The 72089-nt window shown below is 34.2% G+C and overlaps 3 protein-coding genes across 10 annotated transcripts; 1 reads left to right on the forward strand and 2 right to left on the reverse strand.

The window, feature by feature from the left end:
• Window positions 1–8916: 8916 nt before the first annotated feature.
• LOC142623301 (uncharacterized) lies at window positions 8917–15384 on the forward strand. 3 transcript variants are annotated; one of them, XM_075796697.1, is made up of 5 exons: window positions 8922–9096; window positions 9352–11532; window positions 13500–13662; window positions 14810–14935; window positions 15070–15383. In XM_075796697.1, exon 2 carries the CDS (start codon window positions 9527–9529, stop codon window positions 11309–11311), a length of 1785 nt encoding a protein of 594 aa, XP_075652812.1. In that variant the 5' UTR covers window positions 8922–9096; window positions 9352–9526; the 3' UTR covers window positions 11312–11532; window positions 13500–13662; window positions 14810–14935; window positions 15070–15383. The 3 variants fall into 3 exon arrangements, 2 of the variants coding, with proteins under 2 accessions (XP_075652812.1, XP_075652811.1); XR_012842099.1 differs by lacking the exon at window positions 9352–11532 and having other exon boundaries at window positions 8917–9096; window positions 13517–14935; window positions 15070–15384; XM_075796696.1 differs by lacking the exons at window positions 14810–14935; window positions 15070–15383 and having other exon boundaries at window positions 13500–14540.
• Window positions 15385–16298: 914 nt separating this feature from the next.
• Window positions 16299–17735, reverse strand: LOC142625685 (S-adenosylmethionine decarboxylase proenzyme-like). Its single transcript, XM_075799367.1, has one exon. The coding sequence runs from the start codon at window positions 17584–17586 to the stop codon at window positions 16495–16497; it is 1092 nt and encodes a 363-aa protein (XP_075655482.1). The 5' UTR covers window positions 17587–17735; the 3' UTR covers window positions 16299–16494.
• A 9264-nt stretch (window positions 17736–26999) lies between these two features.
• LOC142626298 (uncharacterized) lies at window positions 27000–35638 on the reverse strand. Of its 6 annotated transcripts, XR_012842489.1 has the most exons (10): window positions 35347–35637; window positions 34213–34464; window positions 33885–34080; window positions 31850–32020; window positions 31649–31765; window positions 30157–30354; window positions 30000–30059; window positions 29815–29913; window positions 29592–29727; window positions 27205–27338 (listed from the first exon to the last, which is right to left on the reverse strand). XR_012842489.1 is itself a non-coding variant. In XM_075800113.1 (9 exons), the coding sequence occupies exons 2-9, from the start codon at window positions 34353–34355 to the stop codon at window positions 27210–27212; spliced, it is 1113 nt and encodes a 370-aa protein (XP_075656228.1). In that variant the 5' UTR covers window positions 34356–34376; window positions 35347–35637; the 3' UTR covers window positions 27000–27209. The 6 variants fall into 6 exon arrangements, 5 of the variants coding, with proteins under 5 accessions (XP_075656228.1, XP_075656226.1, XP_075656227.1 ...); XM_075800113.1 differs by lacking the exon at window positions 29592–29727 and having other exon boundaries at window positions 27000–27338; window positions 34213–34376; XM_075800111.1 differs by lacking the exon at window positions 29592–29727 and having other exon boundaries at window positions 27000–27338.
• Window positions 35639–72089: the final 36451 nt, after the last annotated feature.

Genomic DNA, 72089 nt, shown 5'->3' on the forward strand with positions numbered 1-72089 from the left:
CGGGGCATTAAGGGGCGGGGATGGGGCAAGAAATCTTCCCCGTCATGCGGGGCGGGGCGGGGCGGGGATAGGGCAAGAAAAATCTATACGGGCCGGGGGCGAAGATCCCATCATTCGGCCCCGCCCCGCCCCATTGCCATCCCTACTTCCAACATCCCAAACCTAGATTTCAAATCCATACTCTGCAGATCTTATTGCATAAGGCTTATTGGGCCTGAGCCCAACACATGTTTTTTGGTCCGGGTACAATTGTGCACTTACAATAAGCTCCTTATTCCTTAATTTAAGAGATATAAAATTTTGGACAAATCTATAAGGTTCAATGTTTTCAATTTATTTATAACTATATCATTAAAAATATTTTTTGTATCTTGAAAACATTTTAGTATGGAACCTACAAAAAATTGTGTTTAACGCTTTGTTTGTTTCGATGTAACATATTTTTAAGAAAATATTTTCTCATTTTACGATATTTGTTTTACAGTAAAATATTTAATCAAAAGTAAAATATTTTCAGTCAACAAAATCAACCTAGACAAATTTGTATAAAATATTTTACACTTAAAATTTTAGTAAAACATTTTACATTTTCTCTCCTCCCTCCTTACCCGATACTTGCACTTCCTCACACATCAGTCCTTCTCAGTTTTCGCTCTTCCTCTCTCATGACTACTATACCTTCTCACTCTCAAGTTCTCCCTCCTCTCTCTTCTTTTCTCTATGGCAGTTCGGACTCCTATTGGTGAGCAGTGAGGCAGTCGGTGGTGCAGATCGTCAATCTGGGTCAGCAGTGAGGCAGTACAAATCGTTAGTCTAGGTTGGTAGTGAGGCGGTGTAGATCGTCCTCCCTTTTACACTTTTCCTCATATTCCTAATTTCTTTCGGGCCACATCTCTCAGATCTGGATAAATGGGTTGTCGATAGTGGGTTTGGTTTTGAGTTTGGTAGGTGGGTTTAGTTTTGGGTTTTGGTGGCTGGGTTTTGTTTTGAGATTGGCGGCTAAGTATAGTGTTGGGTGACCGATGGTCGTCGATTCAATGTTGTACCTATGTATAAAGCACCTACATGAATTATAATTATATACGATGTACCATTTTGTGATTATAATTATATATAATAACATAAATCATTCATAATTAATACCATCTTATTAACCAACATGAATTCATATAAAAGGTTATCTAGAAAAATCATATCAAATGTGTAACATTCAAAGAAAAATACTATAGATCATACATAAAGCCAAATGTTCATAAAACCTTTTACATAATTAAATATACTAAATTTCATAAAATCTCATGCATGATTGCTTTCAACAAATCTCACACATAATTAAACTAACCCAAAAAAAAAGTTCATAAAATCTTCTAAAATTGAGATTTGTGTGTATGTGTGTGTGTATAAGAAAGCCACAAAATCAATTTTGGTCTGAAAATATTGGAATCGAAATTTTATTCTAGCCTAATCTAAGTATATATGTATGAAACTCCCTTCTATAGACTTGAACCCCAGTCATGCCCCCCACGCCCCACAAGCACTTATATTTGTGGATTGACTATTTCGCCAATGGTATATGATGATAAATATAATAGAATTTAACATTGGGTATGTGTCAATTATGCTACAAGCTATTTATCTTAGTTTGGGTGTTAATTGAACTAGAGAACAATCAATACTGAAGAAAAAATATATCGTGATTGTTAGTGTGGGAGGGAGGAACTCGAGGAGCAAAGGCATGTAGCATTAGTACATTCCAAGGAGTCAATTGGGCCTCTCTCGTCATCAAATTGGGTCCAGAACAAAACGAGATAACCAAATACCGAAACCCGAGAAGAGTACGAAGTTCGAGAAGTCTGAGGAGAAAGCTTCCCTCGGGTAATTGGGGTCCCAACCTAGAGCTACGAGGGGCCGAGGAAGAAAGTAGAGACGTGCAGGCAGGGAAAGGAGAAATTTTCCTAATAAGGAAGTTTCCTGATAAAGCATCCATCACTTTTTCATTAAATGCACTATACCAACTCAGTATGCCACAATTCATGACAAAATAACCCCTAAACAGCATCTTTACAGCTTGCAACCTACTCTACTACCACTAGCAAGACACTGATGGGATAAGTATCCAAGTAAGAATCTGTAGCAACCCCAAGTGGAGGGTTGGGATGAAGCCCCAGCTACTATAATAAAGAAGGAAGCTCCATTAAGAGAGGGGGATAGAAAAATTAGAGGGAAAAATATAAAGTGTAATCAAGAGCTTTGTAAATCATATGAATTAAGGCTCATCGGACCATCTCGAGGATGTATTTATACCAATATCTTTGTCTATTTTCACTAGATTTTCTCATGAAGCTTTTCCTTAATTGCATGCTCATCTCTTAATCATTCGACGTAATTAGTTAGGCTTGAAATGTTGACCTTGATAATCTACTTCTACAAATTAATTGTATTGGACCATGATACAGTACATGTTCATCTAACTTGGGCTAGCCGCTGTTTTGGCCTCACACAGTTAGAATTTAGGCCAAGCAGCTTAAAACCATTGTAATTTGCTTTGAGTTAAACTCCTATTTACTCATACATCATTCATATGTGTGTTTAGAGAAAGGTAGTCCTTTGCTAGTTTTAGTGTTTTACACTAAGTTCAATGCATGACTTCTAGTATTCACATGGTATTAAAGTCTAACATGAAAAACTTCCCTTGGCATATTGACCTAACTATCAATGTTGTTGTACAGTGATAGTTATTTTCCTACTATACCAAGGATCCTATCTTTTGAGCCAGTGATTCAATATATGTATGTATTACATGTCATAAAATTAATGTATTTTTATTATGTGACATATTTATTATTTACACAATTAATTTACTCTAAATACCGGTATGTATATATACAAAAAATTAAAGTGTTTTTGTTATGTCATGTGGCTCATATATTATTAAAATTTTAATTTATTCCCCTGTTTATATATAATTAGTATTTTATTTGTCATACATATAATTCTTCTAAAAAAATACATATAATTTTTATGGGCATTTAACATTTCGACTAGTTATAATAATTTGTGTCCTCTTTACTTATACACAAGGGAAACTATAAATGAGATATTAGTATTACTCGTGATCGTAGTAGAAAGATGCATTACTTGTAGAACAATAGTGACACATATAATATAGAAGTACCCTTGTGGGTTGTCTACCCAACTATATATATTTTTTCTTAGGTTCATCACTCGTGTATTGGCAAATTGTGTCAAATTGTAATTTTTACTTGGGTCTATTATAAGTCTTTGTAGTGTTTAAGTGATACATTTGATTTATCAAAAATGTGATACACTTGAAGACCAAGACAAAGAAGAAAAGCTTAAGGAAATTTCAAGTTTTGCTAGCTCAACAGCAATCAATCCATGGAACCTCAAGGATACTGAATTCTTAATTCAGGCCCACGATTCATGTGAAGAGATCTATAATATAAGAGTTCAATTGGATTGTTTCGTTAAGGGTTAGCACTAAATCCTTTAAGGGTTTTTTCCGTTATAATTTTCCCTCTGTAACCGTATTATTGTGTGGGTTACTTTGCATTTTAGCAATATTGTGCATGTGACTAATTAAACAAATTGGTTTAGTTCAATTTAGTTAAATTCTACTAAACGGAGTCCAATTGGTTTGGTTTAATTTGCATGCGTATATTGTTACTAATATACACATGTCCAGAAAGGAAAGGACTGATAAAAGATAGTAAGGGTTGATAAAAATCTTTAAGTAATATAGTCAAAGAGGAGATTAATAATTAAGACAATTCAAATCAACAAAAATCCCTGCACCGTTAGTAGAAGAAATATTTGGTTTTGCATGGCCACAAAAAGGCATAGTCTTTGTAAATGTGGGAAAAACGTGGTGGTCTTCAAATTACCTTCTATGATGTATAAACTGAAACTTAAGGAATAGAGTTTTACGGTAGATTAAACTTAGTTGAAGTAGAATTTGAAATTCTCCTAAAACTTTGGTAATAGAGTTACTAGATTAAACTATTGTTAACAAAATTCAATATAAGATATACTATCTACATAATCATATATTATATATTATGTATAATTAAAAGGATACACTTTTGAAAGGAAAAAAAGAAGAAGATAATCACTGCTTTTGTTATAATTCTTATGGAAGAAGGAGACTAGCTAGTTGCCATAGATGCATAAAAGCATATTAACACCACAAAGTAAGTACACCAGCTTGGAATTTCTCATCTTTGTTCATGAAAACAAATTCCTTAATTTTTATCAAGCAGTGAAAGCAAAAATTAAAAGGGAAAAAGAAAAACCAATGTGTCAATAAGAATATTGTAAAGCAAAACAATAGAAACAAACCCAAAGCTATGCTATTCAATCTAAATTAACCCAACAAGGTGATCCACGAAGAAGATAAGGGAAAACGACGATGTGAAGTTTCATGCATCATATCTCGACAAACAAAAGCAAACCATAAGTGCTATAATCTATCGAAAGAGTCAACTTTGAAACCTTGTCATTTGGAAGAAAATGAGGCTTGAAAATCCGACAAGAAGCAACTAGTGTCCATGAGTTTGACATCATTGTTGCTTAACCTTTTTCCCATGCATTGGAATCATCGTTGTACCTATTGATGCCAACAAATTTGGGATGACTACTGTCTTTGGGATAACAAAAACTGAAGATTTCTCCTTGATGCTCCAACATGTAGCATCTGAAGCCTTTTTTGACTAGTTGATCCAATGTTTTCAACATATTTCTAACCATGTCATACGTAATCAACCATCCTCTTTCATCAAAGCAAAACACTTTGTATTCAATAGCTAGTAAACTTTTAGCCCTATAAAATTGAATCATATGATCCTAAAAGGTATACTCTGTCCATGTTTCATCATTGGGATGGGCTATTCTAAGACAATTTATACCACTCATTTGTCAAGATAAATACTCGATTAGGTTGTTGTTTTTGTTCATTGTGAAAAGAAAACGAACTGACAAAATTTCCAAAAGAATGCTCTACGTCAGGTAGGTTAAATCTGACCACTGTGAAAACGTTGATAAAAAATAAAGAGGTTTTTTGTTTCATGAGAAGCCAACACACGATTGGAAAAAACATCTTCAGCTCCAAGTACAAACTCGGGTAGGTCGATGGTGAACAATCCGCATCAACATAATCTCTTGTTGGAGTTAGTGAAACACTTAAGAACTCGCAGCGACAACTGTTCTTTTAGTGTAATGCATCATACATAAGACTCATTATCAACAAAACTTAACCTACCTTTGATGCACAAAGTGTTCTGGGAGCTGGAAAGTGTGTTATGGACCTTATGGTTATAGGTTTATGTAGGAAAAGAATCCTATTCCTAGTGCAATCAATACAAAAAACTCATCCTACACCAGCATTTTTTTCTTAGGGCTTTTCAAAACGGCTGCTGTAGGAGACCTATAGCAGAGCTTTTAGAAACTGCAGGTATAGGTTGATTTATTACGATAGTTTAAAGTGGGTGCTTTTTAAACCGCTTCTATAGGTCTCCTGTAGCGACGATTTTTGAAACTGTTGCTATAGGTTGACCTATTACGGCATTTTAAAACCGCTGCTATAGACTTCTTCAATTGGAATACCTTTCCTAACAGTTTTAAAATCGCCGCTTTAGGGTTCTTCATATGTAAAATATATTCCAGTGCTTTTAAAAGCGCTAGAATATGGTTTGCTCATTTTCTTTTGTAAATGATCTATTATAGCACTTTTAAAAGCTTTGTAATAGAGTTGGCTCTTTTTCTTTTATAAAAGATCTATTACAGTGCTTTTAAAAGCACTATTATAGGGTTTTCTCTTCTTCTTCTGTAAATGATCTATTTCATCGCTTTTAAAAGTGCTGGATAGAGTTTGCTCTTTTTCTTCTGTAAATAATCTATTACAATGTTTTTTTAAAACCACCGCTATAGGGTTTACTATTTTTCTTCTTTAAAAAGCCCAAGCAATCCACGACTAGAATCCTTCCTTAGTTTGCGTGGGTATTATTGGTAGCAAAAACAAAAACCCACAAAATTCCCTTCTTTTGCAAAAAATACATTATGAATTGCGGCACCAATTGAAAACAAAATTCCTCCAATTTCGTCTTTCCCTTTCACCACAACAATCTTTTTCTATTGCATGTGCGTGGTCTACTTTATATATTAAATTGATTTCCAAAAGATAGAAAGAGAGATAAACTATACTATGATATATTCTGATGTGGGATGAAAACACTCAACCCGTCCCTGGACGGTCATCACCTCGGCAGCCGTCCAGAAGTTATCCTCAGGACGAGGGTAACGGACAAGGACGTCCAGAGGGTGATAGTGAAGCTACATCCCTCGTCCGTGGGATGCGCACAGCCTACCCTGAGAGGACTCGTCCATGTAAAGATTCGTGGATTAGGATGTTACACTTGGAATTAGCAGGCGCACTTGACGAAGGAATTCCAAGACGAGGGTATCATACTTAGGAGAATCTCCGAATATAATGTGACAATCCCTTATCCCACGCATAACGGTCATGTATCCGTTGTGAAATAGAAGTGTAACATCTAAATGGTTATGGCAGTTACGTTAAGCCTCCTTGAATCCAGGAGAGGTTCCTATTTCGATAATCGTCTATGAAGGCGCTATATAAAGATTGATTCAGACAAGGCAAAGGTATGCGTAATTTCGACTCCAAAAAAAGTTGGAACTCCAAAAACATAGTGAAAAGAACTAACTTTACCATCGGAGGATTTTTGGCCGGCAGCCCCGGTCGCCTTTGATTGGCTTCTCTTTCTTTTTCAGGCCGCAGAGAGAGCAACCGGTCCTATCAAGTCCGAAGCATCCAGCCTACTGATCTTCTTGGCATCATCATATTCCTTTTGGTTTTATATTGAAAACTTTCTCTTTAGGCATCAACAGACGAGTTCGAGACTCTGTTTATGAGTGTACATTAACAAAGTCGTTGTATCTTGGAGAGCAACTGCTTGAGATTTGCTTAATCCTAAATTTTAAATGAATTCAAATTAAAAACTTGTAATAGCATGTCACCTAAGATTTGTTGTGAAAGTATTGTGTAAATGTTGTGGACATTTTTTTTGATAAGTAAATATTGTGGACATAACACTTCTCAATTTTAATAGTTAACAACTTAACATAGAACATTGGATTATTTAATATGGATTAGGTTCAAGTTATAAATAACGTTTTTCTCAACAAAAAAGAAGAAGTTATACATGATATAACATTAAACAATATTACATCACTGTATATTGTTTCGCTTAATGCAAATTTTGACAAATTCATATTACATTTTTTTAATATCCATTATACTTGCAAATTTTAAAGTTGATCAAAGATTAATAGTTATGTCATTAATCAAATGTTTAAATTTCAAATTTTTATAGTTTACAATTATGCATAGTATATAGATTAAATGATAAATAATATCCAATTAACATGAAATTTGGCATACATGTAAGGAACATGTGGAACATCTAATCCAATGACGAGATTCAATAAAAATTATTTTAGAAGAATATTAAAGTTTAATCACTAATAATATATACATGTGTTTACTATCTACATTTCTTTTATTGAGGAATTGTCTACTATCTACCTTGATGATAAAAAAAATTAAAAACTATGTTATGTATTTATTCTTGGTGAAAATACACGTTTTGTTTCTACATTTTGGGCTGATTCTCATTTTAGTCCTTATTTTGATTTTGTTATTATTCCAATCCTTAAAAGCAGAAAATCATTTCTAATTTGGTCCCTCCCGTTAACTCACTAGCAGAAAACTTCTATATGATAGATGGAGTGTCCTATTTGCACAGCAAATGCTGAGGTGATTAATAAATATTTTATTTGGCATTATAATTTTTTTTTAAAAAGCCATGTAAAAATAAAAGAAATAAAATAAAAAACCTTATATGTGTGTGTGTTTCTCAAATAAAAAAGAACTTGTATTGTCAAGTTATCCCATATCGGTAAGGTGTGATATTGAAAAAGGTTTATCACTTGTTCCGCGACACTAACTGCCGCATGCAGTTTTGGTGTTGGCGTGTGAGTGTATTCTCTTATCTCATCTCCCTTCCTCTATATATGTGTGTGTGTTTCTAAAAAAAAAATTAACCACCTCAGTATTTATTGTGCAAACAGAACACTTCTATTTTTAGAAATAGAAATGATTTTCTATTTTTAGGGATTGAAATAATAGCAATATTATTATTATTAATTTTTTTTGAATAGTTTTAACCTATGGCGTCTGCTCCTGATAATAGCCATTTATCATCAGACAAAAACACCAATCGATTTAATATAGGCAGAGATTGAATCCCATATTTTTTATTCAACCATCAAAGACTTTACCAGATGAGTTAACTGGAACCTACAAGATAATAGCAATATTAAAATAAAGATCAAAATGTAAATCCGCCCAAAACGTAGAGACTATTTTCGGGCAAAATTTGCCAAACAGTATAATATAGGAAAAATTTTAAGCTGATGGTATGCGTTCAAAGTTTATTAGTTAGTTGTGCTCTTTTTTGAAAATCAAGTACAGAAAAATCGACTTCCAACCAAAATTCCAGTCAAAATCGAGTTTACTATATTCAACTTTCTTTCTTATCCACCTTAGAGCTGATTTTTGGTTGGAAGTTGAGTAAATTAAACTTGATTTTGGCTGAAAGTCGATTTTGTTATATTTCATTTTCAAAAAAGAGTTTAACTAACTAATAAACTAATTAGTTTTGAATGCATGCCATCTGCCCAAATTTTTTTCAGTTTGACAAATTTTGCCCAATTTTCGCCTTAAAAAATTTGATTCACTAGCTTCCATGCGTGGGTTTATATCTCCCAAAGTACCCAATTCCCAAGTTGGGGCAAAAGGGGAAAACTGTAAAATATGTAAGGGCATATTTGGCCGAAGGAGAAGAAGGAGAAGAAGAAAAAGAAGAAGCGGGAAGAAGAAGAGCCAGAGGAGATCGGCGTGAGAGGGTGAGACTGAGAGAAGGAGAGAGATCGAGAGAGAGAGAGAGAGAGGAAACTGATTTTGAGTTCAAGTGATGCTCTCAAAACGCAGCGTTTCAGGTTAGGATTTTTTTTTTTTTTTTTCCCTTTCTCGCCGTGTCCGATTATTAAAAACAAGGAAGCACGAGTGCAGCCGTGTCCCGTGTCCGTGCTTTCTTGATAATCGCACTAGGAGTTATTCCACAGATCTGAAAAAAAGTTGTTAAAAAGTTTGTGTAATTAGACTTATTGAGTTATTGTTGTTTTACCATACTAAAGCCTATCATGTGCAAATTTGGCCTCTCAGCTAATATATGTTTCTGTGGTTTATGTCAGGCAACAAGAAATCTAGTAGTAGTTATCAAATATGGTCTTACTTGCTCAACATAACCAGAACCGAGAATTCCTCAAAAATGTGACACCCCACAAGGCCACAACTTTATTTTTTTTCCCCTGCATAGGAATTAATCAACTTCATTATAAGTCATAGCCTTAAAAGATAATATCACACATGGCTGCTCTAGTTTCTTTAGCTAGTGAGACCCAGTTTGTTCAAAGTGTGTGTGCAATTATAGTAAAGGGTCAATGTCACAACCTCTTGAAACCCAAGATTGGTTCCACTCTTACCTCAACAACCATTCACCAGGTACTCCTGCAACCCTCACTTTATAATAACAATCATGGTCCCTCACTTTCTTGGGCATTTTTCAAGTGGGTTGAATCGGTTCCTAACTATAATCACTCTCTGCAATGTTCATGGACAATGGTTCACATCCTCACTAAGCACAAGCACTTCAAAACTGCACAAGACTTGCTCGAGAAAATTGCACGTAAGGATTTTCTATCGTCACCGTCAGTTTTGAATGCTTTGGCGAGGAGTTATGATGACCCGGATTTGAATTCTCATGTTTTAAGCTGGCTTGTGATATATTATGGTAATTCAAGGATGACCCAGGATGCAATTCAAGTGTTTGAGCACATGAGGGTGCATAGTTTCAAGCCTCATTTGCATGCTTGTACTGTGCTTTTGAATTGTTTAATAAAGGATAGGTTGACTGATATGGTATGGAAAGTTTATAAGAAGATGGTGCGGATAGGGGTTGTTCCGAATTTACACATTTATAATGTTTTGATTCATGCCTGTTGCAAGTCTGGGGATGTGGAGAAGGCAGAAGAGCTGTTGAGTGAGATGGAATTGAAGTGTGTTTTTCCTGATCTTGTTACATATAATACATTGATCTCATTATACTGCAAGAGGAGTATGCACTATGAGGCTTTGGGTGTACAAGATAGAATGGAAAGAGGAGGAATAAGTCCTGATATTGTGACTTATAATTCCCTTATTTATGGATTTTGTAGAGAAGGTAGAATGAGAGAGGCTGTAAAGCTCTTCCAGGAAATTAAAGGTGCTACTCCCAATCATGTGACATACACTACTTTGATTGATGGATATTGCAGGGTAAATGACCTTGAAGAAGCTTTAAGATTGCGCAAGGTGATGGAGGCTAAGGGCTTGTACCCCGAAGTTGTTACTTATAATTCAATTCTACGCAAGTTGTGTGAAGAAGGCAGGATAAGGGATGCAAATATGCTCTTGAATGAGATGAGTGAGAGGAAAGTTGTACCTGACAATGTGACATGTAACACATTGATTAATGCTTACTGCAAGATAGGAGATATGAGGTCTGCATTAAAAGTGAAGAACAAACTGTTGGAGGCTGGATTGAAGCTGGACCAGTTTACATACAAAGCTCTGATTCATGGATTCTGCAAAGTCCAAGAGATGGACAGTGCTAAAGAGCATTTGTTTAGCATGCTAGATTCAGAATTTTCTCCAAGTTACTGCACTTACTCATGGATTGTAGATGCTTTTTGCAACCAAGACAATGAAGATGCAGTTCTAAGACTCCCGGATGAGCTAGTGCAGAGAGGCCTTTGTGTTGATGTCTCAGTGTACAGGGCACTGATAAGAAGGCTATGTAAGAGAGAAAGATTGGACTCTGCTGAAAAAATATTCAGTATTATGCAAGAGAAGGGCATATCAGGAGACAGCATTGTATACACTACTCTGGCATATGCTTACTTGAAAGCAGGGAAGGCAACTGTTGCTTCAAAGATGTTAGATGAAATGGCTATAAGGAGGTTGAAGATAACACTTAAACTCTATAAATCGTTCAGTGCTTCTTATGTTGGTGACAGCAACATCTTACCTCTTTTTTGGGATTATGTGGTTGAGAGAGGCTTAATGTCCAAAAATATTATTAAGAAAATGGAGCAGATGAATGTTCCCTTGTAAAGGAAGCTTGGAGATGCATCTGAAGTTTGATACTAAAATTCTGGTCATGCTAGTAGGTCATGGCAACATGAATCCTTCATGATTCTAGCCTGTTATAACTTTTGTTGATTTTACACCGTAATAACTGGTCCCACCTAGCTTTTTCAGCCAAATATCTAATTGTGGAGAACCTGATATGCTGGAAGTGTATCATTTTAAGGAGTGCAATGCACTCACTCCAAGTATGTCTATGCATCCTCATCACTTGAAGTTGGAGTCATGGAACTTATTTCCAAATTTGAATAATTATATCCTTTGTGATCATATAACCATCTTTCAGCCATTCTTGTTGCTGGAATTGCATCATTGTTTTGCATCCTGGTAATGTTTATACACTGATTTAAACAGTAGATAGACATTACAAATTGATATTGTATAAGGCATCCATCGCAAAATTTTACAACTTAGAGTATACGGACTGTAAATAATATGTATTTTGAGTGATCTGTCTCTCTCTTCTTCTGTAGAGTTTTTAGATGTGTGCACTTTCTGTTGACCCTTTTCACTTCTAATAGTACACTTACCGTGTACTTGGGATGTGGCTTGTATTTGTTTGTTTTTTTTTTTTCCTTTCTTTTTAATAAAGTCACTCATTATCAATAAAAAAAAGAAAATAAATAGCTGTAATTAATCTAAACATTATGTAAAATATGACATAAAAATAAAGGAAAAAATAAAATCGGGTGGGAGTGTTGACTGTGAGGACTGGGGACTGGTGAGAGAGGGAGAGGAAACTAGGGGTAAAGGGGATATTTCAGGAATATCTGGGTCTACCGTTATTTTTCCTAATATGAAATGCTATTGGACTTGGACTTAGACTTATTAGCCATTGATGGAACCTAAAAACAAAACCCAAACAATAGGTGCAGTGGTGCCCTAAACCTGCCCCGTATTTCTCTTCTCTGTTTTTCAATAGACCTCCATAGCCACTGCATACACACAGAGAGAAAAGTAGGAATTGCAGAAAGACCAGAAGAAAAAAGCAAAATATTAAGAAGCTTCAAAAGGGAAATCCTGGCATTCCTGAAAGGGTTTGTGACTTTTGTGCTGTTTTTTCTTATTAATTTACACTTTGAGCTTGATAATTTAACACTTCCTTTTTTGTTTCCATTTGTTGAAATGGCTTTTGGGTATGTGTGATAAGGCCTCTTGATTGCAAAAGATGAGTTTTGTCCCTTGTTTTCTATAGTTTTATCGGCTGCAGTATCAGAATGTTTTTTAATTTGTGTTTTTTTCCACCTTGATTTTATTCATTTTGCTATTCTAATGTGAAGATTCCATCAGCTGCTTTGAAAATTTTGAGCAATTGTCCAAAAATGTGAAAATAGGAAGGATTTGATTATGTAAACTTCACAAGATGTTTGTGGTTTGCAATTAACATTTTGGTATGGGATTGTGATTTCAAATGTAACTATGATGTGCTATGACTTTTTCACTATAAGTTTGGTAATGCATCTATTTTGCATATTGGGTACTGATGCATATGGGCATAATTTGATTTTAGAAAAAAAAATTATTGTCTAACTGGCCAATTCTATCAATACTTGCAATTTTGTAGACAGAAGTAACAAATCAACAAGGCATAGTGTACACCACAGAATCTATCAGAGTCTTAAGCACGTTTTCCTGGTTGATTGAAAAGTTGCAAATGTTTTAAAGATGCATTACCTTGTATTTTCCCTTACCTTTGCTACCTCACGAGTAATTGAGTAAAAGAAAGAGCACTTCAAATAGGTTCTTGAAGAAAGCAAAAGGTTTCCGGTTTTTGGGAAAGTAGATATTTCAATGCAATATCTTTGAAATAATTATAACTCGGATAGTCTGGATAATTTACAGATCTTTTGAGTCATAGACTTAATAGGATCATAAGCAATGTAATTGGACTCATTATTGTAATTCATCCAATGGATCCATTGACAGATGGATACAATTAATGTAAAAATATTAATGCAATTCTGGTGCCTTTTTTTAAGGGTTGTCCTTATTGTGTAAGGCCAGTGTAAAATTGCCAGGGATTTGGGGGGTACATCATACTTGCATCTGACCATCTTATTTTTAATGTAAATTTCCTAGATTTTGGCCTCCATTTCCTACTTGCAATACACATTTGCATGATATATATTGCTGGTGAATTACTGAGAGGTAGTAGTTTTTTGTTGTTTCGAGATGGAATTTTACATACGGAAGTGGAAAGGGACAACAACGAACATGCATGAAAGAAGAAGCTAAAAAGAGAAAAGTGAAATGATATTGACACTAGCAAAGCTGTTCGGAGCTACATTGAAGCTGAACGTGGTTTTTACATGCTAATGGTATGTTGAAGAGCTTTACATTTGAAAGAATCTTTTCTAAATTATTATTATTATTTTGGGTCAGAGGAAAATGAAAGAGTCATCAAGGAAGAAAAGTAGAACAAAATCAGGAAAGAAACACTGTGACTGGAAAATGTGAGCAGCCCAGGATGATAAATGCCATGCCATGTTCTTTTCAAAATGAATCATGTTAAGGCAAAATTTTGCTTAATGGATTCTTGCTGCCTAGAACTATCTGATTTTGCAATTTTCCTGTTCTTCTTGGATACCTCAAAAGATTTAGTGGCCGTGGAGATGTTTTTGAATTATCAATGCCATTGCCTGTAGTGTATTACTTGATTATATGATTTTGTAGTCATGTTCTCTCATTAACTTGAGATATTTTTTTCTCCTTTTCTTACTCAAGTTGTAGTTCGTCATCTCTCTTCAGTGAATGAGGGCTGCTCAAAAGGGTGAAATGTATGGATTTCAGAGCATATGCTTTTATGTGTTCAATTGCTCACTATCTAGTGGCAACATATGGTTCTCAATTCTCAGTAATCACAGTTCATAAACGAGCAAAGTAAAAGTTTTTTCTTGTAGTTAGTTCCAAGAAAGCTAGGATAGAGAGAAAGAAGGATATCAATTCATCCAAGGAGCACAAGAAGCACAGGAAAAGGGACAAAAAGCTGATTCCGATTATTTTTATTCAAATCTATTCTGGGGACGAGGACTACTGAAAAGGAATGAAAAGTATAAACTAGCGAATCTGGGGCATTCTTCTTATCCATGTGCATGCAACTTTTCATATCTAGTAGCATGAAACGGATTTTTTTGGGTGGACAAGTTATTATGAAAAAGATCACAACTATAGAAAGAGAAAGGGTTACTTATCAAAACGGAAAAAAGAAGAAGAAGAAGAAGAAGAGAGAAAGGGTTAATGTACTAGGGTTGCGTTTGTTTCAGTGGTAAACTGAAATCAGAAAACATTTTACACCCGGGGCCATATTTGGCACCACTTGAAAATACAGTCAAACTGAAAATAGAATTCAGTTTGACTGTAAAATACACTAGCCAAGCCGTAAATGAATTTTAGGACTCATTTTACCTTCAAGTCATTTCTGTGATTTTTCACTCCTCACACGGTCTGACTCCAAGCTCACCTCAGCTCCAGCCCACGCACCAACAAGAGAGAGACAAAGCTCCACCCCGCACTCCACCCCGCACTCCAACGCCAATCCGAGGTCCACCCCACACTCCAACGAGCAACACCGTTGTTTTCCCCTCTGCGCCGGTGAGTTTTCTCCCTTGTCTTCTCTTATCTCACTCCAACCTCACCTTGGATAAGTCATATATATATTTATAAAATTTATTTATTGATGGGGTGGTGCAACTGATACACGGCATATATTCTTAATTTTCTTGCAGAGATTATGATATAACAAAGCAAGTTTGAGCAGGATAAAAGCGAATACAACAATTGAGAGCTACTGCTAGGAAGTTTCGAGTTTCAACCTTACCGAACTAGGCACAATACAAACAAAAGCCAGCAGCTGAAGCATTAGAACAAGTATCCTGAAATTTTACGAATTTGTAGTCCTTTTATGTTGGATAATTAATAGAAAAACGAGCAATTAATAATGCTGATATTTTTGGACCGGATTTGCAATGTGAGTTAACCTAGTTGTATGGAATTAACGGGTTCAAATGGTTCTTAGGTACTTCAAGAGCACGAAAAATAATGTTTTATTTTCTCACATTTATGGTGGAGTTTACTAATTAAAATACCATAAATTTGAGAAAAAAGAGTACAATTTCTCTGTATTTTAGAAGTATTTAAGAATTTTTTGTTCAAGTGATAGTCTAGCAATAATAACATCTTTTTTTAGTTTTTATTTCTTTTTATGCAATATCGCAATTATGTCAAGTTGCAAATTACAATCATGCCATGTTCTTAAAAAAAACAATTAACTGCATTGCTAGAAAATGATTGAAAGGGAATATATATATATATATATATATAAACACACACACACACCCCCTTTACACAAAATCAAAAGTCTAGTCAGACTGGTCCAGGATAATTCATTGGAATTTATGCTTGAAGAACGAGTGCTATAACCTTGTTAAGGCATACCCATCTGATGGTTGTTCTTACGTTCAAAGACACGGCACTGGCTCAATTAATTGTACCAAACCACATCGTTAGGCAAATTTGAACAAATGCACTTCAACTTTTGGAGCAATCTCCCAAGCATCTACATATACCAAGCTTTCTTCTCCAAAAAAAAAAAAAAATTTAAAGTACTCTTCAATCTACATACACAGCTAAACACTGGAAAATGAAATGTTTTTCCTACAAATATTTTACATTGAAACAGGGCGTGAAATGCCATATTTCTTTTTCTTAGGTATTTAAAGACATCCTTCTTTTTTGACCATTTTCTGATGATGGGGACTATAATTATTAATTAAAAAAAAAACCTATTAATAATTATTATGTTAATCAAAAAAGGGAAAAAATAAACACTTTCTATCAGACAACCTTAATGAATTCCAATTAAATCAACAGATAAATCTCTTATCAACTAAATGACCTTGATGCAAATCCCGCCTACACACCAAACAAATACCCATTGATAAAAGCAATAAGAAAATCACAGAACAAATAGTTATTATAATATTAAAAATACTTGGTTCAACACTTTCAGACCAGGGAATCAACATCCATAATCCATTACACAATTTAAAGACAATGGAGGACCATGCAGCAACACATAAACACACAAACCACATAGAGACTACTAACATAAACGCACCAACAACTTTTATTCGGCAACAAATAAAACATAACTAGTTCTTTTCAACTTCCTCATCCTTCTCGTCCTCGGTCCAGCAGCATTTGAGGATTGATCTAGGAGATGCACAGCTTTCAGCCCTGACATAGCTGAAATAGATGAGAGATCCACCACCCAATCCAAGCACATCACTGCTCTTTTCTCCACAATGGTATTCCTTCAAGTCCAGAGGGAACTTGGTTCCGAGTTCCATTTCAGCAATATCAGCATGCAGAGCAATGGAGAACTCAGTAGGTTCAAAGCAAGCCAAAACCCTCTCGATCATCTGGGTCAAATTCACATCTTCAAAATCATAGCCAACTGCTTCAAAACTTGCATAACTAAAACCATCTTCTGGTGTAACATGGATTGTAGAAATTGCAGCACCTTCAATAGCATTCATGGAATACCCACAAGGGTCAAACTCAAAGTCACATATCTCAGATTGAGGAAGAATCTTCCTAATACCAGAATCCTCAGTCATCAGAGCTGCTGAAGTTGCATTTGTTTTGTAGAAAGCTGATGCCCTCTTTCTGTCCAAACCGATCATGCACATCTCTAGAGTGTAAACAGGGCTTGGCTGTCGCGACAATTCTGCAGAAGCAGAGTAAACATGCCATTTCTGTGATTTTTCAGGGCAACCCATCACATGTGCCTTGCTGCCCAAACCGAGCTTGCCAAAATAGCTATCAAGAACAGCTACTTCTTCTGAGAAACTCCGATGTGGAGATGGCTGAGCTCCGGGAAATATAAAGCTTCCACGAGTGTATCTCACAGATCTCACCGTAAGACATAGAGCTTCAGCCAATTTAAGGATGGCTGGAATGGAGAGAAGCAATTTTGTGGTCCCGCAAGTTTTGATTATAACTTTGTAAGGATACACAAAAAGGCTAGATTCAGAGAGGACATATGAATCAACGTAATCATTTGACAGAGAAGCGACAATGGTGCATTCAGCTGGTCCTAGAATCTCATCCAATTGAGATTTTGACAAAGTACGGAGGCCCATGCCCCCAGGATCAGCAAAGATGCCTGGCTCAAAGAAAGATACCTCAAGCCTCTTTTCATAACCTTCAAATCCAATTGCAGAGACTGGCAAGGAGGCCATTTTTTCTCAAGGGAAGCAAATAAAGTTGCACAAACCGAGGAGGATGAGGGAACAAGTGAAGTAGAAAAGAAAGAAAAGACTACAGCAATTTTAGCAGTATGAAAATCCTAAAGTTTATGTCAAAACTCCGGTAATATCAGGATGGTTTCCGCGCACACTGCACATAAACACCACAAGATAATATGACATTAGCAAATCAATAATTTTTATTAAAAAACTCAAGAATTGTGAACATCAAGTAACATGCAACTTACGTTGGAGTAAGCAGCAGATCTGAACTTCTTGATTCCACCAGCAGGACGGATGTCTTCAATGCTGTAACCGAGGGGAGCTTCATAAAATAAGGACTTACTACTACTAGACTTCTTCTTGCCACCTTTGGACTCCATTAGTTCATACAGTCTTCACCTGACAAACCCAAAAAAACAGATAAGAAACCAAATTTGCACAGAGTAGGCTGCACTAGCCAGGACTAATAATTGTGACCAAAACAACACAAATCCCAATGGATACAGGAAGAAAATGAGATGCATCAAAAATTGGAGATGCAAGGACAGAAGAAATAGCACTATATAAAGTACATACACGCCTCCCAACAAGTACTATAAATCTGTTAAACAATATATCAAACTAAAAACAAGATTAAAATAAATCCCATTACTTTCAAACAAAATTAATAACTTATTGAATCCACAGAGACAACACAAATAGAAAGGCCCGCTATTTAAGAGATGCAAACAATACTCTTCCCAACACAACTCATCAGCCCATAAAAGAAAATTGAATTATAACACACATTCAGAAAATTAAGACTGTACAAAATATTGTCAATACACCAAAAGGGTGCTACAAAACACAACAAAAATCAGGTCAGTAAAATGGCTTCTTTCCAAATAAACTGGGTCTTTTTTTCTTAAAAATAGAAACCATTTCCTCCAGAGATAACAGAGGAAAGCAATCAATTTTTTCTTCCAAAAAATCACATCAAGACAAATGAAAAACCGAAACCAAATTATAATTAATGAATACACAAACCCAGATATAAAATACCAGGAAATATATTTTTACCCACAAAATTAATACAAGAATTGATAACAAAATTGCAAAATGCATTGAACACAACCCAATAAGTAAAAAGTTGTAGTCTTTCACTGAAAAACAAAAATCATATTCTCAAATCTCATCCAAACAACAAAATAAAAAGAAACCCTAAGGATAAAAAACTTTTCAATCACATATATTACCTAAATATATTTATACATAAAATTACCAAAAACTAAGATAAATAATCAAGAAGAGAATACTTACAACGAATACAAAATGCGTAATCAAAAGCTGGATGATCCTCCGGAAACCCCCTTTTTCTGAAAACCCTAGAGAAAACCCAAATCAAAACCAAACGAAAACGTAAAATCTGAATCAGATTATTAAAGCACAAACAAAACGATAAATGAATTAAGGAAAAACACGGGCTTACCGATTAAGAATAAATACAGAAAAGTATAAACGAAACCCTAATTGCGGAAAATAGGAACGAAACCGAGCCCTAGAAATTGGGAAGATAAAGGGAGAGAGAGAGAGTTTTGATCGCAAAGCGTTGAAAGAGTTTTATTTGGTGTTTAAAAAGGTGAGCGAGAGGCTTTAGATAAGGTCAGACGAGTTCGGTCAGATTGGAATATTTTGCACGCTTGGAAAGATAGCAGTATAGATAAGGTCAAGGAATATAAATTAGCCTTTCTTGAGGAACAAGTAATTTTTTTTTTAATTAATAACAAACAATTTTTTTTAACAAATAATTAGATGAGATGAGATTGTTTGGTTGTAGTTTCTCAAAAAAAAAAAAAAGATTGTTTTTTTTTTAAGGGGAAAACATAGACCAATAGATTAAGAAAAGTTGGCTAAATCAACCTTAAGTAAAGAAACAAATTTTGGTTTAAAAAAAAGAATTGTTTGGTTGTAAAAGGAAAGAAAAATATGTCTCTCTTAATTTGTTTGGTTGAATTATTTTATTTTTTTGAAAGATACCTTATAATTTTTTAAAATATGATTTCAATGAAAGAAAAGAAAAATATTCGTTTTGTTGTTGTTGTTGTTGTTGTTGTTGTTGAGAAGAGATATTTTGTTGATTCCAATGATTATTTAAGTTTAGTTAGTTAGCACTTTACATTATTTTAAAAATAAACAATTTAGATCATTTTCTAATTGTCAGTTGTTACTATTGTATTATTATAAATTATAAATAGACAATCTAGTCTCTTATGTTGATTTCAATGATTATTTAAGTTTAGTTAGTTTACACCTTATAGTATTTTCAAAATAGACAATTTATGTCATTTCCTAATTTATAAATTATAAATAAATAAACCGATCATTGTTAGGCATCTCTAACCCATGTAAGATTTAAATCATCCCTCCCCAAACTATTGATTTTTAAAAAATAAATAAATAAATAAAGTTCATCACTTGGGGCTGTTTGGTTTTAAAAAAGTCTTCACTCATCACTTATCACTTAAAATACCCTAACTCCCTAAAGGTGGCACGTTTGGCACACTATTTCTAACTTCTCATAACTCAATTTTTTGTACTTTTTGTGGGACTGAGCACCAAGTCATAAGTTCTGTTAGCCTATCTGCCTCACCCTAATTTCATTTCATTTTCTTCACTGCTCATTTCCCCTTCAGTCACCATTGCCCTGTTACTCTCCCAAAACACAAACCCAAACCCAACTAAGATAGAAGACGCTTAGACCTGCGGCGCCAATCTCTATCGTCACTAGGGCCGCTTGATCTCCTTCGACGTGTAGCGACGGTGCCAATCTCCCACTTTCTCAACCCAGCGGCACCGATGAAGTGTGAAGAAATGTGACCCATTTCCACGTTTTAATGGTGTTGATTTTTCAAAACCCCAAGGCTTGATTTTTCATAGATCCATTAAGTTTTTTCGGTGAAATTTGTAAAGATTTTTCGTGGGTATTGTTTTGTTTGAAAATTTTGTTTCTTGATTTTTTTTTATGGGTCTGAGACTGAGATGATGGTGCTGATGGCGGAGTTAGGAAACTGTTTGGACAAAGCCCATTGACCGAAAGCACCTTTTGGGCCTTTTACTCCCACAATTATCATTCTAACTTTCCAAGCATAACTATCAGTCTATTACATAAAATTCAAAATACACAGAAATTTTTTGGGACATTAAAATTTAGTAGAAGTATATTAGATATTGCACAATGGAATATTTTAGGAATTATAAGATTTTGTTAGAATTTAACTAAGAGAGAAACAATAGGAGTATATGCTCATTTACAAAATATAAATGATGAAATTATAGCTTTACTTTAGGGGGGAATGCAACTACTCCGAACATAAAGGAGGAAAGTGTTACTTCGTCAATTTGTGTGTGTGTTATGTGTGTGTAAAACAATATGTGTGTGTGTAAAACAATATGTGTGTGTGTGTGTGTTTTTTTATTTTTATTTTAAAAAAAAACTTGAAACAATGTGTAAAAAAAATCAACCTAAAAAAATTATGCATTAAACAATGAATTTTAGTTCAAAAAATCGAATAAACCAAAAAAGAAGTCTAGAAACACAACAACAAGTCATGATATTTTTACAATACCTTTATTTTTAACTATTGTGGGTCCTAGTCTAATATTTTATTATTTTATTTTAAAGTAATGTTATATCTACAATATTTTCATAATAAATCTTAGGTGGTAAATTGCTATTAGTTTTAAATTAGGCTAACCACTTTTAACCGTGTATTTAAAAATAAAATAAAATTCCAATTGAAGAAAATTATGCCTAAAACAATGAGTTTTGGCTTACTAAATTTGACTAAAAAAAAAAAAAAAGTCTAGGAACACAACAAAATGTCACACAAAAAAGAAGTTTAGGAATATAACAAAATGTCACAACATTTCCGTAATATTTTTTATTTCCAATTGTGGTAGGTCCCTGTTTGATATTATATTATTTAATTTTTACATCCACAACATTTTCACAACGAATCTTAGGTAAAAAATTATTACTGGCTTTAAAATTATGCATTAAAAAAAAAGCAAAAAGACAATACAAGAAAATTGTGCGTGAAATGTACAGTTAATTTTGGCTCACCCAATTAGAAGTCTAAGAATATAACAAAATATTAAAACATTTTTACAATACTTTTATTTTTAGGATCCGAATAGATATATTTTTATTTTATTTGAGAGAAATGCTACATCTATAACATTTTTAGAACAAATTATAAATAACAAGTTGTTATTGGTTTTAAATTGAACCCATTACTGATATCACTTTTTTATCCTTCAAAAATACCTTGTTATATAAAATTTGTTACAAAATTATTGTGAAAATGTTGTAGACATAACATTTTTATAGGGACACGATTTTCAGACCAAGCCCAAAATATAAGGGATCTTGGCTTAGTGAACCCAGTACAATAAATTTGTAGAGAGTGAGTCAAAGAACTAGGTTTTAGTGCATGAATAACAATTAATATGGTTTTGAATGATGAGCCAACAAGAATTAAACCCAGTTTGTGCAAGAAATTTTGTCCTCGGCACAGTCCGAGGAGTTTTGTTCTAATATATATTAGATGACAATGGTTACAGGAGTTGTTGAGATTGCTACAGTGCTTTCTCTTCTCCTTTTTTCATCCCCTTTTCATGAAGGGCCTCTTCCATTATATAGTTCATTTTGGATGATCATAATCCTACACTTGTTGATCCTTTGAGCCACCACTTGAGTGCTTGTCCCATCAGACACCCTTTCTGGCCTTCTGTGAGTTGTAGTTGCCGAGGTAGCACTGTTCAGGGGTCTTTTCCACATAAATGCGGTCAGAAAGTTAGCTTCAGGGCATTCAATGCGGTGTAGCAGCTTTCCCTTAGATATTTTTGAGTTCTTATCTCTCTTGTATGTTCATGATGCTCGTCCCTATCATTAAAATTTCTTGGAAGGTCACTTTGATCATTAGGATCTATATCTGATCTGCGTTTAGCTTATCCGAGGAGATATTCCTCCTCGGACTTGGACTACTCATAATCTCGGCCAAAGCCCCATGCTCTCGACCGAAACCCAAGACCCCACAATAGCCCCTCAAAACTCCGGTTTTTTCTTCTCATCCGAGGAAGAAAGTTGGGTTTTGAGGTCTTAAGAGTTAATTATGCTTTGATCATTTGATTTACACCCAGGGGAGTGCCGTTTCACACGCCCCATATTTGTACTCCTTTCAGAGCTACCAATCTAAGGATTTGGTTATAATCTTGGGTCTGTCTTGACACTTAGTGAGAAACAAATAGATATCATGGAATGTTAATTCCCTAAAGTATGTGGTCCAAGGAGCCATGCATAGCTAAGGTTCTGTTTGAATACTTTGAAAGTTGTCATGGAGTGTTAACTTTCCCACATCATTTGGTCCGAGGACCGAGGCATAATTGAGTTATAGTTTAAACACTTGAAGAGAGATGTCATGGAGTGTTAACTTTCCCACATCATCTGGTTCGAGGACTGAGGCATGATTGAGTTATAGTTTAAACACTTGAGGAGAGATGTCATGGAGTGTTAACTTTCCCACATCATCTCGTCCGAGGACCGATGCATGATTGAGTTATAGTTTAAACACTTGAAGAGAGATGTCATGGAGTGTTAACTTTCCCACATCATCTCGTCCGAGGACCGAGGCATGATTGAGTTATAGTTTAAACACTTGAAGAGAGATGTCATGGAGTGTTAACTTTCCCACATCATCTCGTCCGAGGACCGATGCATGATTGAGTTATAGTTTAAACACTTGAAGAGAGATGTCATGGAGTGTTAACTTTCCCACATCATCTCGTCCGAGGACCGAGGCATGATACTTTGAGAGTTGTTATGGAGTGTTAACTTCTCCAAAGCAGGAGGTTCGAGGACCCGCATAGCTAAGGTTCTGTTTAACCAGTTCTAAAGATGCCAGTGTGTGTTAATTTCCCCAAAGCAGGAGGTCTGAGGACCCGACATAGCTAAGGTTTTGTTTAACCACTTCCAAAGATGTGTTAATTTTCCCAAAGCAGGAGGTCTGAGGACCCGGCATAGCTAAGATTATGTTTAACCACTTCTAAAGATGCCAGTATGTGTTAATTTCCCTAAAGCAGGAGGTCCGAGGACCCGACATAGCTAAGGTTCTGTTTAACCACTTCTAAAGATGCCAGTGTGCGTTAATTTCTCCAAAGCAGGAGGTCCGAGGACCCGGCATAGCTAAGGTTCTGTTTAACCACTTCTAAAGATGCCAGTGTGTGTTAATTTCCCCAAAGCAGGATGTCCGAGGACCCGACATAGCTAAGGTTTTGTTTAACCACTTCCAAAGATGTATTAATTTTCCCAAAGCAAGAGGTCTGAGGACCCGACATAGCTAAGGTTCTGTTTAACCACTTCTAAAGATGCTAGTGTGCGTTAATTTTTCCAAAGCAGGAGGTTCGAGGACCTGGCATAACTAAGGTTCTGTTTAACCACTTTTAAAGATGCCAGTGTGTGTTAATTTCCCTAAAGTAGGAAGTCCGAGGACCCGGCATAGCTAAGGTTTTGTTTAACCACTTCCAAAGATGTGTTACTTTCCCCAAGGTAGGAGGTCTGAGGACCCAGCATAGCTAAGGTTTTGTTTAACCACTTCAATAGATTAGAAGATATCAATATATACCTTCAAGAGCCCCTTTGAATTGCTCATGTGTTGCTGCCACTTCCTCTAATGGAGGTTCAGCGAACTCGGCCACCGGATTCGCAAGGACCTGGCACTTGACAGAGGTACGAGGCATGTACTTGATGTCAGAAGCCCCTAGAACTGTGCCCCATTCAGCAATCCTCCCCATATAATTAGCACTTCGTAGTATAGACCTGAGCGGAAGCTAAGTTAGGACAATAACTGTGTGTGCCTCATGTAGTGACTTGCTCACATAGTAAACTGGCCACCATAATGGCTTTCCCCTGGGACTCTTGCTGATGGGGGCCTTATCCTTCCATATTTAACCGTTGCACTCACTATCACACAAACTCTTCCCACAGACGGCGCCAATTGTAGGGACACGATTTTCAGACCAAACCCAAAATATAAGGGATCTTGGCCCAGTGAACCCAGTACAATAAATTTGTAGAGAGTGAGTCAAAGAACTAGGTTTTAGTGCATGGATAACAGTTAATATGGTTTTGGATGATGAGTCAACAAGAATTAAACCCGGTTTGTGCAAGAAATTTTGTCCTCGGCATAGTCCGAGGAGCTCTGTTCTAATATATATTGGATGACAATGGTTACAGGAGTTGTTAAGATTGCTACAGTGCTTTCTCTTCTCCTTTTTTCATCCCCTTTTCATGAAGGGTCTCTTCCATTATATAGTTCCTTTTGGATGATCTTAATCCTACACTTGTTGATCCTTTGAGCTACCACTTGAGTGCTTGTCCCATCAGACACTCTTTCTGGCCTTCTGTGAGTTGTGGTTGCCGAGGTAGCACTGTTCAGGGGTCTTTTTCATATAAATGCGGTCAGAAAGTTAGCTGCAGGGTATTCAATGCAGTGTAGCAGCTTTCCCTTAGATATTTTTGAGTCTTTATCCCTCTTGTATGTTCATGATGCTCGTCCCTATCATTCAAACTTCTTGGAAGGTCACTTTGATCATTAGGATCTATATCTGATCTGCGTTTAGCTTATCCGAGGAGATATTCCTCCTCGGACTCAGACTACTCACGATCTCGACTAAAGCCCCATGCTCTCGGCCGAAGCCCAAGACCCCACAATTTCTTATTATTTATTTTATTTTGATTTATAAGGAACTGAGATTTGGCGATCATTAAAATATTGTAACAAAAAGAAGATGTTATAACATTTTCATAATACATTTATTTTTAGTTGTGATTGTTCTCAGTCTCTTATTTTATTATTTTATTTTGACCTTTAAAAAATTGGCACCTCAATAATTATGAAAATATTAAAAAATTTGTTGCGTCAATGTAATTGTGTATGCACATATAATATTTAAAAGCACAAGCAAAACCAGCGTATTGTGAAAAAAAAAAGGCCAATGAACAGTACAAATTGTCAATAATTGTGAAAATATTGTAAGAATTTGTTAAATCAGTGTAACTGTACATACACATATAAATATTTAAAAGAAAAGACAAAAACAGCACAACCAAAACTGGCGTATTGTGGTTTGTGGAAAAAAAAAAAAAGCTTAATGAACAATGTTGTGAAAGTGTTACGAAAAATGTTGTAGATGTAATACTTCTTTTTTCATAATACCTTTAATTTTAGCTGTAGATAATTCTAGTATGATATTTTATTTTAACTTATAAGGAATTAACATATCAACAGTTATATATATATATATATATATATATATATATATATATATATATATATATATATATATATATATATATAAAGAGTGGATAGGATATTACCCGGGAAAAAAAGCAGAGAAAAAAGAAAAGAAAAGAAAGCAGTGGAAAAAAAGGAGAAGGAGCAACTATTCAAAACTTGGAAAAAAAAAAAAAAAGTGACTCACTAAACCAAAGCACTGTTGTAGCTACAGTGCATGCACGCATTCACGCTTTTATTATAAAGAAATGCTCCAGAAAGTTAATAATATTAATAACAAAAAAGAAGGGTGCAAGTTTAGCATTGTACATCTATAGGAGTCACATTTTACAACATTTTATCATATATGAAATGCAAAACTGAATCTGAATGCATCACTTTTCAATGCTAAATTCTCAAGCATTTGCAGCAAACACGCACCACAGAACCATGGTAGGAACATGACAGCATCACAAAAATGAACACATGGGGAGAATCCAAGCAGCAACGTGTTAAACATTCAGCAAGATAATATTCTATCATCCAAATAACGAAAACAAGGTAAATATTTCTGTAAAGTTTGATTTGGAATCATAATTTATGCACGAATGGTCAGTAATCAGTATGTTAAATTAAATGAATTCAACACGTATTTGAGCAGGCTAAGTCTAAAGTCTAAACAGTACTCAAGGTGTTAAGTTTGCCTCTTTGGATGCATCAACAACGTGAAACAGACTAATAATCCTATACTAAGAATATCATCCAAATTGATTTTTCAAGTGCGGGTTTCTTCTTGCCCTTAAAAAGGGTTTCAAGTAGAGGACCCAAAAACGAAGTACCAAGTAGAACAACTTCTTCCTTTCTAAGCTCTTAGTCAGCAGAGATATCAGTCTTTAGAAAATGTATAAACAGCAATTTTGAATGACAGTAGTTGATGAAGAAAATGATGCCATTTTGATTGAAATGATATTATGAACTGGTTAGGATGATCAAAAGTTGACTTTAGTTGGTCTACCATTTGCTAAACTGGAAAGAAAATTAGCAATTAAAGAAAACTAATTATGTACTTGAGTTAATCATACAGCCAAGGGAAAGTGATGAACAAGTCACCTCAGAAATATATATTGAGCAATGAGCAGTGTAATTTTGCTGGAAAAGGGTTTCACTTGTAAGCGGTGATTTTTCAGAGGTTTTATAACACATGTTTGAAACACAGTCAATGTTTGAAACATGTTTCTTCATACAACATATCACCAGGAAAAAGAATAAAAGAATTGGAAGCTATAGATTGGCAAGTCTTGATTAGCTCCTCTTAGATAATAAGAACCTTTCTTGTGATTGTTTCTGCTTTTCATTGAACTCTGTTGATTGAACTGGCTTTTGATTCTTCTTCTCATAGTCCTGCTTCAGTTCCTCTAAACGCTTAGATACCTAATAATTAAAGAAAAAATATGGCACGAATGAGTGGGGAAAATAAAAAGAATAATGAAAGAAAATCCAACAGAATACTACTAAGCATTTCAAGCACTTGAAAGCCTGCATGGTAAATTGTAGGATGCAAATGTGTCTTATAGTGTCTGAGTAACCTAGTCCTCAAATCTTAGGATGTGGTAATATAGATGAAATTCCACAGATCCTAAGTGTCCTTTCTTACGAATCCGGCGTATATGAAGTGTCTACATAGCTTAAGAGTGTATTAAAGTGGCACTTCAGACATTTTGCCCTGTGAATAGCGTTGAACATATCATGAAAGTACCTTTCAGGAACTTCCAGAGTAATAGGAACGTTTATTTCCTTCTTCTGCACTAGTCAGTTAAAATACAAATTACTAACATTAGCTGCATGACAATTTTGTAATCCTACCCATCTTGTCCATCTAGTTACTTCACACATTCTGGTGTTCAATATTGAAGTATTGACATATTCTCTAAGAGATTCTTCAAAGAGAAGTTACTGACGAGGAAGTGATATATGTCATGTTCTCTTTAGAAAATGATAAAGCCCTAGGTCTTGATGGTTTTGGTGCTCACTTAGAGTTTTGTTTGAGAGCAGGTATCCTTGGCCATCAAAAGTTTCTTTGTTACTGATTAGATTATTTATTTACTTATTTGGATGACAAGAAACCTCTTCAAGTCAGGGCCCCTTCATGTACCCACCCCTATCAAGTAAATCCCAAGTACACGACCCTCCCACAAGAACCATATATTGAGAAATCCCAGAACTCAGATTGGAGACCTCGTGGGGTACCATGAAGCCAGCCCATTGAGTTAACCTGTGCGGGAAACTGGTAAGCTTTTGGCAGATGCTAATGCTACTATTACCTAGATTCCCAAGGTGCAAAACCCCTCTTGAATATCAGAATTCCATCCTGTATTTTGTTGTAACACTTTGTACAAATGTATATCAAAGATTCTAGCAAATAGTTTAAAGATGTGCCTCAATGGTTTCATTAGCCCTGGCCAAACAGCTTTTATACTGGGTAGAAAGATTTCAGATAATGTCTTGCTTGCTCAAAAACTGACTAGGAATTATCATAAGGATGATCAGCTGCTTAGATGCACAGTTATATTTGATATTTTGAAGGTGTACAAATTAGTGGAATGGAGTTCCTTCAAGGTATTTGCTAATGGGTGTCCAGAAAAGCTCTTTGGATGGGTCAAGACTTGTATTTCTACTCCTCAGTACTCCATAGCTTAGAATGGAGGCTTGGTTGGGTACATTGAATGTAAGAAGGGGCTAAGACAAGGAGGTCCAATTTCTCCCTATATTTTTGTTACGGCTATGGCTATGGAGGTTTTTAGAAAGCTGATGCAGAGTGCTGTTCAGAATGGGCTTCTATCCTAAGTGCATCAAAGTAAATCTTTCACATTTGTGCTTGACAATCCAATGATTTTTATGGCAGCCAATAAGAGCAGAGTGGAGATCTGTACGCAAGTTCCTGACGAGTTTAAAGAATTTTAGGGAATGGCAGCTAATGTTGGTAAAAGTGAAGTATATTTTTCTGGTGCAACAGAGGAGGCAAAGCAGAAAATTTTAGGTGTATTGCATTTTAAGGCAAAATCTGATAAAGTATTTGATAGTTCTTATTTCAGGTTGACTTTCTTGGAAGGAGTGCAAACCTCTGTTTGATTAGATCACAAGTAGAATTCACTCTTGGTGTGCAAAATACTTTCTATTTGCCAGTAGACTCCAACTGTTTCGATCAGTGTTATTCAGTGTGAGATTCTATTGGGCAAGTTTACTAATTCTCCTAAGAAGGTATTGAGGCAGTTGAGAAAATTTTGAACACATATTTGTGGAATGGCTTGACTAAAGAGAGTGCAAGAACTAAGGTGGCTTGGGAGTCTTCCCCAAAAAAGGATGGGGGCTTGGGCTTGGGCTTGGACTAGTTCAAAATTTCAAAGTAAAACAAAGCTGCTATTTCAAGATTTATTTGGAATTTTTCTGGATGTGCTGGCTCAATTTGGGTAGGATGGACAGAAGCTTAGTTAACGAGAAGGAAATCTCCGAGTGAATACCTATTCCAGCTTATTATTGATTAGTCACGTATTCATATCTACCTCCAGTAACATACAAGTAATGGCCTTTGATGTCAAATGTTTCCTGCTGTGCTTGCATCAATTTCTAGAATTTACTACATAACAAGAGGTCTCTTGTAAGTTTTGAACATTTCACGCTTCTTACCTAAATTTGAAGACCTTTCACTTTGGCTGAGATAGATTAAGCTCAATTAAGATTTATTTCAGTTCAAGTTGCCTGAAGTTGTGACCTTATGCAAGAGGGTCAGAAAAATTGTTTAGGCATTAAGGTCATAGTGCGTCTGTGAAGAAAAAATTAATATGGCTTAAAGCAACTGGAAATAACAGATTCAATCATTACAAAACCATTCAAAGGAGGGGGAGAGAACCGTGATTGAATAGGCCATTGGTAATAACGTATCTGGATTCATTGCATCCTCAGGGAAGTTACGCAAAGCATATATGAGTTTCTCAAAAGGCAATTTTATCTGATAAACAAAACAAGAATGTTACAAAAGAGAACTTACACTATTAATTTAAATATTGAATAGACAAAAGATCCAGTGTAACTCACCAAGTCATCATGGCAATACTTCAGTAGGGCCAAACCAACCTTAAAAACAATTTTAACACCCTGCAAATGAATAAGATATATATATGTATACATATCAAGTTTTGAACCAAATATCAATGCTTTGAAGGCAAAACACATAATCTTAGCAACCACTAACCTCATAGAGAAAGACGTCCCAAATTCGAAGAGCCAAATGGAAAGGAAAAGAGTATGAGAAAACAGTTATGAACCACTGACTTGCGTACATGCTAGGATTTATCATTTCTTGGGTAAAATGCTCCCCCAGCTTTGGCAAATACTCTCTCGCCAGGTTATCAAACTGAAAAAGATACTGTTGTACCAGAGGCAGTCCTACCTATCAATATGCATATAACAACAGATTCAGAGCAATAAAATATATATTCCACTCTAATCTAAACAGTGGAGGGCTTTGGCACAATAATGCATAATAGAAAATTAAACAGCCATTAAGACTATCAAATATTTGTACAGAAGTGCTAACCTCCTTACCTTCAAGTGAGATTAGAATTCTCCCATAATTTTCAGGAACCAAAAACCAATCTCACTTCAAATTACAGAAAAATAGAATTTTCATTAGACTAAAAAGTGTGCACCTTTTTTCCCTCTCCCATTTCACCTTCCTCTGTCTACCAGTGTTTCCCATCTCTACCTAAAACTCAGCATCTACTGCTTCTCTAACAAATTCTGGGTCCTGCCCTTGCCTTTTTATGCAGGGTTCAAAACATCAACACAATGAATATGACAGAATTTCTCCAGTTGTCTCGCAGCTGGTTATCTGGGAATCATTCTTTTTCTCTGATTAAATCTAAAAGAACTTTGAAGAGAAAGAGTGGGAGGTGGGTTCTATTTTTCCCCTCCCAACTCTTTGGCTCTTATTTCTCAACCCTCTGAAGTTCTGATGGCTTCCAAAAGCACAACAGAACTCCAAGTATTCTCACACTGCCGTACTTATATATAAAAAAATTATTCTCACACTGCCATACTCTCAATTTTATTCTCTCCCCTTTTTAGGTTTAAGGTTAAATCTTCTTCATCTTAACCCTTTTTAAGGTTTACTTTTCTTTTATCCTTTTAAGATTGTTTTTTAGTATACTATCCCACACCAACAGCAATGTAGGAGAGTGGATGATGAATCTGTAGAAAGGGGTAGGGATCAGGGTTTAACCTTTAACCAAAAATAAAAGCAATAAATTATGATTCATTACACAAGAATAGTTTTCAATTAAAAAAGAATTCATAATTTTGCTGCTTTTCCCAATTTAGTTAATTGACACACCAATATCCAATTTCATCATTCCTCCTAAACTATAGTTTTCTCAGTTTACTTATATTGATTGAAATTCCCTCAGACTGACCTAGCAGTCAGCCTAAAATCTTTCTTTTAACTCTTTTCCCTGTTCTAATTTATTAGATCTGTTAGAGCTTTGTAATTTAAGAGATTGATGCACTGCTACTCAAGTATACCACCGGTGTATTTGGGTTTTCTCTTTTTCAATTAGTAAACTTTAATTACTCATCAAAAAAAAGAAAGAAAATCTTTCTTATAACATAGCTTCTTTCAGCTGCCAACCTAAGTTGAGTGCACCTCTAACAATGAGAACAAAGATGTTCTTGACATAAAAGCTTACCAGATACAATCCTTCCATTGGAGCATGGACAGCTCCTTTCAGTAATGCGACCAATAACCAGAAGGCATCCTCTTCACTCATATAAAGAAGCAATAGACCAGCTAAAAAGCCCATTCCCTGAATTTCAGTTCAATATCATTCAGTTCCATACACAGTTACACACAGTAGATAGAATAATAATGGAACATTTAAGAGTCAAACCTGAACATAACCAACTTCTCTGTCAAAAACAGAGTATGCTTTCAAAACATTGTAAAGGGACCTTTGACCTGGTCCGTGTCTCTGCCGGAAGAAAACATGTGAGGGAAATGTACGAGAAATGTCTCGTATTATATCTAGTTCTGAAGCTGATGTCTCGTATATTACTAGTTGCTGCATGAATATAAAATCCTATCAGCGTCATGCTAATAAGTGCATGTGAGGAAGAATAGCAATAAATGAAAAAATCTACAGAATGTTTAAAGAATCATCAAAAGCCAAGAAAATTGACTTTCTTCTCTCTTTTCTTCTTCTTTAGTGTATAACTTAGCCTGCATTCTAATCTACCTCATCTACTCAAGAATTAAAGGTAAATATGTTTCTTGTCATATTTTAAACAAACCAAACTATTAAAAGAGTACACCAGATATTTTCCTGTACACCCAGAGGCTCATCTCAGACATGTGATTGTATAGTAAAACAAGAATCACACAAGTTGAATTGTTAACTATTAAATTTAAACAAGAAGACACAGATTCAAACGGTAAGATTTCTTTATTTGCCGACAAAAGTTTGAGGTAAGAAACATACTAAAACCAAACAAAGCTCAAGTGTTTCTAAGATTATTAAGGGCGAAAGTCAGAGGAACAATTGTTTGGACATTGCAGAGAAACCAGATTATCTAGATGACATAATTGGCAACATTAAAATGTATCTAGCCGAAAATCAATGAAAATACATTTTTGACTAACACTTAAGTGATGTACTTATACATCTGTGTATATATGTAATGTGTATATATAATTATATGCGTGTGTGTGTGTGTACAATTTCATTTTTGATATTAAATCTGGCCTCCCAAGCAAAACTTCCTTGCTTCACCACTGTGAAGGACTATCCAGGATATATGCCTGATGATAAATAGGCACTATACAAAGTTATATATTTTTATTATATTATAGCTCAAAATAGATGATAAAATTCCTTTCATGTGTTGTCTCAAAATATTTCCTTTGTCCCATATTGTAGGTCATGTTTAAAAAATCCAACTCTTTAAGAGAAAATCATTTAATGCACTGTCTTTCAAGAAAAAAAGATATAGGTTTCTAAAACTGCTCTCTTTAATCTAAAATCAAATGAAAATGAAAAGGAGTATTGAATTTTCAAATAGGTCACAAGGTTGGAAAGTTATTAACACTATGTCTATTGAATTTTCAAAGAGAACCATCTGTTGGGACATCCCACAATGGACAAAACAAACAGATGAAATATATGAAACTTTCCAATAGTGGGACTTTTCATATTTCCATTTCCCATATTACCCTCACTCTTTTCCAAAAAGCAAACAAGGTTCTTATCATATATAGCAATACACAAATAACTTGTGGGTAAAGCCACTAAAACAAATATATTATGGATCACAGTATCGGAGAAAGGCCTTCTAGGCACTGAAGTAAAGTATGGAAATTTTGGCATATTATTCAACTCATCCACCCTAAAACTGCAGCGACTGCCACTGGCTATGGCTTTGCTTGAAAATGTCAGAAATCTATCAGTGAAAAGCAGCCTAGGTTAAGGAAAATGTAAAACCTGCCACTGAAGTTTCATCTCACAGACAAAGAGCCAGAGTGCATTTCATCATTCAAAAGTTTTATGTGAGGAAAACAAAAAATCTGCCAGGGTGAATTTCTCTATGCCATAAATCTTTCAATAATCATTCATAAACAGTAAATCAACTCATAATCTCATATTACAATATCATGCATGTTTTGTAATTAAGATAAACAAGCCCACTCCCAATTGACCCGTTGCATGAGAGAGAGAGAGAGAGAGAGAGAGAGAGAGAGAGAGCAGGCAGGGGAGAGAATTACTTTTCCCATAATCATCATGAAGAATCAAACACAGAATCATGCAATCCATGGAGATATATCAGGCAATGGCCATGGCTTGCTAAAAAAGTAAAAATAATACATTTTCACCTAACAAGAACAATAATTGTGAAGGTTATTTATCAAGACAAACTAAGGAAAAGGCATACCTCATAAACCCCGGGGTTCATCAGCAAAAGGTCCCGACTTCCAGAGATCAACTGCCAAATGAGACCCCGTAAACAATCAGGAATTCCTTTCCTTATACGCCTTTTAACAACATGTGGTTTTCTCTTGACATAATATGTCCAATCACTCCCTCCAACCCCGATCATTTTCCTCCATTTTCGAACCCTTCTTTCCTCCCTAAAAAGAAATTCAATGTCCTTGTAAGTGAACAAGACCACTGTATATCAAAGTCACACAAACTTAACTGGCTGGTCATACATAACCGTTCAGCACAAAAGCTTTTATATGATTGATAAAAGAAAAGCAAACCTCTCATATTCATAAGCTGATCTTCCTTTCATTGAATCAACATGAGAGTAACTAAGTTCTCGCTTTACAAACCCAAATCGATCCAATGGTGCTGGTGGAGGAACTGGACCTGGTTCATAGTCATCTATTCTTTTCTTTGCCATTCTATTATCTCAACAAAGCTCCTGCACCCCAAAAGGCAGACGACATAACTTTGTTTTCCCAAACATGATGACCCAGTGACCAATTTCACATCACATCCACAAGTGAAATCTGAAAGAGCTAAAAGATAAAAAGAATGATAATCTTTATAATATTAATCACCAAAGAACTGCAATTATTAAGAAGCAAACCAGACCCGTTTTCAATGAAAGAAAAAACCCTCAATTTGTAGAACCATCCAATCCGTGAAAACATCTAGTACAACTAGCTAGTAATTATAAAGGTGGCTGTTGAAAATGATCATTACAACAAAAAAAAGCAGCATTAGTTACAACTTACAAGTGTATTCCCATAGTTATAAAAATCTCGAACTAGCGTAATCAGTATAAGAACATATGTGATGACTTCTACAAGTCAATGATTGGACTGCTATTAAAAATGATAATCACAACAACAAAGATGCTAAACTACAAAACCAGGCACAAAGTGATCAGTACGCAGAACAGCTAGCTACAATTGGCAAATTATTATTTTACTGTCATTGAATCACTATGTCTAACAAGAAAAGTATTTTCCAAGAAACAATAGATACAAGGAGTAAATACAAATACCCATCAAGGAAAATGATCAGGTCATGTTAGCTACAAGGCAACGTAAAGAATATTACACATTAGAGAATCACAGTGGAACATTGTGCCTGGCTTATCCTTAACATGTACAAACACACACAAGATTTTAACAATAAGCATACTAGCTGCAATCCTTCATCCAAAAAATTGAACTAAAATAAAATAAAATGAAAAGAACAATGCAACAAACTTGCTAAATACCCATAAGATTAAACTAGAGATGAACATGATCTTTGAAAGATGAAGTTAAGAAAAGTAAAACCCACAAATCTTTTGCATAAATATCAAATGGGTCAGCTCCAAAATAAGAAATAAGCAAAAAAAAAAAAAATCAAAGACCAATATAAGAGCTGAGAAAACCAACTTGGGTTTTGGAGAATTCAAAGAACGATGGGTTTTGTTTTTTGTTGACTGTCTCTCATAAACCAAGGTGAATTCTACGCGTATGTTGCTGTGACTATTGAGTACGATGAAAATGACGAAAATGAATTTTCTTTTTCCACTCTCTCTGTTTGAGGCTATTGGCTTTTGCCAAAGCAGAGAGTGTGTTTCAAGTTTCAACGAATCTTTATATGTATGGATGTGGTTTGAGTTGGTTGTCAGGGCATCGACCTTGCAGACTGCAGAGACTGCTGAGCCCGAATTGAATGTGTAGCCGTGTAGAATCTGTAGATGGTTATTTATACCCGAGTTTAAGTACATTACATTAGCTTGTGCAATTTTTCTTTTGGTTTATTTTAGCACAACAACCAAAATTTTCTATTTTATCCAACCACTTTCTAGAATCTATACATATTCTATCTATTTTACATTTTATTAAAATATTCTTTATTTATTGGTCAAAAGAAAAAATTCTTTATTTATCAAAATAATATTACTTTCTCAAATTATCTTTTTGTACTTATAGTAGAAATATTATAAAAAATATTTACAAGTAAATAATAATATGTATATACAATTATTGTAGTAATAATGTAAATTTATACGATTTTCTTTTTGGATAAAGTGCAATATTAAAAAACGGGCTTCATATGTTGAAACTCTAAATTTATACATTTTTAAATTGGTTGATATGAGTGATTTGTTGACTTAAGTTTCAAATGTCCAAATTTAACAAGTTATTATACTATTTTACACACACTGATGACCAACATTCTCTTAATAGTAACGTGCATATTTCCATAATTATTGTAATGACAATGTAAATTTATACATTTTATTTGATAGAGTGCAATCATCAGAAGCGGAAGTCATAGGTTAAAACTCTAAATTTATACATTTTTAGATTGACTAATATGAGTGATTTTTTTGACTTAAAACCTCAAATGTCTAAATTTAATAGTTTATACACGGATGAACAACACTCTATTTGATCCATAAAAAAATGAATTTTTTTAAAATAAAATTTTACCTTTCTTTTCCTTGTCTTTGTATGGTGCATAGACAATTAGTTGATATATACATATACACACACTAGCATCTTTGCACACGTGTTACATGTGCTTAGAGACTTCTATTTTTTTTTTGTAAGTGCAAAATTTGTTAGTGATTATAATTCGAGGTTGATGCATTTTTGAATCACTGAAATTCTTAGGGTTTTTGGCTTTGAATCTTTCATTTGCCCTGTTCACTGTTTCATTACAGATTTATAGCTTCACGTGTGATCGAAGGCTTTTCTTTTCTTTTTTGAATCTTGTTTCCAACATTAGTACATACATAACAACAATCCATCAAGGGGAAAAAAGGACAAAAATTAAAAAAGAAAAAGAAGAAGATGTCATGTCATTGAGGAAAACTCAAGCCTTTCTTCTTAATCCATCTGATCAACCTGCAAATAAGTCAAAAAGTGGATCACCTTAGTTAAAAATAATGTAACGATTTATTCTTGAATATTATAAATTTCACTTCTTTTTCCATGATTCTCAATAACCCAAAATAGCATAAACTCAAATAAATATTCTAAAGAATATTTTTTGAGTATTATGATCCAATTAGAAAAAAAATGAAGATATTAAAAATTAAAAAAAAATGAAGATATTAAAAATTAGAAACAAATTATTGCAAAAGGGACTAATCACATATTATTTCTTTAAAGAAAAGCCTCTTAATTTATACGCGAATTAGTAAAACTTAATTTTTAGAACCTTAAGTGCAATACGTTAGGCTTCAAATTGAATGCCAAACACGAAGGAAGCTTGTGAGCTCTATTGAGTTTGTAATATAAGATCATGGCAAGTATCTCCACTAGCCTGTTGAGTCTCCAGATCTAATTGTTGTAGCCTATCCAAGAAAAGACATTAGAAGGGAAATAGTTCAATCATATAAATTTTTTAATAAGGTTCATTTAATAAATATAGCATTTTTAAATTGACAACATGAGACTAAAACAACAAAAATCAGTGACAATGGAAAATCTAAAAAATTATGTGAAATTGATTAAAAGGAAGTGGCTACCAACAGTTTCTTTAGACTAATAAAACCTACACCAGCAAAAACACACACAAGTAATCCTTAACTCTACAATTTCCCCCAATGTTGTTAGGTATCAAACCATCACAAACACCTGAAAATTCAACAATGTTAGAGACTCAGAATAATAAAAAATCATTAGTATTTCTTTTCAAAATTATGATGAAGCAACAATAATTAAATACCAAGGTAGACTACAATTCAAAGTTATATTAGAAATGAATTTGGGGAATGCACTAGGATGACACAGAGATTTTTTTTTTTTTTGATATATACACAGAGAGAATTGAGAGTGGTGGATGTGTGAGTTTTATTTTTAAAAATTAATCATATCCAATTATTGTGATATTGTTTTAAACATGGAGTTTATCTCTATGAATTAGTGTTTTAAAAATTTAGGTGGTTAATGCAAAAAAAAAAAAAAAAAATTGTAGATATAATGGTTAAAAACTGAATAGAAACATGTTTCCTAAAATGAGGTGCTCTCATCTTCATTTTAAAATTAGGAGTTACGATTTTTGTTTTTTTTTAAGGAAAAATAATATTAAAGTAAAGGTTGTTTATTTTTCTTTTGTAAGTGAGATAGTATTACTTTTAACATTTTTTTGGAAGAAGTAATTTTGTATTTTATTTTTTGATAAAGATAATTGAAGTATTTGAATTAAAATAGATAACAAATACAAATAGGAATCAAACATTTGAATACGAGATAAGAATGAGTAGTTTTTACGTGAGGTAGTGGGTTTTTTGTTTTGAATTAGTAATTTTGTATTTTGTATTTTTTTATATAAATATAATTGAAGTATTTGAATTCAAATAGATAACAAATACAAATAGGAATAAGACATTTGAATATATGATAAGAATGAGTAGTTTTTACATGAGGTAGTGGTTTTTTTTTTTTTGGAAGAAGTAATTTTGTATTTTTTTTTTATAAACATAATTGAAGTATTTGAATTCAAATAGATAACAAATACAGATAGATATCAAATACAGATAGATATCAGACATTTGAATACAAACAGGTGGTAAGATTAATAGTTTTTTTTTTCCTTTTGTACGTGAGATAGTATTACTCTTTTAACATTTTTTGCTTTTTTGTAGGAAAAAAAATTAAACTAAAGGGTATGTTATTTTAGAATTTATTTCTTTTTGGGGGTTTTGTAATATTGCAGACCTAAGTTTTGAATTATTATTAGGTATTAACTTCTTTAAATTGATAAGTATTGGTATATTCAAATTTTTGTTTAAGGTAGTAATGTCTATTTTGTATAAATTGATAAATATTAGTATATTCAAATTTCTGTTTAAGGTAATAATGTCTATTGATAAGTATTAGACTTATCACACGCTTTTTGCGTGTGCAATAATGCTTTTTTTTTAGTGTTAAAATGTTTAAAAGTGATATATTTTATTTAAAAAAAAAAAGAAAAAAGAAAAGAAAGGCAAGGTAACATAGAATAATTTTTAAAAATGAGATAGAGATAGTGTCCTAAGTTTTAGGCAAAATGAATAAGATAAAAGAAAAAGCCTAAAACATAATTAAAGTATTTGAAATCAAATAGATAACAAATACAAATAGGAATATTTGAATACAGGATAAGAAAGGGTAATTTTTATGTAAAGTAGTGGGTTTGTTTTAGAAGAAGTAATTTTGAATTTTTTTATAAACATATTTAAATTCAAATAGATAACCTTTTTTGCTTTTTTGTAGGAAAAAAAAAAACTAAAGGGTATGTTATTTTAGAATTTATTTCTTTTTGGGGGTTTTGTAATATTGCAGACCTAAGTTTTGAATTATTATTAGGTATTAACTTCTTTAAATTGATAAGTATTGGTATATTCAAATTTTTGTTTAAGGTAGTAATGTCTATTTTGTATAAATTGATAAATATTAGTATATTCAAATTTCTGTTTAAGGTAATAATGTCTATTGATAAGTATTAGATTTATCACACGCTTTCTGCGTGTGCAATAATGCTTTTTTTTTAGTGTTAAAATATTTAAAAGTGATATATTTTATTTTAAAAAAAGAAAAAAGAAAAGAAAGGCAAGGTAACATAGAATAATTTTTAAAAATGAAATAGAGATAGTGTCCTAAGTTTTAGGCAAAATGAATAAGATAAAAGAAAAAGCCTAAAACATAATTAAAGTATTTGAAATCAAATAGATAACAAATACAAATAGGAATATTTTAATACGGGATAAGAAAGGGTAATTTTTATGTAAAGTAGTGGGTTTGTTTTAGAAGAAGTAATTTTGTATTTTTTTATAAACATATTTAAATTCAAATAGATAACAAATGCAGATAGATATCAAACATTTGAATACAAATGAGAATAATGGTTTTTTTTTTCCTTTTGTACATGAGATAGTATTACTCTTTTAACCTTTTTTGTTTTTTGAAGGAAAAAAAATAAAATGGTATGTTATTTTAGAATTTGTATGAAGATATTTTGGTATGTCAAAAATTGAAGACGAAACAGGGGAATCTTCTTATTAGTAGTATATATAAATTATCTTTTTGTGCATATAAGAGAAATATTAAAAAATATATTTATATGTGAATAGTAACATGTATATTTACATGATTATTGTAGTAACAATATAAATTTATACATTTTTTTTATAGAGCATAATTATAAAAAACGAATGTCATAGGTTAAAACTCTAAATTTATACATTTTTAGATTGACTGATGATACGAGTGATTTGTTGCCTTAAAGCCTCAAAAGTCCAAATTTAATAGCTTATTATGCTATTTTACACACATTGATGAACAACACCCTCTTTGATCCATAATTTTTTTATTTTAATTTTACCTCTTTTTTTCTTGTTGTTGTTGTATGGTGCACAGACGATTAGTTTCATATATATGTGTGTGTGTGTACGGTTTAATAAGAGAATTAGTTCAACACTTCAAACTTAAAAATGGAAAAAGAAAAAATAATAAATCATTTTTTTCTAGTAGGGAAACAAATACAGTATGTCAAATTGTGCAATTGAAAAAAAAATTTTAATTTAGTTGAGCATTTTAAAGCAGCATATTTCACAGCATTTGTAGCGTTGGTGGGAGATTCCACGATGGCAAGAGTAACACTGGCTGCTTAAAGATGGGAGGAACTTTGTTGCCTGTTAAGGTAACTTCAAGCCCTAACACTCGAGATTCATAGTTTGTCATTAAGTATTTTATCAAGGAATCTATGGGAAGTTGCAGAGTTGAAGAATTGAAAACCTTTCACGTGTTCCTTATCAATTTAGTCTTCAAATAACCCTGAACTTGTTTTTCTTTTCTTTAGTTTTCTGCATTAACCGCGCTTTTTAAATGGTGGAAACAGATTTAAAAAATTCTTACCAAACAAGCCCTAGGCTTTCTAAAGGTGAAAACAAATAGTAGGATTTAGGGATATGTTGTAATTATTGATTTAAATTTTAACAAACATGATTTTTGCTTCCTTTTATTATTATCTATTTAACCATGTCAATTGAAAATTGTTTTTTCTTGATTGATTAGGGAACCAAAAACTCACTAGAGCTACTGTTGTCGTTTTGTATCCATAAGTCGGAAGATGATCATCCGAAAATTTTTTTGGGTCCCAATGATTTTCATCTTCATAATCAGGTATTTGGGTAGATTTTAAGAGTAATGTTACAACCACAAACTATTTTACAACATTTTTACAAAATATTGATGTGGTCAATTTCTTATTAGTTTTTATCTAGCCCCACCATTAATATCACATTTTCATTTTTCAATAATCACTCACCAAATCAGCAGTTTATAAATTTTTTTGTAAAATAGTTTGTATCTCTAATATTATTCAAATTTTAAATGATTTGGTATTTGTTTAATATAATAGATGCCATATATAATTGACGATGTTGTAGGTTTTATTTGACTTTAGCCATTGTATACTGCACATCAATACTCCGACACTTATCTAGTGCTCAAACCTGAGTCAGATGTTCTACATGTATGTGACATCCAAAACCGAACAGGGATGAATATTACCATACCAAGTTCGAATGAAGTTGAATTAAGGGATTTGTATATTTGTGGTGCTTTTACAGGAGATGAAATTACTGATCTTGGACAATAGCAGGGTTATTCACATCTTCCTATTAGAAGGATTGGAAGATAGTTTTTGCCGGATTGTGCCATTGATGGGCTTTTGGATGTGTTTGGATTGAGTTTGTTTATCACTTTTTTTTGTAGTGGATGTGTAGGAGGATGTATATCAGTATATGTGATGTAGGCAGAGACCTGCTAGATAGGCTAAATCAAAGATTTAACCTAATGATAGGATGGATAGTTTAGGGATGCCACTAAATCGGAGGTAGCGGATGTCACTCAACACTACTTATAATTGTGGATGTCACTCAACGCGACCAAGTCACACAACTCCAAAGTAAAGACACTTGCAAATGATTTTCTTCATAGAAACTTTCTTTTCTCTTCCTATTTCTTATTGATAATTATAGATGAATACATTGTATGTGAAATAAATGCCTACACTAAATGCTTGATAACTTTCAATACAAATGATAACTCCCTAGATAACTTCACATCACCCTATGATCAGATTTATTAGGCTGGAACAACTACCAACAAGACTTGTAATTAACTTTGACTGAAAAATAAAGATAAATAAAAGACAAATGTTATAAATAAATGGCACATGTCGCCTATGTGGCTGCCACATAAGTTGCCACTATGTCCCTGCATCATTCTCCCCTTCTTGAAAAAGAACTTGTGTTTGACTTTAAAATCCTCCCTCGATTTTTTGATGTCCAGTCATTCCTTTCCATCCCTTTATCTTCAACAATACAAGTGAAACCAACATGCTATTGACCATTCTTTTCTCGCTTATGATAAATGTTGCTAAAATTTTTTTGATTTGTAATTCGTTTTGCCAAAGTGTAGTAGATGAAGCCAATGCTACAAACAAATTAGCATACTCACCCATTGATCCAAGATTTCCATCTTCGCAAATTTGTTGTGGCTTTATCCTTGTGAGTTTCAACCAAATTGAATACCTTCACGTTGCACAAAAGTTTCCCAAATAAAATCATGCACCTTTTCCGGATAAGGAGTCTTAATTTCCATTGATGGACCAAAATCAATATCAAGAATATTTGTCAAATCCAAGAAAATTAACATGTGGATTTTTCTCCTTAAGAGCACCAGCATTGGTGGTGCTAAAAAGCTGTATTGCTATTTTTAGCACCACCAAATACCAAAATGTGGCTACATTGGTGGAGCCAAAGCCATATTTTTTGGCTCCACAGCTACAATGCACAGCCATTGTAGCTCATATGTAAAAAAAAAAAAAATTATTAAATGTTGTGTAACGTTGTTCCTCCTGAGCTGGAGATCAATTTTGCATCACATTGCATCCTAGTTATTATAAAATGAATACTGCAGTTTTGTGTCACGAACTGATTTTAGTGAGTGAATATAAGTAAGGTTAAGACTAGACTCAATTGAATTTCTTGATAACAGGTAAGCTTAAGGCTTTGTTAGAGCTAATTTTCAACCAGCATCTGCTTGTCAAATATTTTTTGCTGTCTGCATATTACATTGCCTTCTATTATGTGTGGTGTATTTTATTAGTTTCCTCTAATATTTCAATAATTTTACTTATAAAAAATTGTAAAATTTGGTGTTCTATTTTATAAACAAATTAGAATGACAATAAAAAAGGTGTAATAATTTGAACATACTATTTGTGTTTACAAATTTGAAAATTACATGATATTGTGACTGATATAAATAAGCTAGTTTCATGCTTACTAAAAAAAAATGCAAATATCATTTTGATAACTATAAATATAAATATCCTTTAATAATTGTTTTTAGGATAAACTACATATTTGGTCCCTAATATTTAGATTATATGTCAATTTGGTCTTTAATATTTCAAATGTGTCAAATTAGTCTTTGACCTTTTGATATTGTGTCAATGTGGTCCCGACCGTCAAGTTACTTAAGTAATAGATGGAAAATTTTAACGTGGTTAACTGTTAAAATAAAATAAAATTTTCTTACCATGTAGACCATTATTGGGATTGCCAAGTCAACATAAGCTTTAATTAAAAAAAAATATTACTTTATTGTAACGCTTGTAATTGTGCTAATGCTAACTGAAAAACAAAGCAATATGTTTTCAAAAAAGAAAAAGAAAAACAAAGCAATATTAAAAAAAATTAAAAAAAAAAAAAAAATTCTGTGTGTGCATTCCGCTTTCAAGTTTCAACAACATGAAAGAAGAAAGCCACTAAAACTCAGACATTGGCTTTGAAAACAGTTGTAATTTGACAAAATTATACCATAACACCACAAACGTATCAATGATGAGAAAAGGCAGAGGTACTCCCAAGCCCCTTCTCCTCCATTTCCACTTGGGCCTCTAGATTTGCTCAATTGGGTCTCTTCTGTCTTGCTCACCATCTTCAACAATCTACCACAAATAATTTTCCAAACAAAACAAAACAAAACCAAACCAAAGCTCTGCTCTATGTCTCTTTCTCTTCGTGATTTGGTTTTAAGAAGTAGTATTTGCTATGGTTTTTCTGATATGTTAATGTTACCTTATGTTATATGTGTTGGACTTAGACTTTGGGTTTTGCTTCCAAAAAAAGTATTGGTATTGGCCAAAAACCATACAACTTGAACATTGATTGCCTGCATTCCTCCATTCCACCAAACTTTTATTGAAACCCATTTCAACCCAAGAGTAAGTATACCAAAATTCGGAGTCACCATAGGGACTTGCCGCCTGTTTTCACCTCCTGGCGTCACTGTCGTGCCTCACCATTGAGATTCAATGTTGTTCCTTACTTACTGAACTTTCTGTTAGGGATTTTGAATTTTTGATCACTCCTCATTGCCCAGTGAAATCGTGGTTTTACGAAATTTATAGCTTGTTTAGATGGAAGGGAGAGTAGAGGGGAGTAGAGGAGGGGGAGGGAGAGTAAGTTAAATTACCTTGTTTGGATTTTTTTAAGGGAGGAGAGGGAGGAATTTGGAGGGGTTTTAACTACTTCTAACCCCCTCATTTTTAATTCCTCCAAATTAGAGAGATTTGGAGGGATAGTAGAACATAAAAATGCTTGACCAAATGAATTACCAAATTTACCCTTACCATATTAACAAAATTACAGACTATGAAAATGTTAATTATTCCTCTCACCCTTACTTAATTTTAAAAACATTCAAACAAGGTAAATGATAACCATTCCCCTCTACTCTCCTCTCCACTACTCTCCTCTCATTTTCCTCCAAAATTCCAAACATAGCATTAGGGATTATGATCCCAAATTGAGCTTCACGTGTTTGCACGTGAGGCTACTCACTCATTAGTTTTATTTATTTATTTTTAATTAAAGCTTATGGTGACTTGCAATCCCAATAACAGTCTACGTGACGAGAAAATTATATTTTATTTTAACCGTTAGCCATTTTTGAATATTTCATCAATTACTTAACGGTAGAGACCTTATTGACACAACACCAAAATGTCAAAAACTAATTTGACACATTTGAAAGGTCAATGACCAAATTGACATATAACCTAAAGGTTAGGGACCAACTATGTAGTTTACCCTTATTTTTAAAAGCTAATGTGGAAGAAATTTGTAAAATTGTTTGAATCTCTAGCATTATTCTTCTTTTAAATATGGCAAGAGGAAGCCAAAGATTGGGAAAACATGAATTTTTTTTTAAAATTTTATAGTGGTTCATCAAGAGGGAGAAAATATAAAACAGAATAGAATTTCATAATTTATTGTACTAAATAAGAGAGAGAACAGTAAAACATGCTATATTAATTAAGATATATAGTGTTTTTTGAACCGTTAGATTGCTTAAAGATCTTTGGTGGATAAAATGTGTAATTTTTGTAAAATTACACCAGGTGTAACTTCACTAACTTAAACCCATATATATATATATATATATATATATATATATATATATATATATATTTGTGAGAGTGTAAGGTCTAAGTACGAAATAGAGCCTGTGGGCCCAGTTCGAGGAGGTGGAGAGGCCCACCCACACATTAGTGCTGACTTGACACATGGATAAGAATCTGAGGAGAAGAGACAAAGAGGCCGATCCCCCGAGGAGCCTGAAGAGCGAGCGTTCCTCGGATTACTTTGAGTAGGCCACTTGCATCGGAAGACAAAATACTGAGGAAGACAGTAAAGATGCCCAAGCAAAGAAGAAGGGAAATATCCAGATAAAGTAGTCATCACCTCCACATTCAATGCAATGCATCAACTTAGTTGTCTGCATTAATGGAGGAATGATCCTTGAACAGTGTCCTCACAGCTTGCAACACATTTTTCCACCTCCAACAAAATGTTGATAGGACAAGCATCCAAAGGAATGTTAATAACGGTACAATTGGAGGGCTAGGATGCAATTCAGCTGACTATATAAAGAAAGGAAATCCCTCTAGAAAGGGGGACAAAAAAACTCAAAGGAAATACTTCCTGTGAAGAACTATCTAGTAATTCAAACTTGAATATTATATGAACTTATGTTCCTTGGCCTATCTCGAGGAAGTGTTAATCAAAGAACTTGCTACCCTCTGGTACCTTGTGCTATATTTTTTTCAATTACCATCTTCTAAAACCATTCAAGCAGATCAAGGTTGACTTTGGGAGCCCACTCTCTAATAAATTAATGGCGTAAGTGCACTTTTAGTCCCTACATTTTGGCTTTTTTCCATTTTAGTCCCTATATTTTAATTTCACCACATTTAGTCCTTAAATCAATTAGCGCGTGTTATTTTGGTCATTTCCGTCAGTCACAGCCGGTAATATCTGACGTGGCAAACGGAGGACTTAAATATTATTAAAAATCCACATCACCCATGACACATCAACATATAAATTTAAAAAAATTAATTTATTAATTTTAACTAAATAAAAAATTAAAAACCAAAATTCAAATGAATTAAGATCTAAAAGTTTATTGAACAAGAACACCAAGAACACCAACCCAGATCTAAAAGATTCTCCCATTGTTTCTCTTCTTGCATTTTCTTAGCAACCAAACATGCAAAACACACAGCAATCTTCAAATGAGACTAAAACCCAACAATCACAAAAATACCAAAACACAACATCTTAACCAAAACACTAAAACATCTCTACCGAACCCAATCAACTAAACACCAAACATCAAAACTCAACCAAACATAACAATAGACCAAGAAAATCCTCCACCGATTCACCACCTTTAAACCCCACCAATGGCCAAAAAATCCAGATCTACCCACCACCTCTGAGCCCAGTTGACCACCGCCACCCAGACCCATAAAACCCAACCAACACCATTGATCTCCACCTCCACCGAGCTGAGTCTGTCTTTCTCCACCTCCATCGCTAGTCTCCACCACCGATTTGAGCCCCTCCACTAACTTACTACCGATCTGCAACCACCACCTCCACTACTGATCTGCAACCACCACTTCCACCACCACCGATCCAATCCCTCATTCTCTCTCTTTAACCCAAATCAAACCCATATAGGAAAAAGAGAGAAAGACAGAAAACTGAAAGAGAGTTGAGAGAGAAAGCGAGAGTCGACTACCGAGAGAGAGGGGAAAATGAAAATTGACCCACCGCTGAGAGAGAGAGAGAGAGTGCAAAGCACTGATCTGAGCGAGGAGAATTGATGCCGCGCCACATGGAAGGTTCTTTGCAGATACTGCGCCACAGTGTGCACACCTTCTGCGCAGTCTCGAGGATCTCGACCGTGCTGAGTCTCTAGAGGATCGACTTCGTCACGTCCCTCAGGAGCTCCAGCCAATTCCTTGGAATCTCCTTTTTCTTCCACACTTTCTTAGTTTGCTTTTTCGAAGAAGATGAAGAAGGAGCACAAGAAGTAGAAGAAGAAGAAGAAGAAGGAGTAGGCTCCTTTTTCTTCCATACTTTCTTTTGAGGCACTTTCGGATTGGGATTGTCTTGAAATTTGAATTTTTGCATTTGGATTTTAGGTTCGGCGGTGAGAATTGGAATTTCTAGGGTTTTGGATTTGGTGTGTTCTGTAGTTTCTAGGAAATGAGAATTTGAAAGAGAATGAAAGAAAGTGGATATGAACATGTTCTTCAGAAAAAATAATGAAAGAAATAAATATTTTTAATTTAATTATCTTATTTTATTTTAAAAGAATTTTAAAAAAACATGAAAATGTCTTTTTTTATTTATTATTTTATGTTGACTTGGCATTTATTAAATAACAAATAATTTTTTTTATTCACCACGTTAGCATTTACTGTGTCAACAGTACACTCCGTTTGCCACATCAGATATTTCCGGCTGTTGACTGACACAAAGGACCAACATAACACACGCTAATTGATTTAGGGACTAAAAATGCATTTACACCCGCCTAAAACCATCCAAACAGATCAAGGTTGACTTTGGGAGCCCACTCTCTAATAAATTAATTGTATGGGCCATATTACTTAAGCTTTCCATTCTTGCTGGGCCTAAGTGCTTACCCCCGCCTACAATATTGTTTTTACATTCTTGATTGTGGGTGATTAATTTTTTTTCCTTTTTTTGTTAGACCTAGTTTCCAAGGTAGCAAAAGTAATTAAATTTGTGCAAGAATACCATATTTCTAATCCATTTTTTATCATATAAATCTTAAAAAACTAACACCAAAATTTCATTATACTTAAATAATTATTGAACCACTTAAAATAATTAATATATAAAAATATATTTATTTTCAGATTAGTTATCTTTTTAATTACATAAAATAAATACTACAATATTGGTTATATATATATAATATCACTAAAAGAAGTTAAGAAATCTAAATAGAAGGACTAACTTAAGTAAATTCACAAATATTTAATTTTTTATGACTTTTGTGTCAATTGTTGTCAAAATGACTAAACGTTCTAAATCAATTATTATTATTGTTATAAATGAAAATATTTTCTTATATAAGGAAGAATTTTATATTTTAAATAAATTGTTATAAATATAAATACAAATATTTTCTTATATAATACATATATAAATAAGGACAAAGTTTAATTACAAAATTGGTTGTAGCCTAAGGTTACAACCTTATCCAATAAAATAAGCATTTCTACATATTTTGAAAATCTAACCATTGAATTACATGTTCTTTACATTCTTAATACACATATCAAATTTTGTGTCAATCAAATATTATTTATATGATCTATAAGCTTATATTTTATGTATAATCTTAGACTACAAAAACTTATAATTTAAACAATATATTGTTGACATAGTTATTGATATATCTTTGATTTTCTAGAAATTTTACAAGCATGAAAGATATAAGAAGAACATGTAATCCAATAGTGAATTTGTCAAAATTTAACTCCAATAAAAAGATACTAAGTTAGGTGGTAGCCTTAGGCTATAGCTAATTTTGTACTTAAATTTTGTCATAATAATAATCATTTAAATTCCTCTAATATAAATGATTGATGTATAATAATATATAATTAATATATGTATTTACTCCATTAATTAATTCAATGAACTAATACTATAATGTAAATGCAAATTTTATTGATGTGTGGGCCTAAATAAAGAAAATTTTAAAGAATGCGTCACATGGTAGAACCTCTTGCTCTCTCGCACAAGGTCTCTACTTTATATATATATATATATAGATAGATTTTGGATGGCATGACACCCTAAAGATGCTCTATTTCTTATTCAAGCATATTATATGTACGTAGTTAACAATGGCTAAGTTCTTTTGTAGATGTCTCCAAGCATAGGGGAGAGGTACAAATGCACAGAATGAAAGGAGGCATAATGTTTTGACCTTTGTGTAGACTGAAGAATGCCATATTATACATCCCACGAGACCCCAATCCAATTCATTCAGCTGCATAAACCAGAACGTAAGTTTGAGATTTTACAGCTAATGAGCAATTGTGGATTTGTAGATGTTTGGTTACTTTTTGCTTAGGGGATTCTTTGCTGCAGAATAACTATTCTTTTCCTTGTCCATATGTTCTGTTGATTAGCAAGCTATTTGAACTTGGACCAAAAACAGAAAGAAAATAAAGCAAAAGGTACATTTAACAAAGAAATGAACCTTAACCATTCTGCAGTTCATTAAGTTTCTAACAAGAAAACAAAGAAATGAACCTTAACCATCAATTAACAGTAGCAAAATACAGTTAGAGTTATCCTCAAAATAAAACTGGTTGTCCATGTTAACTTCAGTAATTGATTGTTTTAATCAAATTTCAGCAATGAACTATAGCTTGCAAATGCCACCATCATGGTATAGCTTACAGTGGAATCGGATAATGTAAATAACCCTAATATCTTATTTAGGAAGATTCTGGCATTTTTTGTTCAATAATTTTCATTGTTGGCGGTCTAAGTTCTTCTGATACCTTTCTGTGAGTACCTTGTACATCTAGAACATTGATCCTTTCTCTTTCTATAGTCGTGATCTTTTTCATTATTGCTTTTATACCCAAAAAAAAAAAAAAAAATCCTTTTCTTGCTACTAAATATGAGAAGTTGAAATCACATAGATAAGATAAATGGGGAAATTGCAAAATCATATAGTTCTAGGCAGCAAGAATCCGTTAAGAAAATTTTGCCTTAATTATGATTCATTTTGAAAAGATTACGGCATAGCAATTGTCACCTAATCCTAAAAATCTATGAAAGCACCATTGTGGTCATCAAATTCAACTCCATCCATTTTATTGGGCTGCTCACATTTTCCGGCCAGAGTGTTTTTTCTTCCTTGATGACTCTTTCATTTTTCTCTCTCTAATTTATTTGATTGATCCAACAACAACAAAGCCCAGGTACCAAATTTTTTGGGGTAAGCTTTTTTTTTTTTGTTGAGAAAGAAGACATCATATCACTTTATTAAGGGGGGCCAATTGAATCAGCTAGTAGTACAAAGAAAATGTCAGGTGGTACATCTTCCATCCAGACCATCAAATGTGTGAGGGAATTTGCTTTCCTCGCTAAATAATGGGCCACCTTATATCCTAGTCGTTGTACAAAGGAACAATCAAAGCACAAGAAATGCGAACTAAGAAATAAAATGTCCTGTAGAAGGTGCCCATAGTGTGCCAAACTGCTACTGCCCTGTTTTAAAGCTTTCATCAGGATCTCAGAATCGCCTTCGAGTACAACATTGTCAAAGCCCAATTCCAAGGCAAACTCAAGTGCTCTACGTGCTGCAAGAATCTCGACTTCAATCACTGTGTTTGGGAGTGGTATTTTCTGTGATAACGAGGCCATAGGAAGGCCTTCACTGTTTCAGATAATGATTCCCAAACCCGCAGTACCTGTATCAGCAAATGTGGGGCCATCAAAATTAATTTTGTAGCTGTTTTCTCCAGGGGGGACCAAGTGGATGGTTGTTGCTGTCCTTTAGGTAGTGTTGGTGATTCAGAGGGGAGGGTCTCGAGCCATCTGTCACGAGCTGCATCTAATATTTTGTCCACAGGTATAGCTGGTTTGCCAAGTCGAAGATTGTTTCGACGGTTTCACAGGTTCCATATCACTGAGGTAAAGAGCTCCGGATCCTTATCACCTGCAAAAATAAACTCAATAATGTTAGTGAAAGAGATGCTCCTCTTGAGAGCATCGTGGTTCCACATGGGTGTGTGACGCCATAGAGGTTCTAGTATCGGGCATTGGTATAGTGAATGCACAGTATCTTCTTTATGCTGTTTACAGGCTTCACACAAGTCATCTCCCAGTATTTTGCGCCTGACCAAGTTTGCTTTAGTAGGAATGGAATTTTTGCAAGCCCTCCATACTAGATGCTTTACTTTGTTTGGCACTCTAAGGTTCCAGATTTTTTTCCACAGTGGTTTCATGGGTTCAAAGTTGGACGGGCCCTGTTGTTGCATCAGTTGAGCATCTGGCAGGAACTTGTAACCATCTAGGTTATAAGGCTAGATCAGTACATCATCCCAAATGGATTGGCAAAGAGGGATATTTTTAATGATGGAGGCTTCAAACTCATAAAACATCCCATCAATGACATCCTCTCTCCATTCTCTGTAGACTGGGTCTATCAAATCTCTTACCAGGACAGCTTCTCCACCATCAGGCCTTAGTGAAATGACCTTTGGATGGCTTTTAATAGGGAGCCAATTATCGACCCAAACATGGACCGAATCTCCCCTCCCAATTCTCCATGTCGCCCTCCTTTTAATCACTTCCCTACCTTTGAGGATACTCTTCCAAGCATACAATGCATTGCCTAGATTCTTGGCTTCCATGATTGTAGAGTTTGGGAAGAATTTTGCTTTGAACAATCGATAGAGCAGGGATTGAGAATCATGAAAGAGTCGCCATGTTTGTTTTGCTAAGAGAGCGTCATTGAACAGTGAGAGATCTTTAAAGCCCATACCTCCTTGTGACTTTGGTCTACATAAATCTTGCCACTTTACTCAATGTATCTTCCTACTATCTCCTCTTTGGCCCCAAAAAAATCTACAAATCAACAACTCAATTTCATGGCATAAGGTGACCGGCAACTTGATACATGTCATAGTATATGTGGGGAGAGCTTGAGCCACTGTATTGATCAAAATTTCCCTCCCCGCTTGTGATAAAAGCTTACCCTCCCATACTTGCAATTTATTCCAAATTCTGTTGTTTAATATGAGTGAAGCTCTCCCTTTTTTTTTCGGCCTACAAGTGATGGAAGACCAAGGTATTTTTCATAGTGTTAGATGATTGGGACTCCGAGCAAATCCTTGATCATTGTTTGCCTCATATTATCTGTGGACTTGCTGAAAAACAAGGTGGTCTTTGCTCTATTAATTTGCTGACCAGAGGCTCTTTCATATTTTGCAAGGATATTAAGCAAGCTTTGGCATTCACTTTCACTAGATTTGCAAAAAATTAGACTATCATCAGCAAAAAGAAGGCGGGTTAGTTTAGGCCCATTTCTACAAATAGAAACACCCTCAATATCTCCATCATTGGCTGCTTTACTTATCAAGCCATGCAACCCCTTGGTACACATGAGAAAAAGGGAGGGGGAGAGGGGTCACCTTGGCGAAGTCCCCGTGTGGGGGTGATCTCACCATGAGGTTCTCCATTTATCAAAACAAAGTAAGATGCCGTTGTAATACATACCATCATAAGCTTCACCCACCTCTCATGAAAACCCATTTTTTCCAACACCTTTTCCATATAAGCCCATTCAACCCTGTCATAAGTTTTACTCATATCAAGCTTTAAAGCCATAAACCCCGTCTTCGCTTTGGTGTGGTTTCTCATATAGTGCAATGTTTCAAAGGCTGCTAAGATGTTATCAAAAATTCGGCGCTCTGACATAAATGCACTTTGGTGTTCAGAGATAAGTAGTGGCATAATATCTCTCAACTTGTTTGCTAGTACCTTAGAGAAGATTCTATACAAAACATTACTTAAACTGATCGGTCTAAATTGGTGCACATATTCCGGATTTTTTACCTTAGGAATTAGGGTGATAAATGAATGTCCAAGTGATGGAGGTAACACCCCAGTATTAAGGTAATGTAAAATTGAATGTGACACATCCGAACCAAGCAAAGACCAATAAGTTTTATAGAAAATGGGTGGCATATTGTCGGGGCCATGCGCTTTCATGGGCGCCATTTGCTTGAGGGAAGTCTCCACTTCTTCCATTGTAAAGTCCCTAATAAGTTTGTCATTCATCTTAGCTATTACTACCCGAGGAATAACCTCCACCACTTCTTCAAAGCTGTTCGGGTTTGCTGAGGTAAAGAGGTCTGTATAGAACTTCAGGATTGTGGCTATAATCTATGTTGGCCAAGTGCACCATCTGCCCGTGTGGTCATACAAATTTCTTATGTAATTTCGGCGACGACGTTAAGAGGCTTTGCTGTGAAAAAACCATGTAATACGGTCCCCATCATTAAGCCACATAATCCTTGACCTCTATGCCCACATTTTCGCCTCTTTATCTAGTAACAGGTTCACTTCAGCTTCTAGAATTCTCATGCGATTTGAATTACCAGTTCTGACCGCCTCTCTCTCAGCTTGCTACAACTGCTTTTTTTTTTTTTTCTAATTCATGTTTCACATTGCCAAAGCTCTTTTTACTCCATAGAGCTAATTCTTGTCCACACTTGTCAACCTTTTTTAGCACCCTTGTCTCCCATGGATCTGTTATAGGTTCCTTCCAAACTGCCTCCACCGTATCACTACAACCTTTGTCCGTTAGCCACATATGTTCAAAGCGAAACGGTTTTTGAAAGCTTGAATCCATACCTTCGGGTGTAATCCAAAGTGCTTTGTGATCAAAAGTTGTGACATCCAAATGGTGGATTGAGTGCCAGGGAACATAGGAAACCATTCATTGGTCGCCACAACCCTATCTAACCTCTCCCACACCGTGTACCATGTATAATGCTTATACCAAGTGAAGGGGAAACCCACAAAACCCAAGTCCATGTAGCCACACTCATCCAAAACGTTTCTAAAGGGTTGCATTTGATTTTGTGGCCTATCTCTGCCTCCTTCTTTCTCTGATTTGTCGCGTTATTTCATTGAAGTCCCCGACGCATAGCCAAGGAGAAACACCCCGGTTCTTCAAAGTTCTAAGTTTAGCCCAAGCTTCGTGTCGTTTCTGTGTATCGGGTTCACCATAGAAGCCCGTGAACCTCCATTCGTTATCCTTATTTTTATTGACGGTGGTGTCAATATGATTATGAGAGAAAGTTTCAATGTCCAAGTTAAACTCTTCCTTCCAAAAAATAGCCAAACCTCCTGCCTTATTTCTCCTAGGAGCTTCAAATAATATTTTGAACTGAATTCGTTGTTATATCCATTCTAGCCTTGCTTTATCTGTTCATGTCTAGGCTAAAAACATGACAGAGGGATCTTTTGTCCGCACTATCTCTGCAAGCTGGTCTTCTGTACGTAGATTTCCAAGCCCACGACAGTTCCACACAAGTAGACTCATTGCTTCTGGCGGGGCTAGGAACCAGCCTCCGCCAATATCTCTGCGTTGTCCATATCAAGCTGTGAAACCACATGTTTCTTATTAGGTAACTCAGATTGATGAGAAGAGTGAGTAGCTGCACGTTTCTGCCCTAGCACTTCTGTCTTACCCGTGGCCAATTTACTATCTACCCGTGGTATGTGCTTCCATGTTGGTTAGGGAAGAAGGTTGATGGTGGTGTCTGCCAAATTTTATTTTTCCATGGGAGTGTTTAAGGGTGGTAAGGTTGGCTCAGGTACGTGGTATGGGTGAGTTGGACTTGGCGTGGGTGATGGAGATAGGGTAGGTAACTGGGAGAATATTTTGGGATGGGTAGAGTTTGGAAAGGGTAAGGATTGATTTGGGGAGGATTTTGTGATTGGTGGGATTTCCTGATTGATACTATCCTCAGCAGGTAAGTCAAATTTGCTTAAGTCATGGTCCAGCTCGTCTAGGTGTTTTTGAAATTGGTCTTGCGTGTCATGTGGCATAAAATCGGGGCTTAAATGAGGGGCATCAGTTGTGGTATTCTCATTAAGGAAAGGATCGTTCAAAATTTGAATTGGAGGAATATCCAGTGTCAACGGTTACCTTTTTGGATGGGCTGTGTTGGTCTGGTTCCATGTCGTTGTAATGGTCGTTGGTGGCGTCCGGGATGGTTCAGGGAAAGCATTGCTGGTCTATCGAGGCTTTGTTTTTGCGTAGTAACCAGGTACCATAACTACTGCCTTATGATAGCCTGTGAATGGAAAAGCTTTTATCCATGGGCCATATTGTTTGTCTGCCTCAGTCAGAGTACCCTCGCTCTCCGTCCACAAGTCTCAATCTCTATCATTATGGGTCAAGCAGCCACACCAATAGCAAAGGTTGGGAAGTCGTTCATACTTAAAAGGTACCCACTGATCTTTATTGTCCTCCAAAGTAATCACCCTTCCGCGACACAAGGGTAGTGAAATATCAACCTTAACACAGACACGCATAAACCCTCCTCCATCCATGGTCTGCACTATTTTTTGTTGTGCTACCTCTCCCACCAATTCACATAAGCCTTCTGCTACCCATTTGTTCCTAAAAGGTATTGGGATGCTGTGCACTTGAACCCAGGAATGAGTGAAATTGAAAGGCGTGTCTTCTACTTCTGTATCTTTGTCATACCTCTGTAGAACCACCAGGTGTTTGTCGAAACTCCAAGGTTCATTGGATAGTATAGTATCTACTTCTGCCTTGTTGTCGAAAATAAAGAGGACAAAATGGTTTCCAAGATTTTTAACCCTGAAGCCATTTTTTGATTGCCACAGAGGTTTAAAGGTAGCTGCTATGGCATCAATATTCAAGGCTCTTTTTGTCAAAAATTTAGCAGCTATGATGTATTCTGTTGTTGCCAGATCTTGATGAAGCTGAAACTTTGGTCCCTCTCTATGTGAAAGAGAGAGCTCCGTCCACTGTTTGGTCAGGTCTTCCATGGACAAATGAGAGAAAAGAAAGAATAAGGAGAGTGTTTCCCAAACCCCAAAAGAAAGAAAGAAAACCCCACGAGCCTTAGGGTGACCTTGTCACAATTAGGAACAAAAGACACCTTTTCAACAAAAGGGACAAACCAGTTCTTCAGCCTAGGAGAGGTTAGAGAGTCAAACATTCACTAGCGACAGAGAAACTCAGCTCTTTTTTGGAGTTAGCTATTGATCCTTAACAAAATAGTTAGTCGAACACATGTATTCTTTCCTTCATTTTATTTTATCTGAAGTCATACTCTTTATTACTTCCCTAATTAATATGTCTTTTTTATTACTTCTACTAATAGTAGTAGTAATTATAATAATGATAATAAAGAAAAGAAAAACCAATGTAGAGAAGGAAAGATTCTTTTAGATGTAAAGCTCTTCCAATATACCACTAGCATGTAAAACCCACGTTCAGCTCCGATATTGCTCGGAACAGCTTTGCCAGTGTCAATATCATTTTGCTTTTCTCTTTTTCGCTTCTTTCCTGTGGTTCATTGTTGTCCCTTTCCAGTATATATGTGTGTGTGTGTGTGAGAGAGAGAGAGAGAGAGTAAAATTTCATATGGAATCAACAAAAACAACTACCTTTTAGTATTTCACCAGCAATATATATCGTGCAAATGTGTATTGCAAGTAGGAAATGTTGAAGTGCTCTTTCTTACTTTATTACTCATGAGGTAGTGAAGGTAAGGACAAATACAAGGTAATACATTTTCAAAACATTTGTGATTTATTAATTAACGATTAAAACATACTGAAGACTCCAATAGATTTTGAAATCACAATCCCATACCAAAATGCAAACTGCAAACCACATCTTGTTAAGTTTACATATTTTTGGACAATAGCTAAGAATTTCCAATATATATAAATAAATAAATAAATAAAAACAAACAAACAAAACAAAACAAACAAAGCACACGAATTTAAAAAATTATGATGCTGCAGCCGATAAAACTATAGAAAACAAGGGAAAAAAACTCATATTTTGCAATCAAGAGGACTTATCTCGTTTGATTGTTTCTGATTTTCATGTACCTTAATCTTCCTTTATTGAGTTAATGAAATAGTTTGGTTTCCCAACAAAAAAAGAAAAAAGAGGCCTCATCACACAGCCCCAAAAGCCATTCTAATGAATTGAGTGGGGAAAAAAATTAAGCTCAAAAGTTCAAAAGTGTAAATTAGTAAGAAAGAACAGCACAAATGCTACAAATCCTTTTTGGGCATGTTAGGAACTTAGGCTTTCCCTCTTTTGAAGCTTCTTAATCTTTTGCCTTTTCTTCTGGTCTTTCTGCAATCCCCACTTTTATCTCTCTGTGTATGCAGTGGCTATGGAGGTCTATTGAGAAACACAGAGAAGGTTCAGGGCGCCAATGCACTTATTGTTTGGGTTTTGGTTTCATGTTCCATCAATGGGTAATATAGCATTTCATATTAGGAAAAATCATGGTGGACCCTGATATTCCTGAAATGTCATCCTTACTTTACCCCTAGTTTCCTCTTACTCTCTCACTGGTTCCCAGTCCTTACAGTCACACTCGCACCCCATTTTTTTATGAAGGTTTCTGCATTGGCGTGACATGTGACCACTTTGAACCCAGAACTGACTTAGAAGAAAGCTATGCCCAGACTTTATATAGAGCTATTGAGTTTGCAGCGGATTCAAATCTCCAGAGGATTGTTGTGGAATGCATGGCTTCAAATTTAATTAAACTAGCCTTATACCAGCGCAATGCGCATTATGCACATATTGTTATATCATTTACATAGTGTACAAAGAATAAATAATAGCTAATCCAGCTCTAAAAAAATAGCTATATTAGAATGTCACTATGGCTATTTTTTTAGAGCTAGATTAGCTATTATTTTATCATTTTAGATGGCAGAGTGTTTCCAAGCCATTCAAATTAATTACCTTATAGTAAAAAGTTGTAAATGACGGCAATATGTAGTCCTTAATTAGATAATAAATTATTATTGCATTATTAGAGGTGTATGCAAATAAGATGCAAGTTCATGAATATACAATTAGGTGCATAAGTAAATTTGGCACAGATACTTTTTTTTTTTTTTTTTAAAAACAGAAATGTGATAGTAATACTGTATAATATTGTTTACAACTATTAATTGGCATGGATACTTTCGTATGGAATATCTATTCACAGCAAAATAATATGACCAAGATGCAAGGTGAATACCGCAAACTAATCAAAGTAAATGGTATCAACAATAATAAATAAATTAAAAATCCCCCCCCCCCCCCACCCCAAAAAAAAAAAATCATAATTCAAATAGTTGTATCCTTGCTTGTGGGGATTCATGCTTCAGTTTTTAAAACTCCTACAGGTCCAATGTTGTCAGTATCCATGCCTTTGAGAATCTCTTTAAATCTCATAATTTCTCCTCTACAAAACATATCTAGACATATCACAATGAAATGTTAAAAAATTCCAAATCTGTAATAATAATGCAAGTTTAGTAAGGAGCAAAAAAATTCTAACAAATAAAAAGAACGATAAAAATGAAATTTCTGCTCTTAGTGCAAGTAAAATATTTTGTTTTGAATACAAACTTCCCATACTCATTCTTCTGAAATAGGTTCTAACATTACAATTTCTCATATTGTCCTACTCAAAATGCTTTTCCAACTCATTTTGCAAAAAAGACTCACTCAAAACCTAGCCAAAGAGACTAGGTATTAAAACACATGACTAAGTTTAGAAAGCTCAACCTACCACCAAGCAAAGACAAACACAGCCACATCTTACAGACTCTAATCACAATTGAAAATATTTGATAATTTTACAAATAAGAGATAGGTTCCCCCATATACAACAAAGCACACGAAAACTCAACAGTTTAAGATTTGTGTCACCGAAGTACATGCATTGGACCCTTCCTTTAGCATTCTCATTTAGCATGACAAATAATCACTATATATCTTGATCTAGAAGCATTCCTTACTTGAGACATATTCCCTTGTATCATTTCCAAAAAAGGTTAATGTCAAATCAGTTTTAGATGAAGAGTAGTTAAAACACCCTATGAGCTCATGTTCAAATGGCACCAACTTCCATTGTAATAGCAAGGTGGAGGATGAGGTATTGATTCAAGACACACCAAGTTCATAAGTGACTTACCAATAAAAAAAGCATTTGAGGTTGGATCCCAAGTCAATATGGGACCGAATTTTGGTGTAAAAACTGAGATTATTTAGTTTATGGGTGCTCCTACACTAGATAAAACAAGTTGAATAGCTGAGTAGTTGTGGCTTCATATCTACGGACTTATACATCATCTGTGAACCTAAGCATGCGATTAAAATCATGAAACTTCAAAAATAAGTAAATGCCATTTTAGGTCATGGTATTTTGGTCCCCAAGCTGAGTTGAGCCAAATTTGGCCATGCGCATGTTTTCTCACTTGCAGTCACATGTAATCTCATGTAGGGAACCAAATTGACTATATAGCCTTGCCTTACTTGTTTGATAAACTCAATCAAGTTTGTTGTGGCACAAGAAAAAGAAAAAAAACCAAAAGTTTAAAAAACAAAGAGAAGAGCAAAGAAAAGATGAACAAGAAAGAAGAAGAGGAAGAAAAAAATGCTTTGTCAAAGATTACTAAGGTTAGGCTTACATATTTGATATTCATCTGTTTTTGTTTCATTTGTTTATTCCTCTGTTTTATTTTTTTGAAATTTGACAAACTTACATATATACTGTATAGGATCTATTTATGAAAAAAAAAAACTTTAATTCAATATTAGGACAAATTATATTGTGATATGCATTAGTATATGTTGGTCCATTCTGAATAATCCAATATAGATGTGCTCAAGGAAAACACCACACGCTAGACTCTGGTCGGGAAGGGAAAATTCTTAATTTTTATTATGACAAAGCTTAGATACTACCTTAATTGCTATTTTTTACGGTTTGGGAGGAGGGAATGGAATGGAAAAAATAATTTTAAAATATTCTTCTATTTTTTTATTTGGGAGTTTTAATGGAGAGAATAAAAAATTCATTTCCTTAGTTGAGAGTTTAAGTGAAAGGGAATAGAATAGAGGTTCCCTCTTAAATTTCAACTATTTGTCCAATTATAGAAATCAACACACAGGGCGTTAATAATCCCATCTACAATGTGGGAAACCAGACATCTTCAATCAAATTACTCCAACACTAAAATCTCAGAAAAGCTTCAGTTAAAGCTACAATTGGACTTTATCTTAATAATATTGTTTTGCTCTTGTTCTCCTTCAGAAACTGCTCCTTCTCTTTATGGCTTCACCAGCCTTTCTCTCTCTCTCTTTGTACAACTTTTTTTCTCTTAAAAAATTTCTTTCTCTTAAAATTTTCCTATAAAATTTAGTCTTTTAAAGCTTTAAGGCCATTTGTTGATTTTTATAATGAGAAATGATATGTCTACATTATTTTTACAACAAATTCTAAGTCACAGGTCTTTACTGGTTATTATTGTTGGGTATAAAAAGTAATCTCAGTGTTAAATTCGAACCAATAACAATTAACCACATGTGATTTGTTATGAAATATTGTAAAAATATTGTGGATGTAACACTTCTCTTTTATAATTGGACGAATGGTTGAATTTAAGAGGGAACTTAAGGAATAGAGTTTTACCCTTTTTATTATTCCCTTCTTTTATTAGTTCTTGTCATTGGGGTCTATTAGCTGATACGTTACTCTATTATTGATGTTGGTGATACTGGTATTTATGATCATCTATCTAACAATCTTAACTAGAAAATGGCTTCTTAATTGATAGGGACCCAAAATTTCCCTAGAGGAACTGGTTGCAGATTTGTCTGTAATCCATAAGTTGCAAGATGAGCATCCTAAAAAATTTCTGCATCCAAATGATTTTCAGCATCATATTCAGGTATTTGGGTAGCTTTGTAATTGTTTGGCATTTGACTATTTGAGTTGATATATTAGATGCTGTATACTATTTTGATAAGACTAATTTATGATGTTACAGGTTTTGTATAACACAAACATGCTTATAACGCCCGTCAATACTCCAGGCACTTACCTCATAGTGCACAACCCCGAATCAAATTTTATCCGTGTTTGCAACATCCAAAACCAAGGGGACTATATGGACATTGTCATACCATGGTTGGAATTGGATCAAGCTGAATTAAGAGGGTATTCTATTGATGGATGGCTGCTATTTTCGTATAGACAACACATCACCTACTATGATGTGGTAAACCGCAGAAATCATAGTCTCGCTGATGTTCCATGGGAGCTTGCTGATCATATTGGAGTTTTTTCCAGCTCCCCATTGGAATATGGCAATATAACTATATTTGCTGAACATAGCGAAGATGAGGTGGAAGTGCTCTTACACACTGAAGAACGGGGGTGGAGGAGATATGTTGTACCTGCCGATATGGCAACTGATATACGTGTTTGTGGTTTGGTATTACATGAGGGAAAGCTGTTTTGTCTAGACACTAGCGGTCAAGTTCACATTTTTCATTTAGATAGACTGGGAGAATATGTTTCTTCAATTGCATTATTGCCTGATCATTTTGATCCAGATGAACTGAAGTTGTATTTCGCTTCTTTGGTTGTGGACGTAGCAGCTGTATACGTCATTATTTTGCTGGAGGATGATATGGATGAAGTGGGTATAAAATGGTTTGAGCTGACACAAAGGGATGGGGAATATATTTTGGAAAGAGTGTTTGACGCAGGAGAACATTTTGCATATGCAGTTGGTAACCGAAATGGTTATAGATTCAATCCCTCATTTGACATTGGAAGACGAGGGTCACTCTTGGCTGGTTCTCTAAATACAAATATGGACTGCATTTGGATAGATAATGTTATTCCTCCAGAGTGGGAAACATTTAAGGAGTGCTCTGAAGAAGATTGTCCTTGTAGCTGTGCATTCGTAAGAGTTGGTGCACACCAATTCTAACAGGTTTGTTTCTGAATTAAGGAGTTATGAGTTATGATTTGAATATGATTGCTAATAGTGGTGTGAGTTATATTTCTTTGGACTACTTATTTCTAGACTTTCTAAAGCTAAACAATTTTCAATTATTCTTCATCTTGGAGTTTTGAATTTTTGGCACCTAAAGTCGTGGGTTCAAAAATCATTGGATGAGTGTAACGAGACTGGTATTCTATTAGTTGCCTTGTTATGTACTCATCCATGTTAGTCGTGCCATCCTATCAGTTCTTATTAATGAAATTTTTTTGGCCACCTTTGTTTCATTTCCTGGATGGTAATACATACTAAAGGGAAGTTGATTTATTACGTTGTCTCTCACCTTCTTCTTCTTTTTTCTATATTTATTTATTTGATACAAAAGTCATGTCTCACATTTTAATAAAGTATACATTTTTTATGCAGATCAAAATTAATGTAAGAAGTCTACATACATCATGGGAACTTCGGCGATGGAAGGCCTTTTTCAGAAAGTTGGAAAGAATAGTTTGCATTGCCATGGATTCTTAATATTACATACTGAAGATTAGTGATATGATGACAAATATTAAATCTTTTGGTTTTAGTGCTAGCCTCTTTTTTTTCTTTTTCTTTTTTTATCACTTCTTATCAAGTATAAACATCCACATATACTTTATAGTTTCCTTTATGGATGTTATGCTATTTCTTTATAATTAATATTGAATGGAGCATCTTCATTTAAATTTATACGATTACTGTGATTGATCTTTCTTCCATTTTCTGTATATTTTTTGAGCAAGTATTATTGAGTGCAATAGTAAGTTCTAAGAATTTTTTGAGCAAGTATTTTTGGCCATGGGTAGGGTATTCCCATACCAATCCAATTAATTTATCCATAAATACCCGATTATCTTATCCAGTTAGTACCCATACCTAGTTGTTACTCAGTTTGTTTACCCATAGATATTCATATCCTACCCAAACTCAATTTCTATAAAATCACCAAATATGCTCAAAACTACTACAATGACCAAAATATCCTCAAAATCTCTACAATGAGCAAAATATACATGAAACCTCTAAAATGACCAAAATACCTTTGATATCTCTAAAATCACCAATTATGCTTAAAAACCACTAAAATGAGCAAAATACCCCTGACACTTTTAAAATGACCAAAATACCTCTGAAATCACCAAATATACTCAAAACCCACTAAAAATTACCAAAATAACCCCCCCTAAGCCAAAAAATGACTGAAATACCCCCTCAAAACCTAAAAAATAACCAAACTACCCACAAAACCTAAAAATTTCCAAAATACCCCCAAAACTTTAAAATTACCAAAATACCCCCTTAACCTAAAAAACGATTGAAATACCTCCAAAGCCTAAAATTTGATTGAAATAACCTTGAAACATAAAAATGACCAAAATACCCCCTAAACCTAAAAAATGACTGAAATACCTTCGAAACCTAAAAACTAGGGGTATCCAAACCTAAAAACTAAGGGTATCCAAACAAAACCGTAGCTCGACCCACTCGAAGAATCCGTCCAACCCGGCACGAAAACCATCCGACCCGACGCCGGTGATGGTCGACGGCGGGTCTTCGTCCCTAAAGCCCAATACCGGCGGGTCGGATGACAGGTTTGACCTTAAAAATCGAGATCTCAACCAATCTGACCATATGTACACCAGAAAATTAGTTTTTCTCTTCCGATGGGTGTGTTTCGCCAGTCATTTTGTCAAATTAGTTGAGATTCGACCTTATCTCTTCGAGATCCACCAAGATCTCGTTGAAATCCGATGAGATCTCGTTGAGATTCGGCCTATTCTCTTCGAGATTCGCCGAGATCTCGCTGAGATCCGGCGAGATCTCGTCAAGATTCGGCCAGATCTCTTTAAGATCTACCGAGATCTCTTCGAGATCCGGCCAGATCTCGGCGATTCAGCCTAATCTCAACCAAATTTGGTTGTTTCCGGGCGAAATCTAGCATAGTTTCAAAAATTTCAACTTCGACTGGTCCGAGGAGGTCCGACCACCTGAATTGATTCTGTTCACCGGTTGGTGGCGGGTCCAAAAATTAGAGACCCGAACTTATCGGGTTGGTTCGGGTTGGGCACAAACCCAACTCAAACCAACCCGTGGACAGGCCTACTAAAAACTAACCAAAATACCCCCGAAACTTTAAAATTACCAAAATACCCCCTAAACTTAAAAAGTGACTGAAATAACCTGAAATCTAAAAATGATCAAAATACCCCCCCCAAAACATATAAAATGACCAAAATACCCCCTAAAACCTATAAAATGACAAAAATGCCCCTAAAACCTATATGATGATAAAGATACACCCAAAACCTAAAATACCAAAACCTTTTAAATGATAAAAAATAAACCTAAACCTCTAAAATTACCAAAAATACACTGAAACTTATAAAACAACCAAAATAGCCCTAAACCTCTAAAATGACCAAAATACCCTTGAAACCTTTAAAGTGACCAAAATACTCCAAAACCTCTATGATGACTAAAATACACCTGAAACCTCTTAAATTACCAAAATAGAGGTTTGGGTTATTTTGGGTGTTTCAAGGGTATTTTTGTCAAATTAAAGATTCTAAGAATATTTCGGTCATTTTGTAGGTTTTGAGAGAATTTCGGTAATTTTTTAGGTTTCGAGGTTATTTTGATCATTTTAGTCATTTTTTAGATTCTAAGGGTATTTTGGTCATTTATTTAGGTTATGGGGTTTTTTTTTTCATTTTTTAGGTTTTAGGGATATTTCGGTAATTTTTAGATTTTGGGCTATTTCGTTAATTTTCTAGGTTTCAGAGATATTTTGGTAATTTTAATGTTTCAAGGGTATTTTGGTAATTTTTAAGGTTTCAGGGTATTTTGGTAATTTTTTTTTAGGTTTTGGGGGTATTTCGGTTATTTTTTAAGTTTTGAGGATATTTCGGTCATTTTTTAGGTTTCGAGGCTATTTTAGTCATTTTTAGGTTTAGGGTGTATTTTTATCATCTTATAGGTTTTAGGGCATTGTTGTCATTTTATAGGTTTCAGTGGTATTTTGTCATTTTTTAGGTTTTAGGGGTATTTTAGTTATTTTATAGGTTTCGAGAGTATTCCGATCATTTTTTAAGGTTTCAAGAGTTAGGTTATTTTTTAGGTTTAGGGGGTATTTTAATAATTTTAAGTTTTATGGAGTATTTTAGTCATTTTTTAGGTTTCAGAGGTATTTTAGTAATTTTTTAGGTTTAGGAGGTATTTTGGTAATTTTTAGGTTTCAGGAGTATTTCAGTTATTTTTTAGGTTTAGGGAGCGTTTCAGCAATTTTCGAGGATTTTAGGAGTACTTTGGTTATTTTCAAGTTTTATGAGCAATTTGGTAGTTTTGATTATTGGGTGGATTAGGGTTCACTCATAATAATTTGGTTAAGTTGGGTTTAGGTTAGATTTAATTAGTTAAATGGGTAATACCCAAACCCTACCTGAAAATTTTGAGTAATATCCAAACCCTACCCAATTACCTTTTACCCATTAAGAACCAGGTATTACCTAAAATATTTGGATCGGATAGAATTGGATATCCATTAACCAATGGGTATGGCCATCCCTACTGGCCTCTTTTTTTTTTTTAGCACTTCTTATCAAGTATAAACATCCACGTATACTTTATAGTCTCCTTTATGGATGTTATGTTATTTCTTTATAATTAATATTGAATGGAGCATCTTCATTTATACTATTACTGTGCTTGATCTTTCTTCCATTTTTTTTATTTTTTTTAGCAAGTGTTATTGAGTGCAATAAAAAAAGAAAATTCTAAGAACATATTATACAGAGTTAACCAAACAAGGAATTTATGAATGGTGAGACTTTAAATAATAGGAATGTAAATCCCATCATTTATAAACTTTTTGCTTTGTGCATAAGCAAATACACTTTTTTTAAAATAATAATCCAAACTTGCCTCATAAAATGTTTAGGAATTGCTTATTTCCGGTAATTTATTTGTATAGTATATATCAAAAGATATAGTTTTCGCTTTTCAGTAACTTTTTTGTTTTTATATTTTTTGAAAAATCAGTAACTTTTATGTTAAATAGGTTACAAAAGGTTAAAAGCTAGTTTATTTATAAATTAAAAAATGGTAAAATGCAAAACTGACCCTCTAACTTTCTTCAAATTTCATTTCAATCCTCTAACTTTGCTTTTGTTTATTTTAGTCCTCTAAATGATTTATTCAATTAAGGCATTTTCTTTAACTGTTGTTAAAATTTTTGAAAAAAAAATATGGAAAATATTTTTCAATTATTAATTGAATTTTTTTAATTTAAAAAATTTGAAGAAAAATTTATAAAATTGAAAAATTAACCACAACATAGAACAAAAGTTGATGAAAAAACCTTAATTGAATAAACTTGAAAGTTAAAGGACTGAAATGAACAAAAACAATGTTAGAAGACTGAAATGAAATCTGAAAAAACTTAGAGGGTCGGTTTTGCATTTTACCCATTAAAAAAATGGCTAAAAACTAGATTATTTATACACACAAAAAAATAATAATAAATTGAGACAAAAAGTAAAAAGGTTAATTTTTTTTCAACAATCTCCAAACGCACCCTGAGAGTTTATTGATACCAAATGTATATGCGTGTTAGGCTGGATGTGACCCAATTCCGCCCATTACTTCCTAGCATGGGCTGAGCCTATTAGGTGTTGCAACCCAACTCAGCCAGCCCTCTAAACCTAAGGCCCAGCCCGAGAGTGATATGAGGCTCAACCATGGGTTCAGCCTTTTGGTTCAAGCCCCGGTCTATATTACTCAGACCCAATCCCTGCACATACACACTTAGCCTAAGCCCACTCTTTTAATTCAGCCAACATGTGAAGCTCACGCCCTTGTCCGTTAATGTCCGTACTTTCTAAGGGTTCATTTGGTTGGAGGAATGAAAAAATGGGAAGTTAGAAAATTAATGGGAGGATAGAAAAGATTTAGTTTTCCTTCGTATGTGTTTGGTTGGAGGGGTGGAAAAGTAAGAGGGTGGAAAAGTCTTTTGTTTGGTTGAAGAAAAAAGTGAGAAGATAGAAGAAAATGTAGTTTATATAAATTGACTTTTATGCCCTTGTTACATAATAGGTAAAAAAAAATTATTTGTACTCATTAAATAATATAAAAATTAACACATTATACATACAAATTTATATTATTTTTCTTTGTTACCAAACAACACCCACTTCTTTGTAATAATTAAATAAGAAAATTGCAATTTATTTAAAATGAGAAACACCTTAAAATCCCAATCTCATTTTCTTAAATTTAACCATTTATTTGCATTAGGAACATAATTTTTTTTTCATTCTACAACTGCTCTGGTTCTTAATTAAAAAAAAAACAAAAATAAAAAATAAATATAAAAACTTGTTGGAGCTTAATAAAAAATAGTATACAATAAAACTAAAAATAAAATATAAGGTTGGTGGGTCTCACAACCGCACCTATATTATTTTCACTATAACTCCTTACCCCTCTCTCTCATGAAATCATCTCTCAAATTCCTCCCCCTTATCCTTTTTTTTCTTTGTGACTTTCCTCTCATACTTTCACTTTTGCATTTCTTACTTGCATGTCAACTAATCTTATATGCATTTCAAAAAAAAAAAAAAACACATGATCTTAGGTGCTCACCGTAGTCCCAGGTATTTCCGTTTTCTTCTCTCTATTTTTTTTTTTTTTTATTTTATTAAATTTATGAAAAGGCATTTTCATTTTCAACCTATGATACTTCAATCAAGTATTTTTTTTATTTTATAATTATCTTCTATGTTGAATAATAGTGAGATGAAGTTATTGTTGAGTGAAGAAAGGAAACTGGGCAAATTTTTTTGAGATAAATGCAAGTGGCTAATAGAAGAAGGGTAGAAATGGTCATTTGCTGCACAGTCACTTTTCTCCAGCATTTTCTCTCCAAATCGGAGTTACAATTTTTTTGTGGGCCCAGGTGGAAAATGTCTGGGCGTCACCCAAAATTTTCCTCTCCTTCTCTCCTTACCAAACAACACCCACTCCTATTTTCTCTCCATTATTTTTCATCCTCCCTATTTTACCTCCAAACAAATACACCCTAAATAAGTTTTTGGCCCACACACTAATAAAGTTTTTTTTTTTTTTTGTTTAACGATTGATACCAAATATTTTTTTTTATTACAATTGATACCAAATATTAATGAGTAAATTACAAAGTTGATCCCTATCTTTTACACTATATCTTAATTTAGCTTTTAATATTTCAATTGTGTCAATTTGGTCCCTAACATTTTTAGTATCATATCAATTTAGTTATTACCATTATTCTTGGAAAAGCTTATGTGTCATACTGAATAATAAAAAAACATATTTCTATACACATCAACTACTAACTATATTGCCACCTCAAAAAAAAAAAAAAAAAAAAAAAACTACTTCAAATGTTCACACGTGAGATTTGGGGAAAATTCTAAAATCTCAAACTACCTCTCTCTTGTCAAATTCACCTCCCTCTGTTATCCCTCACGCTCAGTCTCCCTAACTTCTTAACTATGCCATTTAAAGGGCTTTCCCCGTTTGGATTGGATTTTTTTTTGTTCCAAAATACCTTTATTTCTCTAGGTTTAAGTAAAGATAAAATTAAAGAATAATTTGGTAAAAATACATGTCTAACTTATACTAAAATATTGCCTACAAGATGAGAACACTCTCTCACTAACCCACTTTATTGTTTTTTTAATACTTTATTATTATTATAAAAAAAAAACCCACATACTTGATAGTTATAAAAATAATAAATAAATAAATAACTAACACATGTACTGTTAAAGAAAAAGAAAAAAAAAAACAGTCGTACACCCACATTTTAGTCACACATACATCTCCAAACTTCTACCTAACAAATTTAAATCTCCCCAGCAATTATAATGTTATCAAATTTTTTCGAATCTTTGTCACCAAATTTTATTTAATACCACTGTTCTATAGCTTCTTTTGGAATTTGATGTTTACAACTTTTTTTTTTTTTTTTGAGCTCAAAACAATATTTTTACAGCATATTAATTAAGCTCAACATCTATGAGACTTACATTGCGAAGTATCTTTCATCCATTCACTATTTACTTTCCTATATTTGGTTTATATTTCGTTTCCTTGCTTTGTTATCATTATCCTTTCTATACCATTATTTTATCTTCAAAAAAAAATAAATAAATAACACTCTCACTTAGAAGAGCCTCTGAGCACGCATGCGTGCGCATGCTCAGAGGTTAGTTTCTTTTATTTAGTTTTCCTTTTCTTTCTCAGGAACCAAATGGGTTAAAAAAACTAAATGAAATTATGAGTGATATAGTCCAACAAGATTCCTTTGTCAACCATAGGCCATAGCTCAACACATAAGTTATTGGGATTGGACCGAGATAGATAGAGGTGCTCTCCAAAAATCCAAAACTCTGATTAGTAATAGTCAAAAGTCCTTTCTGCTTTTGGGCATGGCCATGGAAATTAATGAAATTTTTCCTCCACTAAATCAAAACAAATGATAGAATTAGGCTCACTGTAAGATTTAACTGTTTTAATAGCCCCTTTGAGGTAGGCATTATTGTATGGGCTAAGAGGAAACTTGTGGGTACAGATATTGTTCTTTTCATGAAGAATCGTACTCCAAGTAATTAAAGGTCTTGAGCGAAAACATTTCGACCTGAATATGATCTGTTGTTAAGTTGAAGTCCAACCCTCCTTTGAAAATTATTATAATATTATGATAAAAGCGTAGGGCCTTAATATTTTGTAATCATTAGTGGAATAATCATAGCTGAAACCAAAAGAGAAGTACTCATTGGAAAGAGGTCTTGGTCTTGGTCTTGAATTTGGCATGTACCTGTAACTTCTAGTAGATGGGTTCCAGAGCAAAACTTCGGCCATGTTTCATTCATACTTGAAGAATTCAACACATTCCAAACCATTGCAAGAAGAGAAATTTTCAAGTTTTTAACATGTTTGGTTCATGAGAAAGTAAAGGAAAACTAAATGAAAGTAAGAAGTTAGGGAGAGGGAAAGTGAGGTAGAGGGAACGAATCTAACGAGAGAGAGAAGTGAGATTTTAGAATGTTCCCCAACGTGTGAACATTTGAAGTGTTTTTTTTTATATATATATAGGTGGAGTTTGGATACAACTTCTGCGTTTTCACGTCGCGTTTTGCTTCCTTCTTTTTTCTTTTTTTTTTTTTTTTTAACCCAGCTGCAAGGTTTGACTATTCAGCTATGAACAGTGCATTTGTGCACTGTTCATGGGTCCTACAAATTTCACTTTTCAGCAACTTTTTCATTAAAAATGGGTTCTACAGTACTATTCACACATTTAAAAATTATTTTGCTACAGTGTTTTCAGTTTTCAGTTTTCAGTTTCAGCAAAATAAGTTCTATCCAAACGGACTCATAATCATGAGGGAGTACAGTTAGTAGTTGATGTGTGTGGATATTTTTTATTATTATTTTGTTTAACACATTAACTTTTTTCATCTAAGAGATAACAGCAGAGACTAAATTAACACGACACTGAAAATATTGGAGACCAAATTGATACAATTGAAAGCTTAGGGACAAAATTGATACAATTGAAAGCTTAGGGACAAAATTGAAATATAATGTAAATGAATAAGACCAACTTTGTAATTTACCCAATATTAATCCAAAATTTGTCAAGTGTGCAATATATATGGTAAATCGTGTGAAATTTCAAAAAGTATTAAGTTTTTTTTTTTTTCACGTGGTGTTTTTTTTTTTTTTTTTTTATAAAATAGAATTTCTACTCTAGCCTAATCTAAGTGTATATATGTGTGAGTCTCCCTCCTAGAGACTTGAACCCTGGTTCTTGCCCCCCACACCCCACAAATACTTATACTTGTAGAGTGACTATCGCACCAAGAGTATGCAGTTGTTCAAGTGGTGTTACTATTAAAGAGGTTGGAAACAATTTGTTTGTGGCTATCTTTGTAAACAAAGAGGACATGGTGGAGGTTCTCGACAGAAATCCTTAGTCCTTTAATAGGAGATTGATATTATTGAAGTGCTTTATTGGTGACCTAAATCTAGGTAATGTTTCTTTACAATACTCCCATTTTTGGATTCGGGTTTTCAACATTCCCATTAAAAGCATGAACGAATATGTTGGTACCGGATTGCCAATGAGATTGGGGTCCTGCTTTTGGTTGATGCCCCAAAGAATGGTCTTGCTTGGGGTCTTTTTATTCGGATTCGGGTGATATTGATGTCACCAAACCTCTAATGAGAGGAAAAATGATTTATATCAAAGATGTGGAAGAAGGTTAGGTCTTTTTTAAGAACGTAATTTGCCTACTTTTTGTTATCAGTGTGGCATAATTGGTCATCAGGATCATGAACGTCAAGAGGTGCATAAAGGTTGTCTTTCTACAAAGGATGATGAATTTCAATTTGGTCCATGGCTACGTGCAATGGCCCCAAAAACCAATCAAAGAAAAGAAGATTTCAGCTAGTCCAAATTCATTGATTATGATGATGAGGACATACATGTCTTTGAGGGGGAAGAAGGTGTAGTTGGACCCTCTCACATCCACCACCAGCCACTGCATCCTCCGATGGCTGGAGAATCCAACATGAAGACAGCTAGACAACAGCTGGATAATCCAAAACTTTCGAAGGGTCATATTAATTCAAAAGTCCCTGATCCCTCTCAAAATTCAAATTTTGAGCGGGATAGTTTTATAGCCAAAACCAATTCCTCTCAAAACCCAGATCCTTCCTCACTTTCAAATTCATAATCATTAGGGAATTCGGAGGTCAATAGTTTGGTGGCTCCTAATGACTTAGTAGGACAAATTTTGAACGGAAATTTTTTGAATAAGCTTGATCCTATCTCTAAGGAATGCATTTCAACTAGGACTCTTCTAGTAACTGAGAAGTCAGATATGTCTCTGGTTTTGGATAATGGCCAACAACTGGAAGTTGAGAAGGATACCGTAATTGATGTGAAAACGTTGCTAGATATGGATAGCAAAAATTCAAATATAAATATGGGGATGGAGATGGAGATAATTTCCAAGAGAAATGATATGTCCACAACATTTTTACAACAAATCTTAAGTAGTAGGTTGTTACTGGTTGTTATTGTTGGGGCAA

This window comes from Castanea sativa, chromosome 2 (genome assembly GCF_040712315.1).
Source record: "Castanea sativa cultivar Marrone di Chiusa Pesio chromosome 2, ASM4071231v1".
Lineage (NCBI taxonomy): Eukaryota > Viridiplantae > Streptophyta > Magnoliopsida > Fagales > Fagaceae > Castanea > Castanea sativa.

Excerpts from the sequence above, each read along its gene's own strand:
- LOC142623301 (XM_075796697.1), top strand. The coding sequence starts at position 9,527 with ATGGCTGCTCTAGTTTCTTTAGCTAGTGAGACCCAGTTTGTTCAAAGT.
- LOC142625685 (XM_075799367.1), bottom strand. The coding sequence starts at position 17,586 with ATGGCCTCCTTGCCAGTCTCTGCAATTGGATTTGAAGGTTATGAAAAG.
- LOC142626298 (XM_075800113.1), bottom strand. The coding sequence starts at position 34,355 with ATGGCAAAGAAAAGAATAGATGACTATGAACCAGGTCCAGTTCCTCCA. Across the intron at positions 30,355-31,648 it reads CAATGGAAGGATTGTATCTG|GTAGGACTGCCTCTGGTACA; the intron begins GTAAGCTTTTAT and ends GCATATTGATAG. Across the intron at positions 30,060-30,156 it reads GGGACGTCTTTCTCTATGAG|GGTGTTAAAATTGTTTTTAA; the intron begins GTTAGTGGTTGC and ends ATTCATTTGCAG.